This window comes from Peromyscus eremicus, chromosome 4 (assembly GCF_949786415.1).
Source record: "Peromyscus eremicus chromosome 4, PerEre_H2_v1, whole genome shotgun sequence".
Taxonomy (NCBI): Eukaryota; Metazoa; Chordata; class Mammalia; order Rodentia; family Cricetidae; genus Peromyscus; species Peromyscus eremicus.
Genome location: NC_081419.1, coordinates 64,286,798 through 64,344,941, shown reverse-complemented (window position 1 = coordinate 64,344,941; position 58,144 = coordinate 64,286,798). Strand labels below are relative to the sequence as shown.

Here is a 58,144-nt window from a genome sequence, read left to right as displayed (position 1 = left end):
ATTTTGTTCAGGTGGATGTTTTAAATTATGAAAAAAATCTAACATTATATTTTATAGTCTTATGTCTCTATGATTGCTGTTTTGTCCACCTATGTTGAAGATTAAGTAAGTTTTAGTAAATCAAAATATATTTTCAAAGATTAATTTGGCTAGAAGAAATGAGCATATATTTGTATATTATTATGCACCTTAACTTGTTCCAATTTTTTGACAGCTTAAGTGCTTTCTTGAATAAAGTCACAGCACATTTGATGGGCCCAAGACACAAGTGTGTTGATAATTGTCTACTCATCAGTGAAGCTAAAAACCATGTGCTGTCTCAGGCTTTCTTCCTGCCAGTCCAGAAAGTACCCATTGCTTTCCCTGTAGTAATATGACACAGGATAATAGGACACCAGGAAGAAAAGTGACTATGAAAGATTCTTCCTTTAGATAGAAGGCTTTATGAGTTCCTACCTCTGCAATGTTTTCTCAACTAACTGTAAATCTTCCCACAACATATGAACATGACCATGGCTTGCTTCCTTATATCTTAAAATTCTAACCCTCGAAATGATGATATTAGAAGCTGAAATCTTTGAGAAATAATAAGTGGTAAGTGTAGAGCCCTTAGAAACTGAACCTTTTCTTCATAAACCATAGTTGGGCCTCTTCCTGCCTTTTTGTTGTATAAAGACAATGAAAATCCAGCTCTCTAAATCAGATAGTAAGATCTAACCATAACCAAATCCGGTACTGGCTGGTTTTTGATTTCTGACATTTTGACTGTGAGAAATATTTTGTTGCTTAGTATGAAGCAGCTGCTATTTCTTACTTCATATGCACAGCCTTAAATATTAAGTCAACAACATGGCTAAAGGTCTTATTTGACGTGTATTGAAATGTAAAGAAAAGTTTAACCTTTGCTGATTCCATGCAGCTGACCTCTCTTTCTATTGCAGCTTTAAAAACCAACTTGAGCTTTATGAGGTCCCCAATTTTATGAAAAGTGGCTGTAAAATAAATAAGTATGAAATGTTAACTTTGCTTTCAACAGGATGATCTGATTATAAGCATTGTATCTCTAAATTCAAGCATTTGAAATTCCATTTGGTAACACTACCTTAGGATTTTTATGACTACAATATAAGCTAACAAATAGACTTCTGGATACATCTGTGTTCAGGTTTGTCTTAGACATACTCATGTTCTTCTCACGGCTTCTCTAAACTTTGTCTTTCTTTTATATCCACCAGTGACTAGCTGTGAGTATTATGCTAACACAATCATACCAGAGACTACGTTGGCGGGGTGAGAGATGTAGCTGTCTTTCTGTATCTTATCTCTTCTTTCATTATTGTTTCTGGAATAGCTAAAAAATAAATAAAATCATGTGGCCTATTTGTCCTCACACGATAAAATATACTTCATTATTCTACATGAAACAGGATAAAATATAGATTATTTATATACATACTACATCCTGTCTTTATGAATTATGATTTTACTACCTTGAGAGATCACTGCAAAGTTAAGAATGTTGAAAAATGTGCTGCTTTGTGTTTGTACCAATATTACACTATGTATTTGTACCAATATCTATGCTTTTGAATCTGAGATAGAAGTATCAATGATGCTAATTAAGTCGGTTAACAAAGGTAAAAATAAATAAAATGTCAACCTTTGCTAAACCTATGCAGTATTTTCAGGAAGAAATTCCAAGCCAGTAATCTAATTAAACATTAATGAGTAACACAGAGGGGTCAAGGCAGAGTCTTACCAGTTTGAAGTCCCTACAGATACTGGGAGAAAATATGTCATCTATATAAATTTACATACCACTGATGAGAACAGAAAGGCACATCTCAGGTTGGTTTCTTAATGATTATATTTAAATAATACAGGAAAATCCAACTATTTTCATTTTTTAAAAAATCATTATCCACTGATGTAGAAGTTGATTTCATACATGTTCACTCTGTTAAATGCAATACATAACCTAATGGGCAAGGATGTTTTCAGTCAAAATTGTGTGAATTTGTATATCATTTTTTTTGTGTGTAAAATCTGTAGAGGTTTTACCTATTTATCTTTTGGCTAAGATTAGATTTTTTTAATTTTAGAAATCACTAAAAAAAGTGATGTAGTACATGCAACTTTAAATTTTATTTATTTTGTTCATTGACAATAGTTAACTCAAAAACATTAATGTACCTAAATTCAAGCTTTATGGACAATATACTACCTTTAAATCTAGAAATAGTATTAGCTTATCACCATATTCCACTTTTTAAACAACAAACACACAAATTCTAATATCTAAACAAATATAAATAAATACAACATATGAAATTGAACCCTACATATAGCATAAATATTTCTTGTATCTATCAATCTTCATTTTATTGGAGATCTCAAGCTTAAACCTAATGGCACTCCACTGTAGGTGCTAATCTGTTTTTTCTGTTTCTTATTTTGCATATATACGTGTGCAAGCACATTCTTATGGCCATGGTGCACAGTGTTCACAAGTGTATGTGGTGGTATGTATATATGAGATAGAGAGTGACATCTCTCATTGTATATTTAGCAGAGTTTCTGACTGAACACAGAGCTCAGTATTTTTTGTCCTTTCTCCAGGGGATCTTGACTCTGCTTCTTCAGTGCTGGTATTACATGTTGGCAAGCACACATACCTGACATTACATGGGTGATAGGCTAACTCTAGTCCTAATACTTCTGTGTCAAGTGTTTCACACTCTGTGCTGTATTTTGAGCCTTTCTACTTTTTTTTTTGTTGAGATAGGGTTTCTCTGTGTCCTAGAACTTGCTCTGGAGACCAGGCTGGCCTCAAACTCACAGAGATTTGCCTGCCTCTACCTCCTGTAACATAATAATGGTTGACTGTTCAACACGAATCTGTTTGCTGAACTACATATATTACAGGTTTTTTTTTTGTTTGTTTGTTTTTGTTTTTTTTTTTTTTTTTCGAGACAGGGTTTCTCTGTGTAGCTTTGCGCCTTTCCTGGAACTCACTTTGGAGACCAGGCTGGCCTTGAACTCACAGAGATCCGCCTGCCTCTGCCTCCCGAGTGCTGGGATTAAAGGCGTGTGCCACCACCGCCCGGCTACATGTATTACAGGAACAAAGTGAGTCACCTTATATTAGACATTTTTTATGATAACGCCTTTTTTTAAATAGCCTAGGCTGTGCCCCTGTGAAGACAATATGAAGGCTTAGACTTGGCTTTGCACACTCTATCTTAGGGAAAGGCTGCCATCTTAGACCACCTCGTGAATGGGGGCTGTACACACTTCCAGGAAGAATCTTAGGAATATGCCATGAGAACTTGAGCAGATACACTAGAAGCAACCAATTTAGAAATAAGGCAATAAAGTTTATCAAGATCCAGATGCTCCCACAGATATGCTGTTGGTGGTTTATGGTTTTTGCCGATATCCAGATAGCCTGTCAGCAAGTTGTGGTTTTGCTCCAAAAGTCTAACCCAGTAGTTTCAAATGTGGTTTTGCACCAAAAGTCTAGACCATATCCAAAAGTCACCTTGCCCCATATCCTTTTTAAAAATTATTCAATTTTTACATTTATTTCATTTTATTTTTCTCTTTCCTTCCTCCAAACACTCTCTTAAACTCCTCCATGCTACTTTTCAAATCCATGGCCTCTTTTTACATTATTTGTGCAACACTTTTCTCTAAGCACTTGGGAAGCAGATGCTGGTATATCTCTGCAAGTTTAAGGAAAACCTGGTCTACAGAATGAGTTCCAAGTCATCCCCCTCTACATAGTGAGACCTTGTTTAAAAAAATACTGGGAAGAATTAACCAATTAATTTGTTTATGTGCTTATCCCATAATTCACTGGAGTCTTTGTAAACCAATATTAATTTGTGCATTTTATAAAATTATGTCAAAACAGGAAAATAATATCTTTATGATTAAATAAAAGTTGGATTTCCACAACAAGTGAGCCAAGGACCCTTAATCAAAATGCTATTACCAAGTATTGGAAGAGAGAGAATAGAAGATGAACAGAAGGCACATTTTGCTAGTCCTTTGATTTGTTGGTTATTGACTGTGGAGTACTTTCCAATAGCCATGTGAGCAGGTTAATCAATAACCACCAGAATAGTGTAAAAGCAAAGAAAACTTTATTTATTATTCCTTCTAGCAATCTGCCTAGGTTCTTTGTTATCTGCTGTAATCAACTTCAAAGAACATCTCAGTTACTATAAAACAATTACCATTTTAACATCATTTCAACAATGATTATTTTAGAAATCTTGATTATAATTTTCTTATTTTTGTTATGATTTTTATTTCCTCAGCTCTAGAAAATTCAATGAGTGGAATATTCATCTAAACCATGGACAAGTAAAGATCATCTGAGTATTCCATTTTATAATTAGCTTTGTAATGTTTGCTTTTTCTTTGGGGCTTTGGGTATTTTTTATAATCCTCTAATCATACACCAGCTATTTAAAAATTTTCTTAGAGATGGAAAAAGCCTACTTGCTCTTCAGTAGATGAATAGATAATGAAAATGCAGTGTATCTACACACTGGAATTTCCTTGTACTGAATAGTGAAGGTAATTATGCTTTTGTTGTATTGAGATATGCTCCCTATTGGTACATGGTTGCCTTAAATGCATGCATTTTCTGGGATATAGGTGTCTACTCTAATGTCTTGCTCCTATACTAACTCTCAAACTAATTGTAATATACACAAAGCTTGTATATTGTAACAAATTTCCAAATTGTAATAGGATATAGAAAAATTGAACTGATAGTGGTGACTAGGGTAATTCATTCAAACTGAAATTATAGCTAAGATTTCCAGACATATAGGGAGTCCAGGATTAAGGAGAACATGTGTCAATGATCAAAAACATTAGGCTGAGATGTGAAACATGAAAGAACAGGAAGTAAGAGAATCAAGCTGGTCAAAATATTCAATAATGAGCTAACACTTTTCAACTATGTCTAAAAATTCTGTGTGACTATCAAAGTATTAAAAGTATACATAGGCTGCAATTAAACTATGGAAAATTCTGTCATAATAGTAAGTTGAATTGACTCATTTCATTTACTAACTCCCAATTCCCAGTATTAACAGACTCCAGAGTTCATTTTATAATGGTCCTTACACGTTCCTCCAAGGAATTTGGTCAATTTCTTAGAATTTGCTCCTAATACCTAAGGATTTGTATTTGAAGAATGGTGTTTGTGTATCCTGAGCCATGTGTTATCTAGTGTGGGAAAATTAGTGCAAAAACAAGGAAAAGGGAAGAAGGATGAGGAGGTGAAAGAGAGAACAAAGGTACAAGAACAAGTGTAAAGCTGCTCCTCAAACAGAAGAAGGTCCAGCATCATGGCTTGAAACACTTGTGAACATACATGAAAATAAGCCAAGAATTTAATTATTCAGGGACATTAAAAATAAAAAATAAGACATTTAGAAAAGAAATATCATAATAAATATCAACAATAAGAAATTTAATATTCCAAGATGTACATTTAAATATAGAATTAATTATTAAAAATGGTGTTTGGAATACTGTAGTCACAATACTAAAAAATGTTGTATAGGTATTTAAAAATGTTGCATAGGTATGAGGAGTGGAACTATAGAGAAAAAATAGTGGAAAACTTGCTAATGAAGAGAAAATAAAATAAATGTGAAATTGTTCAGAATCCTTTGATTTTAAATCTGCTAAGTCTTATTTTGAGATCAGAAAATTTACTTAGATCATTTAAGTACCAGTGGTGTTGTAATTATTCTGGAGGGTTTTTCTTCCATGACTATTGTAGAACATTAATGGATATAATGGTTTTATCAAAACTATCTATATGGTAGCAGATTATTATTGGAGTCTTCTCAAATTGTATAGCTGTAGGACAGTAGAAGTAATCTAAGTTTATAGATAAAATTTTTGTCAGCACCTGTAACTGATTGCATAACATTAACAGAGTTCCAATAAGACACCATGCCATGGACAGTATGATCATACAGATAATGATCTACTCTAGGGAATAGTAGTTACTGGTATTATGGGAAATTATTTGTTGTTACAGACAAGATGAAGAGATGCATCAGTACTCTGCATATTCAACATATGCTATTGTAATTATTATCTGATATTTTGAGAGAATAGAAAATTAGAACAGGCACTTAATTCATTTGCTCATGAATATGATTGATTTTCTCTCGGAGCATGCCCTTAGTTGACCATATGACTAAAGTATTTTCAGATGTTTCAAATTATATATATATATATATATATATATATATATATATATATATGTATGTATGTATATTATTGAAAATAGATTCTTAACATTTTTAATGATAAATTTGTTGGGTTTCATTTTTCATTTCAAATTCTAACAAATAGCTGGCTATGTTCCTTTTTAATGTAATGTGCTATGAACATAATGAGTGAATAATGAGCAAAACATAAGAAATGTGAACATTTGACGACTATTCCAGAATTCTTCCACTTAGTGTCATGTTTGGCATTGGAGACAAATGTTGTGTATTTAGTGCCAAGGACTGTAAGAGTATACAGCATGTGACGACTAGTGTTTGACAAGTGACCTCCCTGCTGGGGAGCCCCACCTGGCAAAGCAATGAGGTCACTGGCTGTGGAAACTGATTGTTTTCTGTCTGTAACTTTCTTGGGTGCCACTCTTATGCCTCTTTAATAAGGACAGCTATGGGATGCTTTCCACAGCCTTTTGGTAGTGTGTTTTATATCTCTGGGCGGACATTTAGCTTTGGATTTCTGTTTAAGCTGTATAATTCTGATGAACAGAAATATTACCAGAATATTCTTCTTTACTGACACAGAAAGAAACAGGATTCTCAGTCTCAAAGACAGCCTTTTACACATTTTGCAAAGACCTCAGAACTAGTTCAAAACAGACAAAGATGCCCCTACAAAATATACACAAAGACTAATTCCCAGGTGTTGTTTATTGCTAAATCAAAGCCAAGCTGTTTGCATCAAGACATATTCCTTGCAGTAGATCCCTTTCTGCAAGCACCCTGACTACTCAAGTTTCAGCCAGTTGTTTAGTGTTTGGGACCCCTGACCAAATTAGAGCTACAAGTATGAGTCAATGTGACATTACTAGCCAAAGAGAAACTATGTGACTTATCTTGTTTTGAGAATGGGTAGGGCCCTGAAAATGTAGCTTATAATTGTCCAGAGTTTGTCTGAAAAAGAGCAGCAGCAGTGCCAGTGTGGAGAGTATTAGCTGTGTAGAGGTATGTGAGAACTGCTGCAGAATGTGAGTGAAGTGTGTGTGTGTGTGTGTGTGTGTGTGTGTGTGTGTGTGCGCGTGTGTGCTGAGTGAGAGATGAAGAAGCATGAGAGAAGTGTGAGGGAGTGAGTGGGTGAAAGAATGAGTGAGTAAAAAGTGAATGAATAATGTATAAGTGTGTGAGTGAGTGTGTGTGAGAGGGACAGCTGTGTGAAAGAGCTGCTGCTATAAAGGAGCTGTGCCTAGGAACTGTGTAAGTGCTGTGTGGTGAGAGAGCTAAACGAGATGTTTAGCTGTGCTGTGTGGAGATTTGAAATGTGTGGGAGCAAGGAAAAGGAAGTTGTATAGAAGAGATGTAGAAGAGAAATATATGTAAAAGGAAGATGTGTAGACATGTGAAAACAGATGTAACTATATAGGGATATATGACCGTATGTATGTAAAGAAAGACATGTAGTTGTATGTAAAGATATGTAGCTGTGTGGAGACAGAAAGAGTCAGAGACCATTCTTAAGATAAAGTAAAAGAGAAAGTTAACATCAGAAAGCATGTGTGTTTCCTTATTTCAACAATCATAGATAGAGTAAAAATTTTTCCTAATTATCCTCAGATAAAAAAAATTTCCTATCTCCTGCTACTCTGAGGCATTCCTTTCATTACCCTGAGCTGATAGTGGGAGCTACTCTCTCATGGTCTGTGTTAATTGAGTTTGCACAGACCTTCTGTAACTTGAGATTTGGCTACTGTTGTTTTTTAGTGCTTGAGTAGTTTTATTATATGTCTTTAATATCATATAATGATATTCCATCATGAAATATTCTAGCATCAAATAAATGTATATATAATTTACATATGCTTATAAACATAAACTGTAGTTCATGTAGAATGATCCTGATGAGTACTACATTTTAACTCCAAATGAGAAAAATACAATATTAGAGAACAAAGGACATTGCCTCAAATCACTAATCACTGATTGGCCAAGCAAGGACCCAAAGTGAAGCAGAACACTTATGAACTTAGTATACTCAGGTCTGACATCATGTTTTATGATGAGCCTCACCTGAGCTTCTGCTACACCACTTTCTCAAGTTCTGTTTAATTTCATTCTCATTCTTCTTCCTCTTTTATAACCTGAAAGATGACGTCACATGAACTGATGAACCAGTTCATCATTGATGACCACATTCATTTTGGCAGGCTTCTCAGAATATCCACAGTTCCAAATACCTCTCTTCCTCCTGTTCTTGACCATTTACTCAGTGACTTTGATGGGGAACCTGAGTATAATTGTGGTTATACGGATCAATCCCAAACTTCATACACCCATGAAGTTTTTCCTCAGGCATTTTTCATTTTTGCATATATGTTATTCTATTGTATTTACACCCAAACTATTGCAGATCTTAGTTATGGACGACAGAACCATTTCTTTCAGAGGATGCATGACACAGTTTTTCTTCATTTGTACATTTGTGATTACAGAGATGTTCATGTTGGCAGTGATGGTCTATGACAGGTTTGTGGCTGTTTGTAATCCCCTGCTCTACACTGTTGTAATGTCTCATAAGTTCTGTACTGTACTAGTAGCTGGGACTTACATGTTGGGTGGACTGTGTGCTGTGATATCCATTTATACTCTTTTACAACTATCTTACTATGAATATGGCATCATTAATCACTTTGGGTGTGAGTACGCTGCTGTCATATCTGTATCCTGCTCTGATGCCTCCTTTAGCCAGATGACATGCTTAGTTATTTCTATATTCAGTGATTCTTCTAGTGTCCTGATCACTTTAGCCTCATATGTGTTCATAGTTGTCACTATTATTAAGATGCCTTCCAAAGGAGGACTACAAAAAGCCTTCTCCACCTGCACTTCCCACCTGACTGCCATCACAATCTTTCATGGGAGCATACTTCTCCTAAATTGTGTTCCCAACTCAAACAGCTCATGGCTCTTTGACAAAGTGGTCACTGCTCTTTATACAGTCATGATCCCGATGTTGAACCCACTGATCTACAGCCTTAAGAATAAGGATGTGAAAGAGACAGTGAGGAGACTTACGAGCTCCAAATTGCACTCTCACTTGACATAATTATGTGTGTGTGTGTGTGTGTGTGTGTGTGTGTGAGAGAGAGAGAGAGAGAGAGAGAGAGAGAGAGAGAGAGAGAGAGAAAGAGAGAGAGAGACACTGTAGTATCACTTTCTAAGTACAGACAGACTTATATTTTCTCTGTTTAGTATAATCACAGTACAATTTGACCGACTAAATGTGATCAATTTCAGAAAAGGAAGTATTTCCAAACATCTCTAACAGAAACTATGGATGCTAATATGAAGAAGAAATTCAAATTTAGAGTTCATTACTTACATTTTTTAATATGTAGTTGGCCTTATAAGAATTATTCACATGCAGATGATAAGTCTCTGTACTGAATCCATATTCTAGTCTTCAAAACTCACAATTTGTCTCAGCTATGTTGTATGACTTCTACTTTCACCTAAAACTGTATTTCATCTCATAAAGAGATTTTGTGTTTATTTTATGGATAAACACATTGCCTCATTTCAAGAAATCAGATGACAAATATGAACTACTGTCTATGTGTCTCACCAATTCTAGATAACAATATAGTGTATCTCAACTTAATAAGTGTTGAAGCAAAAGTGTTATAAATTGTTTATTTTATTGTAATATCATTTAAATCAATTATCTAGTGACATAAGACTGTATTATCAAATTGTATCTTAGATCATGCATTTTCTCTCAGGGTCTATTCCTCAGCAGTAAATCATATGATTCTACCTCATTGATTAACCGATAAGAAAATATTATTTATTTCCTTATCTTTGCTAAACCTTTATCTCAGTGACAGGTTTTATGTCACTAAAGTAGATCTCATCTTCATGCCCCTTCTTTTAGAGCTGCCATCATAAGGAAGATATTTTCAAGACTAATCTATTTCAACATCTTCATTAATAATACACATCTCTAATCATTTCTGAAAATTTACATGCCTATTGACTTCTCTACACAGATGACATTATTGTAATAGGATCCCAGTGTACTTTTGAGAATAAATGTTTTCACAAAATACTATTTATCTCATTCTTTATATCATTAAAACAGAACAACTTTAGAGGCATATCTGTTTAATATCAGAGCAGAACAATAGTGGAGTAATATTGGGATGTTAACAGCCAGTTATTATGGGCCTGCCTCTCATTCTTAGCAATAACTAACAGTTAATGCAAAATACTTGCTATTTATTTTAGAAAACACAATTAATATTTTAACTCTGTAAGGATTAAAGCAATGAAGTCTGCTGTATGTGTTGTAAGTATTTTCTATGACTGGAATATTTCTCAAAGTCAGAGTTCTTTCCTCTTGTGCACTGCATCCTGGAGAGTGAATGTCAATGAAAACACAATAACATAATACAACTTTACAGGTAAGTCATGCTTTTTGCATATACACTCAGTTTGTTCCTACTTATTACTATATTGATTAACATCCTTTTTTCCTCCGTGACTCTTCTATAAAAGCCCTTTAATTGATGTGTTTAGGTTTTGCACATACAATACATACCATTACACCTCACATAGATGCTGAATAGAGAGAAGTTTATACCCAGAATCGTCTTTCATGAGTGCAAAATATAAGTAACTAGAAGGCAAATTTTTAAATATGGTGAAAAGTTCAACAACAATAATGCTGGAAAAGAACAAAACTGAAATTCTAGAAATACAATCAATAAATTAAATATAAAAACAGTGAAAATTATGATTATCACACAATGCAAGAGAAACAATGAATTTTAGAAAAAGAGGAAAATGACAAAACAGTACTATTGGAAATATAGAAAAACATTACAAAATACCTGTTCCAAACTCTGCTACCAGATAAAGAGATTAAATATGAAATTCTGTGTTATAGAATGAGCTTAGGTACAAGAAAAAATTATAACTTCATTTATTTAATTACAGAAGAAAATTCCATGACCCTAGAGAAAGTAGTTAAAGCATACGTGTTATGTATCAGAAGGAAAACTAGATACATTGTTTATTTATTTATTTATTTATTTATTTATTTATTTATTTATTTATTTTGATTTTTCAAGACAGGGTTTCTCTGTGTAGTTTTGGTGCCTGTCCTGGATCTTGCTCTGTAGACCAGGTTGACCTCAAACTCACAGAGATCTGCCTGCCTCTGCCTCCTGAGTGCTGGGATTAAAGGCATGCACCACCACCGCCTGGCTCATGTTATTTATTTTTAAGACAATCATCTATTAATAAATCAGTAGATGGATCTTTGTTAAGTCACAAATGAACTATTCACAATCTTATCACAGTATTTTTATTACTTTTATTACTTTAGTTTTTTTTTAAATACAAATACTTTGAAGATTGAAATCTGCTGAAATATGGAGTAAACATTCATTCAAATGTGATACTAGAAATGCCTCTGTCTCTCATGTATTATACTTTATCCAATCATTGCCCTGGTCCACATTCATCTCATTTTTTTTTCTGTAAAATTTGGCTTTATTGACATGTAACAGCCTGCTGCCTTTATTTCTATTGATATAGACTTTCTACTTTCAGTTGTCTTTAAAGTTTGGAATTCTTCAGATGTTCTAAATAACTATAAATTAGGATAGGAAGTCAACTTCATAAATAAACTCCCCATACTAAAACATCTTCAGTATGAAACACCAAATATTTTTGAAGAAATTTACTTCTGATAGGGAAACATTGGCACTGACAAATATTGGAGACAATGAATGTAATAAATAGAACCCAAGATGGAGAGATAACTCATTCACTTGGTTGGTTTCTCTTCTAGAGAGAGAGAGAGAGATCATTAAAGGAGTGGCCAACCAATGATCTATCTAACCTAAAACCCATGATAGGAGTGCTGGGGATGTCTTTCTGCATGCTGTGAATGTGTTGCTCTGACTGATTGATAAATAAAATGCTGATTGACCAGTAGCCAGGCAGGAAGTATAGTATAGGGATAAGCAGAGAGGAGAATTCTGGGAAGTGGAAGGCTGAGTCAGCTGCCTCCATGAGAGACAAGATGTAAAGTTCCTTTAAGCCACGTGGCAAGATATAGATTTATAGAAATGGGATAATTTAAAATATAAGAACTAGATAGCAAGAAGCCTGAGCCATGAGGCCAAACAGTTCAAACAATATAAGTCTCTGTGTGTTTACTTGGGTCTAAGTGGCTGTGGGCCCCAGAGGGACTGGAGAAATTTCCAGCTACACAGGAGAGTAAGCCTAACTTCCCACTGCCTGAAGCACCAGGACCCACAGGCTGAATGATCTAGAGACCTAGGATAGAACCAAACATGACTGGAAGAAAAAAAGTCAATGTAATGATGCCTAACTATATTCTGCAATATACATACATTGGTGTTTAGTTCAAGTGTCATCAGAAAGGCTTAATCCAGCAACTGATAGAAACAAATGCAGACCCACAGCCAAATATTAGGTAGATCTCAGGGAATCCTGTAGAACATGGGGAGAAAGGACTCAAGAACATCACAAGAAAACACACAGAATCAAATAATTGGGGTCATAGGTGCTCATAGAGACTGAACCAACAACCAAGGAACCTACATAGGACTGATCTAGGCCTCTGCATATATGTTACAGTTGTGTATGTTGGTACTCTTGTGGGACTCCTAACAATGGGAATAGGGGCTGTATCAAACTCTTTTACTGGCTTTGGGACCCTATTCCTCATACTGGGTCTCCTTGCACAGTCTTAGTACATGGGGAGGTGCTTAGTCTTACTGCAACTTGTATGCCATGTTTAGATGATACTTATGGGAGACTTGCCCTTTACAGAACAGAAACAGAGGAGGAGTGGATTGGGAAGCAGGAACAGAAGGTAGGGGGAGGGACTGGAAAGAGAGGAGGGAGGAGAAACTTGGCCTGGATGTAAAGTAAATAAATTTATTTAAAAAATATAGAGAGTGAAATTAAGAGTTAACTTGAGTGGGTGGGGAGGTGGGGAGGATTTGGGGGGAGTTGGAGGAGTGCTGTGAGGTGGTCTGTATGGCAAATGTGTTGCTCTGATTGGTTGGTAAATAAAACACTGATTGGCTAGTAGTCAGGCAGGAGGAAGTATAGGTGGGACAAGGAGAAGAATAAAGCTGGGAAGTGGAAGGCTGAGTCAGAGACACTGCCAGCCGCACGATGACAAACAGCATGTGAAGATGCCAGTAAACCACGAGCTACGTGGCAGGGTATAGATTTGTGGAAATGGATTAATTTAAGCTATAAGAACAGTTAGCAAGAAGCCTGCCACGGCCATACAGTTTGTAAGTAATATAAGTCTCTGTGTTTACTTGGTTGGGTCTGAGCGGCTGTGGGACTGGCAGGTGACAAAGATTTGTCCTGACTGTGGGCAAGGCAGGAAAACTCTAGCTATAGAGGAGTAGAAGAGGGTGAGCAGAATATTGTCTGAAAACAATTTTTAATGAAAAAAAAACAATTCAGATTTAAAAAAAAAAAGCTAGACTCATAACCTAAATATGAGGAAATAGATCTCCTATCCATTGCCCAGAATCTGTTGTCAAATTCTATTTGGTGTTATGAAATATATTTTCTCTCCATATATCATAAGAAGAATATTTTCTATATTTTGCAAATTCATGATCATATTATGTTTTGCCATTGGTGCCTAATATATTATTTGTTATATATTATTAATTGAAAAGTTGATTGATACTATTTTATATTTATCTTCAGTTTCAAAAACTATGTGGTGCCATATAAATTATATTTTACTGTTTCTTGCATATCACAAAGATATTATTAGGTCAGCAGATTTTGGTTCATAAAAATAAATAAACATAAACCCCAAATGTAACACGAATTTTAAAAGATCTTATTAATGAAAAACCTAGAGCCAGATATTGGGGTGAATGCTGAAAGATCAGAGAAACAGAACAAACCACAGCCAACCTTACCTCACCAACTTCTCAGTGGATCCTGTTTCCACGAATCCTCAGACTGAAAGTCTCTGAGTCCTCACCCCTAAGGGTCTCAGTTGAACTGCTGCTAAAAGCCTCTTGTTTCTGGTCCTCATGCCTTAAATAACTTTCTGCTTCCTGTCATCCCTTCCTGGGATTAAAGGCCTATGTCCTTCCCAAGCATCACTTCTTGGGAGTAAAGACATGTGTTCTTCCCAAGCAAAGACATGACATGAGATCTCAAGTGCTGGAATTAAAGGTGTGTGCCACCACTGTCTGGCTCTGTTCCCAGTGTGGCCTTGAACTCACAGAGATCCAGATGGATCTCTGCCTCCCAAATGATAGGATTAAGGGTGTGTGCCACCACTGTCTGGCCTCTATGTCTAATCTAGTGGCTGGCTCTGTCCTCTGATCCCCAAATAAGTTTATTAGGATACACAATATATTGGAGTACACAATAGAACACCACACTCAAGAATATTCAATGTTAAATTACTATATTAAGAATTAACTAGACAGGTGACGGTAGTGGTAGCACACGCCTTCAATCCCAGCACTTGGATTAACTAGTCAGGTGGATCTCTGTTATTTCAAGGCCAGCCTGTTCTACAGAGCGATATCCAGGACAGGCACCAAAAGTATGTGGAGAAACCCTGTCTTGAAAAATGAAAATAAATGAATAAATAAATAAATAAATAAATAAATAAATAAATAAATAAATAAATAAACTAAAGTAGCTATGCTTGCTTAAAGCACATTTGCCTAGTGGTCTTTATTAAAAATAGTAATAATAGAGTTTTGGCAATATCAAAATCATCATTGAAAACGCTAAGCCATGTTTGTTTGTATGTTATGCATTCAATAAAGTTCCATGGCTAAGCCCCAAATGAAGAAATGTGGGGATCATCGTTAAAGCCACAAGTCAGTAATCATGGAATAATGCTCCATATTGTTATGCTGACAGTGCTGAAAATTACTAAGAAGCAAGACTCCATACACATGTGTGACCCATTATCTAGATTAAATTAGGCTCTGACCACCTTCTATGAGGGATTGTCTGGTTTAGGTCAATTGAGATGGGCAGCATCATTTCCTGGGATATTGTCCTCGATTGTATGAAAAGGAGAAAGCTATCTGAGCACCATCATTTACTCAGTCCACTTCTGCCATGATAGACTTAATCTTGGAACTATGAACTAAAACAAAGCCTTCTTCCCTTAAGTTGTTTTTGTCAGTTAACTTTTGTGATCAGCAAGACAAATAATCAGCACCTATGGTACAGGGATGCTGCAGCATAGCCTCTTTTCTCTTCCAGATATATCAAGATCATCTCCTCACCTTCTTGGAGTTGGTTGGTTAAACTAGATGAGTCTAGTTAACTAAACAGTAGAGGAGGTTATAATACTCTGCCTTTGAATTCACTGAACTGATAAAGACTTTTGAAGAGAAATGAGTAAAACTCTTATGCCATAGGTTAGTAGGCTGTGGAATATGGGGGCAAATGGAATCAGTGTGAGCATTGTGGAAGCAAAGAATTATTGTTCAATTTTCAGGTGTTAGTGAAAGAGTCTTTATAGCTTAACACAGATTTTAAAATTATTTAAATTTAGCACCAAAACTTTAAGGTGTTTATTGAAGAAGACATCATGTGTCAACAAATGTATACACTGTATTCCAATAAAATCAGGATAATTAGAAAATTCTTACTTTAAATGGTCTTCAGACAGTATTTTCATTATTATTGTTATGTTACATTAAATGCCATAGTTTTGATAATAATGATATATATTCTGTTTCATTCTCATCTACATACTTATTATTGGTTGCATGTATGTATGTGTGTATGAATTAAGTATATAGTAATATGGAAGGAAAAATAAGGATGTCTGGGGATTATAACTGTTATAATTTCAAAATTGTTCTATATCTCATTGCTAAATATGTGTTTTAAATGTTTTGTCTACTGATCCTTTTTATATTTTTATTGATTGCCAAAACTGTACAATGGTAAAAAGAAAGCATCTTCAACGAATTGTGCTGGCATAACTTGATATGAACATGTAGAAGATTGTAAATAGATCCATATCTGTCACCATGCATTAAACTTAAGTCCAAGTGGATCAAAGACCTCAACATAAATCCAATTACTCTGAACCTGATAGAAGAGAAAATAGGAAGTAGTCTTGAACACATTGACACTGGAGATCACTTCCTAAATATAACCTCCATAGCACAGTCACTGAGAGAACAATTAGTAAGTGGGACCTCTTGAAACTAAGAAGCTTTTGTAGGGCAAAGGACACAGTCAATAAGACAAAATGACAGCCTACAGAATGAGAAAAAGTCTTCACCAACCCCACATCTGACAGAGGGCTGATCTCCAAAATATATAAAGAACTGAAGAAACTAGACATCAAAATACCTAACAGTCCAATCAAAAAATGTGCTATAGGGCTAAACAGAAAATTCTCAACAGAAGAATCTCAAATGGCCAAAAGACATTTAAGGAATTGCTCAGCATCCTTAGTCATCAAGGAAATGCAATTCAAAAACGACTCTGAGATATCATCTTACACCTGTCAGAATGGCTAAGGTCATAAACACTGAAGACAACTTATGCTGGAGAGGATGTGGAGCAAGGTGAACTGTTGGTGGGAATGAAAACTTGTACAGCCACTTTGGAAGTCAGTATGGCGGTTTCTCAGAAATTTGAGAGTCAATCTTCCTCAAGACCCAGCCATAACACTCTTGGGCATAAACCCAAGGAATGCTCAATCATACCACAAGGACACATGCTCAACTATGTTCATATCAGCATTATTTGTAATAGCCAGAACCTGGAAAAAACCTAGATGCCCCTCAGTGGAAGAATGGATAAAGAAAATGTGGTACATATACACAATGGAGTACTACTCAGCAGAGAAAAACAATGACAGTGTGCTAGGGAGGTTCCCAGGAATCCACAAGGATGACTCCACCATAGACTACTGGTAATCATTGAGAGGGTGCCTGAGCTGGCTTACTCTGGTTTTCAGATGGCTGAATACCCTAACTGTCATTATAGAACCCTCATCCAGTGACTGAACGAAGCAGATGCAGAGATCTATGGCCAGATCCCAGGCAGAGCTTCAGGAAAGTTTCATATGTGTATATAAGGCATTTATTTTGAAATTGTAAGTATTGCAATTTTGTTGGCTAAGGAATATTTCAAATTACTGATTCTAGTTTCAAAGTGTAGCTCTTGAAAATGTTCATATTATTTCATGTCTTTGTAGTTGTAATAAATTATTTTTTTCAGATTCATGAGATTAATTATTAATTATTCTTGTCACTGAAAACTTACCTAAAATTCACTACTAAAGATAAAGCAATAAATCCATAGAAGTCTGTTTAAATAGTATTAGGGAAATTTATTAAGGTAAATTGAGGAAATACACTCACAAATACAGAACAGAGTAAACAGCTGAAGTTGTCTTCTGATATGACTGGGAGCAAATCCAACACACAGTCAGAAACAGGGAGAAGGGGCATGTGACCCTTCTTCCTCTCCTTTTAAGAGTTCAAGTACAATGGCCTGAAGCACCTCCTCCTTTAGGCCCTATAGCCCAAGGTCATGGGTGGAGCAAATACCACTACATAAAGATATTTCTTATACCACCTTCTCACAGTTTGTTATTCTAGTCTACTTTATTTCTTGTTATATTTTGTCTGTGTGATCTGCATGTGAGAAAGCGATGTGTAAATATGTTTATATGATATGTGTATGTTTACACATGCCAGGCATATGAATACAGGTACACACATGCTTTAGTAGGTCAGATTCCCACTTCATGCTGTCCTCACTTTTCACCTTGTTGGCTGCAGAGTCTTGGGGCTCTTTGCTGCTGTGTACACCATGCTGATGGCACATCAGCTTCCTGAGACTCTCCTGAGCTACCTCCATCTCACCTTTGGACCATTGCTATAACATGGTGCAAAGCAGCATACCTCACAAATTTTTAAAAGTATTTCTTTTATTTTTGAGATTATAATATATTTACATGATTTTTCTCTTCCTTTTCCTGACTCAAAACCTGCTTATAAGCACCTCACTGCTCTCCTTCAAATCTGTGGCCTCTCTTTTCATTAATTGCTGTTGCATGCATATGTGTATATGGGTATGTATATAGATTCCTAAAAATATAAGTACAACCTGATCAGTCTATATAATTTTACATGTTTCTATGTTTCCAAGTCTTGTGTAACCAGTTGGTGTTTTCTTCCCTTGGGTGACACTATTCATCCCAGTCTCAGTATTACTTTTTCATCTGCCATCAAAGAAATCTCTTTTTGCAACAGATGAAGAACATTACAGAACACTTTTTTTAATGTGGTTCTGGGAATTCAAACTCAAGTCATCAGGCTTGGGTGATGAGTGTTTCATTCACTGAGTCATCTGTCCAATCCTTGCAGTACACTTTTATATTATCTTTTATTGTCTCTGAAAGCACTTAGGATATAGTCAACTTCTACACCCTAATAATGAAGTACTCTCTCATTTTTTTAACTTCTCTCACACATTACATTCCTACTACAGTTTCCCCTCCTTCCTCCCCTAGCCCCACACCCCCAACTCCTCTCCAGATCTCTTTGTCCTCCATTTCCCTTCAGAAAAGGGCAGGTCTCTCTGGGATATCAACCAAACATGGCATGTCATGTTGCAATAAGCCTAGGCACATTCCCTCATATTAAGGCTGAGTGAGGCAACCCAGTAGGTATAAAAGTGTTCCATAAGCAGGCAAGAGTCAGAGACAGATCCCTATCTCATTGTTAGGAGTCCAATAGAACACAAAGCTACACAACCATACCATATTGTCAGTTCAGATTCTGTGAGCCCCTAGAAGCCCTAGTTACTTGATTCTGTGAGCTATTTTTCTTGTGGTGTTCTTGGTCCTCCAATCCTTTGCGCTCTTCCACAGGATTCCTAGAATGTAAACTCCATCTTTTGTTGGACTATGGATCTCTGCATCTGCTCTTATCAGTTGCTGGCTGAAGCCTCATGAGGACAATGGGGCTAGGCGCCAATCTATGTTTGTTTTTTTGTTTGTTTGTTTGTTTGTTTTGCCAGTTGCATCTGTTCTATCCTAGTTCTCTGTGCTATCTAGCCTCTGGGTTCTGGCACTCCAGGAAATGTCAGTTATGGGCTCCCTCTCATGTCATGGGTCTCACGTTGGGTCAGCCATTGGTTGGCTATTCCCACAAGTTATGCTCTACTATTAATTACCCCAGCATATCTTGCAGGAGGGACAAATTGTAGGCCAAAGTTTTGTGGCTGGGTTGGTGTCCCAACCTCTACACTGGAAGTCTTGCCTGGTTACAGAAAATAGTTGGTTAAGGCTCCATATGCCCCATTTCTAGGAGTTTAGACTTTGGGTCACCCTTGTAGATTCCTGGGAGTTTTCATTGCACTACGTTTCTACCTCACCCTGGAAATGTCCCACAATTCCAGTCATCTCTCCCAGAATTTTCTCCCTCTCTCCATAAAAATGTAAGTATTAGAATGGATCTATAGAGTGATTCTTTTAACACTTGTCCTGCCTTCCTTCTTAAGAAATGTTTTCCATACAATGTCAATATCTTCTGAATTTTGTCTTTGCTCTCCTTTGAAATGGTGTAATCTGAGGTTTTGTGCATAAAACATGCTCACAGTTTATGGAACACATCATATAAAGGTATAATGAAATGACAGTTTTGAAGATGAAGTTATTGTCAGCACAGCAAAGAACTTACTAACATACACCTTCATGCAATTCTGCAAAGTTTTGTAGAATGGTAATTTATCAATGCAGCATTTTGAGAATTTTTGAGAAAATTTGAGAATTTTTTCCAGAACTAGAAAATGTTAAAGAGGTTTTCTCTTTCACATAGGAGTCTAAAATCTTTTTATTTTTTTTCTTTTTGTATATGTAGTTCTATACTAAGGAATATGCAATATGCAAAACACAAAAAATGGAAATAATGGTAAAATCAATAGCCAGCCTTCCCCCAACTCCTACCTTGTCTTCCCCAAATTCCTGCTCACCAAATTCTAAGCCCTTTCTTTCTCTGTTTTTAGAAAACAAACAAACAAGCAAACAAACAAACCAGAAGAAAAAATAAAAAACACAAGAATCACCCACAGCTATTTAGTTTTAGTGGCCTTTTTCAGACATGGATATCAGTATAGTAATGATTTGGAAGATATGTTCTTAATGAGAGATGAGGGAGTTCCTCCTAATTGTGCTCATTTCAGTTTGTGATAACAAACTGTCAGGATTCTCCAGGGTCTGAATCCCTGAAGTGGAGTAGTTAGATGTTCAGTACATAAAATGTGCATAAAATATAACTTCAAGACCCCACTAAGAGCACCAATGCACAGCTCAAACCATTGCTACTTTGAAAAAATGGTCCTTTATTGAGTTGTCAGCAAGAATTTGTAGTTGTCTCTAAAGGAATGGCTGACTTAGCATGTAGGACTGTTTCAATGTTGAGCAATGTTGTGGACAACATTTTCAATAATTAGCAAGGGCATAATTTAAAATTTACAATAGGAAAATCTGTCTTTGGGAGAATATTTTACATTTGGAATATATTTTGATTTCAACATTGAACATTTTTGAATTCATAATATTTTTGGAAGGAAAACTTAATATGATATGAGCAAAGGTAACATCTGCTTCCTTGACAACAGGTCTGTATTTTGGCGTTAAGCAAATGTGATGAATCCTGATATTATTTTACTGGTTTACTCAAAACTTCCACTCAGCTCCTTAACCCCTGTGATGCCAAAAGACACCATCTAAGCACAAGGTTTTTAACATTGTTTTATTTTCACAATTAATGTTTCTACTGTTTGTATAGTTCCAATGTACAATTATTCTTTTTCATAAGCTAATATATATAGAGGTTTTTTTTTTTTTTTTTTTTTTTTTTTCACCACGGGGTTTCTCTATGAAACAGCCCTTGCCTTCCTGGAACTTGCTCTGTAGACCAGCCTGGCCTTGAACTCACAGAGATCCACTGCTTCTGCCTCCTGAGTGCTGGGATTAAAGGCCTGTGCCACCAGATCAGGCTTACAATGTATATTTTGCACTAAAAACTTTCGTACAATGATCACACAAGAAATACCTTTAAGTTTTCTTGAACCCTTGTACCTTGCTATGGACCCCTCAAAACAATTTATTACACTATAGGCTTATAGCTTATAGTAAACATGTGGTGTATTCTCCTACAGAGTTGAAAACTAATTTCATTTTATGGATCTCTCTCTCTCTCTCTCTCTCTCTCTCTCTCTCTCTCTCTCTCTCTCTCTCTCTCTCCCACCTCCTCCGCTTGTGTCTGTCTGCATACACATTTGTGCAAGACTTGTGTGTAGGTGCCAACAGATGTCAGAGGACAGCATCAGACCTCCTGAAGCTGAAGTGACAGATGGCTATGAGATGACCTTTGTGGGTTCTGGGAAATGAACTCTGCTCCCCTAGAGTAGTTACAAGCACTCTTACTCATGGAGCCATCTCTACAACAGAGTAGAGATGTAAGACTATGCAACAACTATTTAACAAATTGCCTACATTAGCAATGCTTCTAAGTGTCTCTAATGATGAGTAATATTAGTGGAAATTTAAATTTTAGTGATGTGTTTGTTGTAAAGATACCTTTGTTAAAATCATTAAAATAGATTGTTAGAAACCTATCTAATGATGATGGATACTATTCTATAGACACTAGTGGAGATTTAGAGATGAACTAAGCATTGAAGGCAATTTATTTCATTTGTAATTTTATTTACATTTCATTTATTCTTTAATTTATATATAAAATATGCATAGTAATATGATACCAAGCAATAGTCCAATACCTGTATATATTATATACTCTTTAAGTAATTTAAACATAACAAGTTCTTGAAATAGCTGTCACTTATCATGAATTCATTAAAATGCATTATTTGAATTTTGAAAACAAACTATATGTTTTTGTTACCCACAGTTATCCCACTGTGCACCAGCACACAAGAAACCCTCATTCCTCTCTCAGTATGGTATCTCGTCATACCTCCTTCCTTAGTTTCTGCTCCCAGTCACTTCCATTCTATTGTCAACTTCTTTGAGTTAAAAAAAAATACATTCTACCATTCAAATCAAAATATCACATTATATTTGTCTAATCAAGATAGGTACATTTTCATTACAGTTATCTGTATGTTTTACTTTGTATGTCTTATGCATAAAATTCCTTCATTCATTCCTATGACATATAAGTGGATATTGGCTTCTGGAAATGCTATGTAATGCTGTATGCTGATTTTACGTCATTATAATTTATAAAAATTTTTAACTGCTAGTAATTTTTAGTAAACTACTTGTGATATTATATACACAATACAACATCATTTGCAAAATATGGCATTTTCACTGTGATTTTTTATTTTTCCTACTTTTTTCTTGCTGGGGCTTCTAGTACAATGTTGAATAAAAGTTATAAAATTGGGCATATTTGCCTTGTTCTGTCTCTAAGGGAAATATTATTTTTTTATTTTGTATGATATTAGCTGTTAATTATTCATATCACACAAAATGTTTAATGTGGTAAGGTATGTTCACTGCATATGAAATTTAATTCTTTCATACTTTCCTATGTAAAAGGATGGAAACTTTTGTTAGATGCCATTTCTGTATGAATCACCATAGTGAGATATTTTTATCCTGTGTTCTCTTGTGTTGCTTTTTTCCTATCAATTTAACACCTAGTCTTGCTTTCTCTTCTGACATATCAGTTGATTATGCTCAGTGATATACTCCATGCAGCTTTGAATTTAATTTACAGACAGTTCAATAAGAGTATTTAATCTACATTTACAAAAGGTACTAGCTTATAGAATTCTTCCGGTTGAATTGGCATCTGACTTTGAGGGTAAGGCAATGCATGTTAATCTAATGAGTTGAGTTAGGAAATATTTCCTTCACCTCAGTAATTTTTAATAATGTGAGGAGAATTGATTTCGTTCTTTAACTGTTTGGAAGAACTCAGTAGAAGCATCTCCTCTTGAGCACACTTGATGGGAGATCAGTTATGACTAATTCAATCTCATTACTCTCATTACTTGATTTTGACTTGTTCAGATTTTCTATTTCTTCTTGATGCAGTATTGGCAGGGAAAATGTCTCCAAACTGACTCTTTCTTTGGGAATATTTTAACATACACATTGCCATACCTTTTCTAATAATAATCTCTAATGATCCATTGTGCTTGTGATGTTCTACATTAATATTTTAATGTTTAGTTATTAAGTTAATGGTGATAACAAATAACACACAACTTATTTTAGTGACAAGGACTGAAGTAAAACCACTAGAAGTGAGGAGAGTTTTGATATAAAAACATAATACAGGTGAAGGATTGGGGAGTAGAAGAAAAAGAGGAGAGAAACATGGTAAGTAGGGGATTAAATAAAAATAAATGTAAACAGATACATGAGAAATTTTGTTAAGATTACTGAAAAAATTATTTTACAATTTTAAACTCTCTTTATTTTGAACTTCATCAAATTTTTGTTTGATCTTGTTTTAGGTTGAGAAGATCACATAATGTTTATAACAGTATAATATGACCATACTTAGAGAATTATTTTTTCACACCACAATAAAAAGACTTTAAATTGGTTTCATTGATCTATAAAGAAAGATATGACATGTCTAAATAATCAATAGAGGAGAATGAGTCAACAAAGCTCTCAGGTGGTTTGTGATCTCTATTGTAAAAGAGTGCGACATTAATCATACTTTGTGCCTGAGGTAAGTTACATACTTCATTGAAACTATAAAATGATGTAGTTATATGGAAAAGATAGATTTTCTCTTTTATTCACAATACTCAATTATATTTATATAATTTCCACCTTCATTCTCTGAATCAGCTATGTGAACTACTTAATTCTTCAACTCCTCATGAATAACTAAAATAAAAAGTCCCTATTAACAAATCACATATATGTTTTAATTTTTTGTTTACATGAAGAAAGGATTTTGCTTTCTTTAATATGACAGAATATCTGTTCATTCCCCAATCTTTTCTTGTGTTTAGTTTCTAGTAAATCGTTATTCTTTCCTGTTTGATGATATATATGCTACACATGGCCACACAAGTTGAAGAAAGTCATTGTGAAACTTTTAAAATTTATTTAATTCCATGATCAAGAAAACATATTTGCTGTTGCTGAGACCCTTGAGTTTTCTAACCTGTCAGAAGGTGGAACTTAAATTCAATGATGATGGCATCAGTGTTCTTCAAAGGCAGCGCAAAATTATAAAATGTGTATGATTTAAAAAGTAGGTAACGGGGGTGGGAGGAGGGAGGAGGGGGGATTTGTGGATAGTATGTGGAGTGAGTAGAAAATTTCTTAATAAAGAAAAAAATTTAAAAAAATAAAAATAAAAAGTAGGTAACAATGTAATATTCATAGAACAGATAAAAACAACATAGTACTGTGGAGATATGGCACATGGCTTGATAGATCAAATCTAATAACTTTATTATTACAGTTAAATTTATGTGATAAAGGTGTTACGTCTGAGGAATTCTTCTGACATGATTGTATGACTAAAACAATCCTGATTAATGTCCTTTGACTTTGATGTGGGATTTGTTGTCATAAAATTGTACTTTAATAGGTAATATTGTAAAATTTATATATATATATATTTATATAATTTAAAGTTGTGATCATTTTATCAGACACTACTGTTTAAATTCTAGATTAAAAAGAAAATTCTCTATGACTGAAAATCAAAATCAGTGAAAATAATACAAATCAGAAATTTATGTAAGGAAGATTCTAACTGAATCAGAATTCTCAGGAATTAGAATGGACCACCTCCTGTTTTCAACCAGCCTGAGCTAAAATTCTTCTAAATCGCAGTCTCCCAGTTTACTGTTTTAAATCATGTTCTCTTTCATTCTGTTTTTCTCAATAAAGGATCATGGCGCTTGATATGGCAAACCAGAGTTCTGTGACCACATTCATCCTTTTGGGTTTTTCAGAGTATCCACATCTACATGCACCTCTTTTTCTCCTGTTTTTTATTACCTACACAGTTACTCTGATAGGAAACCTGGGCATAATTGTGGTCAGAAAGATCAATCCCAAGCTTCACACACCCATGTACTTTTTTCTCAGCCATCTTTCATTTCTGGATATTTGTTATTCCAGTGTATTTACACCTAAACTGTTAGAAATCTTGATTGTGGAAGACAGGACTATCTCTTTCACAGGATGCATGACACAATTTTTTTTTATTTGTGCATTTGTGATTACAGAAATGTTCATGTTGGCAGTGATGGCCTATGACAGGTTTGTGGCTGTTTGCAACCCCCTCCTCTACACAGTGGCTATGTCTCCTAAGCTCTGTGCTCTCCTTGTAATTGGAACATACATGTGGGGTGTATTCTGTTCCTTGACAATCACATACTCTCTTTTGCAACTTTCCTACTGTGGACCTAACATCATCAATCACTTTGGCTGTGAGTACTCTGCCATCCTCTCTTTGTCCTGTTCTGACCCCACCTTTAGCCAATTGGTATGTTTAATCATTTCTATATTCAATGAGACTTCTAGCCTCCTCATAATCCTGGCCTCCTACGTCTTCATAGTTGTCACAATCATCAAGATGCCTTCTAAGGGTGGTCTCCAAAAAGCCTTCTCTACGTGCTCCTCCCACCTGACAGCCATCAGCATCTTCCATGGGATCATTCTCCTTCTCTACTGTGTGCCCAACTCCAAAAACTCATGGCTCGTGGTCAAAGTGGCGACTGTGCTTTTCACTGTTATGATCCCCATGTTGAACCCTCTAATCTACAGCCTTAGGAACAAGGATGTGAAGGGCACAGTCAGCAGACTCGTGAGCTTAAAACTGCATTCTCATGCAACATAATTCATGCATATGCTCTACTTTTTTATACATACATATTTATGGCATACAAGTTGTTACACATTAATGATAATTGAAATTATGTTATACTTATTTCAATTGTATATTCTATATACTTTGTCTTGAATATGCAATGCTTTTTACCTTGGTAACACCATATTTCCTTGCACACATATAATGTATTCAGCTTCATGACATATGAAGTTTCTAATCAAATATTTTTAAAAATTTTTCTTTTCTGAATACTGTAGAAGTTACATTGAGAAGGGAAATCAACTCTTTCTAGTTTTATTATGCTTTAATTTAACTTATGTTCAATAAATAAATAATGCATACAAAGTGATAATTGCTTCTATAGTATTTAACCTGAAGTTCTGGTAACTTTTTAAATCAGTAGTTTTGGGAAAAATGATTTTAATTTCATCTTAATATTGTATTTCATATAAAATCTTGTTTCACAGCATAAAAATATTGTGTTAATTTAAATTAGTATGCAATGAAAATATTAGCTACTAAGTGCACTACATACTTTTGAGTGTCAATGTGATATACTAGATCAATTAAATGTATTGAAACATTGCCACTATCAAAAAAGAATTCTATCTATTCACACTAATGTTTGTCTGTATGCATATGTATGACTAATTGGACAATCAAAACTTAAAGATGACTGCCCTACCTTATGGATATTGAAAGTACAAATTATATTTTTTAAAGATTTATTTATTTATTGTGAATTTAGTGTTCTGCCTGCATGTATGTCTGCAGGCCAGAAGAAGGCACAAGATCTCATTATAGATGATTGTGAACCACCATGTGGTTGCTGGAAATTGAACTCTGAAAGAGTAGCCAGTGCTTTTAATCTCTGAGCAATCTCTCTAGCCCCAAATTATATTTTGTTATACAATAATTTTACATAAAAATTAAAAGATCAAGTTCTGTGACTCCTTTTACTTTTGAAATACATAAAATGGCCAAGCTGGTCTCTGTGTTGACTATTAAAAACAGAATATCTCCCTGCACCTTAAAGGGAGGAGTTTGATGAATGCAAGTGGTTTCGAATTGAGTGCTCCAAAGTCTCTTACTCTCTACACACTGTCCCATTTGGGGTCTTTTTGTTAATTTCCATCTATTGTAAAAAGAAGCCTTGCAGATTAATGCTGAGTGATGTACTTATCTGTGGGTTCCAAAATATGTCCTTTGGAATTATTTTATGCTACATCCCATTTCATCATTGGACATATCAATCACATTTCAAGGCAGATCCCATGCACAGGAGTAGTTGGTCAACAGAAAACAGATTCCATCTATGGTGATATTTTATTTGTACTGAAATGTGTTTTTATTTGTATGTTAATAAATAAAGTTGCCTGGAGGTCAGAGCTATTAGAGCCATAGCAAAAGCTGGGCAGTGGTGGTGCACGCCTTTAATCCCAGCACTTGGTAGGAAGAGCTAAGTAGATCTCTGTGTGTTCAAGGATACAACCAGCATTGGAAACATATGCCCTTAATCTCAATACCAACCATAGAAGACCTGGAGGTCTGTACAGACAGGCAGTGATGAGGCAGTCATGTGGCTGGGTTTACCACCAATGAGAAGGCTGAACAGAAACTCTTTTTTTTTTTTTTTTTTTGGTTTTTCGAGACAGGGTTTCTCTGTGTAGCTTTGTGCCTCTCCTGGAACTCACTTGGTAGCCCAGGCTGGCCTTAAACTCACAGAGATCCGCCTGGCTCTGCCTCCTGAGTGCTGGGATTAAAGGCGTGCGCCACCACACCCGGCACAGAAACTCTTTATAAAGACAGACACACAGGAAGTAGGTCTTTTTTTGGAGAGGTAGGACCACCACAATAGTGAAGAGTAAGGTTTTTAGCTCTTAGCTATTGCTCTGACCTCTTGGCTTTTATCTCTGTATTGGCTCTGTGTTTTTTATTTAATAAGACAGTTGGTTACTTCTACACCATCTTTTTTTGTAGCAGGTATTTTATTTGTTTTGATATTTTTTGCTATTGGACTTTTGTTTTGATTTTCAGATTCTAAAAGAATGATTATGAAGTTAGGTGGGTACAGAAGTGGATAAATCTGGATGGAGTTGGGTGAAGGGACAACTTAATTAAAACATACTGTTTTAACTTTTTTAATAAATAATTAACAGAATAATGGCATGAAAGCAGAAAAGAAAAGGACAGGGGAAGGACCCAGGAAGCAGAATTCACAAGAAAAATGTGCACCTTAAAAAAAACATGATGACTCATGCAATGAGCACAGGACCCGGTCCCACTGCCTGGATGCCTCCCAAACAGATCAGGCCAATCAACTGTCTCACCCACTCAGAGGGCCTGATCCAGTTGGTGACCCCTCAGCCATTGGTTCATATTTCATATGTTTCCGTTCGTTTGGCTATTTGTCCCTGTGACCGGGGGCCTATGCAGGGTCGCTTGGCTCGGCCTGGGAGGAGGGGACTGGACCTACCTGGACTGAGTCTACCAGGTTGATCTCAGTCTGCGGGGAAGGCTTTGCCCTGGAGAAGATGGGAATGGGGGGTGGGCTGGGGGGGAAGGTGAGGGGGGCAGGAGGGGGGAGAACAAGGGAATCCGTGGCTGATATGTAGAACTGAATTGTATTGCAAAATAAAAATTAAAAAAAAATGGTGAAACACACTTTTCTTTTTTCTTTTTTTGGTTTTTCGAGACAAGGTTTCTCTGTGTAGCTTTGTGCCTTTCCTGGAACTCACTTGGTAGCCCAGGCTGGCCTCGAACTCACAGAGATCCGCCTGCCTCTGCCTCCCGAGTGCTGGGATTAAAGGCGTGTGCCACCACCGCCCGGCCACACTTTTCTTTATGCTTCTTTAAAATAAAATTAATAACATTTTAGAAGTGTAACAGACCAAATAACTTGATTTTTATTAGTATATATAAATTATTGTCATACTATAAATCACCATAACTTTTATTTGTTCAAAAGTATGCTTAAGTAGCATAGAAAAAAACCCACTCTTGCTTATCTCCTTAGCCCTACATAATTTCAATCCCTAGTAACCATTATCCTACTCTTCTAAGTTTAGGTCGGTATTTTTGTTTTACTTTAAAGTTTACCCACATGGCATTAAATATACTTCCACTTCCACCATTAATATTCATAATTGATATAATTGTCATTTAGGACTTTGTGTCACAAGATACTTTTTCAAAATGTATTACCTGGAAGAGGGAATCTCAACTATCCCAACATTGACATGACTTCTAGGGTAGATTTCAGAAGCTTTATATCTGCTGTAGAATAGACAAACTATTTTGTGTTGCCATTAATAATTAGTTAGTTATACTTTTCTAGGATCAGCAGATCTATGTATCCAAATTTATCCATGTGATTTACATTTGATTTTTTATACTATGAAATAGGGAGAAGTATTTTCTTCATATTATTTGTGGCTTATGAAAAACGCTTAGCAAGATCCTCTGGGGTTAATTCCCTGAGGCTGTGCTCTTACATGTGAAATACAATGGTATCTAGATATAGTTTTTAAGTCTGACTCAATTTTAGGACCTAGAATCCTACCTCGGTTTTTCTTTATAATCAGCTTTAGTGCCATATTCTGGTTAAAATTCCCACTCCATACTTAGAAACTAAAAAAAAAATACACATGAATAGATATACTATGAATAAATATTTTGATCATTTAATAAATTGATAAAAATATTCTTTGATAAATAACCTCTAAAGAGTATCTGGCCAGTTTTGGCTTACTAATCTATATTTTAATTTTGAAGTAGATTACTCTGAAATCAGAACTCTAACATTTTTATTAGAGGAGCATCTCTATCAGCCAAATGCCTACTATAGCTGCCCCATTCAGCTAATACGAATAACAAGGTATTTAGTCCTATTTTCTTTATCTTCAAAACTGTAGATGTGAGTCTAGTTTTGGATTATATGTTAGTACACTATTTATATATAATAATCCTGCTAGATGTTAGTGTAATCTTAGTAGTCCATCCTTATTTTGTAATATATTTAGGAAATTTTCTTTTCTTTTCTTTTCTTTTTCTTTCTTTTTTGTTCTTTTTTTCAAGAGAGTTTTCTATTCATTTTACATATCAACCACGGATTCCCCTGTCCTCCATCCTCCCATTCCCCCAGCCTTCTCCCCCAACCCACTCCCCCTTCCCATCAAGGCAAAGTCTCCCATGAGGAGTCAACAGAGCCTGATACATTCAGTTGAGGCAGGTCCAAGCCCCTCCTCCCTGCACCAAAGCTGAGCAAAGTGTCTCAGCATAGGGACCAGGTTCCAAAAAGCCAGCTCATGCACTAAAGACAGGTCCTGGTCTCATTGCCTGGGAACCCCCTAAACAGTGCAAGCTAAACAACTGTCTCACTTATCCAGAGGGCCTAGTCCAGTTCGATGGGGGCTCCTCAGCTATTGGTCCACAGTTCATGTGTTTCCACTAGTTTGGATAGTTATCTCATACTTTTTCCAATCATGATCTTGATATCTCTTGCTCATATGATCCCTCCTCTCTCTCACCGATTGGACTCCTGGAGTTACTCCTGGAGCTCCACCTGGGGCTTGACCATGGATCTCTGTATCTGCTTCCATCAGTCACTGGATGAGGGTTCTATCATGACAGGTATGGTGTTCGGCCATCCGATCACGAGAGTAGGTCAGCTCAGGCACCCTCTCGACCATTGCCAGTAATCTATAGTGGAGTCATTTTTGTGGATTCCTGGGGAGCTCTCTAGCACTCTGCTTCTTCCTATTCCCATGGTGTCTTCATTTATCGTGGTATCTCTTTCCTTGTTTTCCCACTCTGTTCCTAATCCAGATAGGACCTCCTGCTCCCCTAAATTCTCTTTCTTCCGACCCTTGTTCTCCATTACCTCCCCTCACCCCCAGTTTGCTCATGTAGATCTCATCCATTTCTCAGTCACTGTGCGATCCCTGTGTCTTTCCTAGGGTCCTCTTTACTAGTTAGCCTCCCTGGAGCTGTGAGTTTAATAGAAACATAATAATGATTTAAGTTGATAAAAATAAAATTTCTTTTTAAATTATGGTCAAGGATTTGATATTAACAGGCAATTAGAGGAAAATACCTTTCTTTTTTTTTTTTTTTTTTTTTTAATTATAAATGTTTAGCCAATGGCTCAGGCTTATTACTAACTAGCTCTTACAACTTAAATTAACTCATTTTTATTAATCTATGTATTGCCACGTGACTGTGTCATTACCGCTCTGCTGGTATCTCTGCTTGGATTTCTTGACTTGCCATAGGCCAAAGCAGCTTTATTTATTAACCAATGAGAGCAACACATATTCACAGCATACAGAAAGACATCCCACAGATAGCACTATTCTAGGTACAATAATATCAACTTTAGTAAGCAATACATCTGGTATTCCTTTTTTCATCTTCATACAACTATAGTTTGCACTATCAGAACTTTCTAAAGAGTACTTAATTACGTGAAATCCATATTATTGTGTTTGGACTGATCAGTTAGATTAGTCCAACAACCATATCCCCCACTGATGTGACTAAATGTTTGGTTTGTATCCCGTCTTTTATCTAGACAATTGGTCCTAAAGGATAAAAACTGTAGGGAGCCCTAAAATACCTTTCTAATTAGAAGTGATATTTACTTGTTATTTTATGTGTCAATACTATGTAGGAAAGATTTTAGAGCCTGTGAGACAGGCTTTCCTTCAGGCTTATATTATTCAGTATATGGATGATATCCTGTTAGCCACCTTCATATATGACTTGATTTGGGATATGTTACATAAAAAAATGGGCTTATTATTACACCTAAAAAAGTACAAAGGTCAAACACTATGCCATATTTGGGACAACTAGTGACTGGAACAACTGTTAAACCACACACACTTAAAAATGTCTATTAGTCAAAGCAATTTAAAAACACTTAAAGATCTTCAAAAATTATTGGGGAACAATAATTGGGTATGTTCTGCTTTGAGAATACCTAATTATGCATTAACCAATATATTTAAAACTCTAGAAGAGACAGCATTGGGCAGTCTTTGCACATTATCTTAAGAGAAAGAGGATGCACTACAGTTATTTGAATCCAGAATACAGGAAGCTTTTGTGTATTGAATGGACTCTTCCCTGCCTTTAAATCTATTTATTTTCCCCACTAAACTGTCTCCTACAGGAATTACAGCACAAGGGAATAAACCTTTGGAATGGATTTATTCACACCATAAGGGCCAGAAAATTCTCACTACTTCCCTTACTCTTCTTGCTCAATTAGTAAATCAGGGGCAGACCCAATGTCAGCATGAGTTTTTGATCTTTACTGTCTTGTCTTATGTTTATCTAACAGGTTTTAAGAATGTTACAGAACTCTATGGATTTTCAAATTTCATTTGCAGATTAATATGGAAGATAAGAAATCATTATCCATCTGGCAAACTATGGGCCTTTCTTATAGAAATTAAATTTGTAATAAAAAACATTGACCAACCTTATATTACACAAGGAGATACTTATTTTGTTGGCAGTTCATCTGTTGGTATATTGGAGAGTCAAGGTCCAGATAGTCATAAATATTTTAATATTTCTTTTTGTTCATTCCAACAGGTAGAAATGGCCTGTTATGATTCATCTATTAGAGTTAGTTCATAAACTTATTAATATTGTTTCAAATTCTGCTTACGTTGAAGGTGTATTAATTCTTTTTTTAAATTTTATTTTATTTTATATTACAATTCAGTTCTACATATCAGTAACAGATCCCTTGTTCTCCCCCCTCCCTCCCCTCCCCCCCAGCCCACCCCCCATTCCCACCCCCTCCAGGGCAAAGCATCCCCCGAGGACTGAGATAAACCTGGTAGACTCAGTCCAGGCAGGTCCAGCCCCTCCTCCCAGGCTGAGCCACGCGACCCTGCATAAGCCCCAGGTTTCAAACAGCAAACTCATGCAATGAGCTCAGGACCCAGTCCCACTGCCTGGATGCCTCCCAAACAGATCAAGCCAACCAACTGTCTCACCCATTCAGAGGGCCTGATCCAGTTGGGGGCCCCTCAGCCATTGGTTCATAGTTCATGTATTTTCATTCGTTTGGCTATTTGTCCCTGTGCTTTATCCAAGCTTGGTCTCAACAATTCTCCCTCATATAAACCCTCCTCTTTCTCGCTAATTGGACTCGCAGAGGTCCACCCGGGGCCTAGCCGTGGATCTCTGCATCTGCTTCCATCAGTCATTGGATGGGGTTTCTAGCACGACAATTAGGGTGTTTAGCCATCCCATGACCAGAGTAGGTCAGTTCGGGCTGTCTCTCGACCATTGCCAGCAGTCTATTGTGGGGGTATCTTTGTGGATTTCTGTGGGCCTCTCTAGCACTTTGCTTCTTCCTATTCTCATGTGGTCTTCATTTACCATGGTCTCCTATTCCTTGTTCTCCATCTCTGTTCTTGATTCAGCTAGGACCCTTCAACTGAAGAATGGATAAATAAAATGTGGTACATATACACAATGGAATACTACTCAGCAGAGAAAAACTATGACATCATGAGGTTTGCAGGCAAATGGATGGATCTAGAAAAAAATCATCCTAAGTGAGGTAACCCAGACTCAGAAAGATAAACATGGTATGTACTCATTCATAAGAGGATACTAGATGTAAAACAAAGATGACTAGACTGCTACTCACAACTCCAGGGAGGCTACCTGGAAAACAGGAACCCAAGAAAGACTCGGGGATTGCCCAATGATGGAGAAATGGATGAGATCTACATGAACAGCCTGGACATGAGTGGGGGAAATGAAGGATGAGGGTCGAGGGAAAGAGAGCTTGGGGAAAGTGTATTAATTCTTGCATTAAGTTTCCCTATGTTTTCACTGTAGGTCGTCTTAACACTCTTTCTCTGAATAGTGTTCATTGTTTTGATTGCAAATAATATTCACGCATCAATAACTCTATTCCTTTAAATAAATTCCTATACCTTTTATTCTATTAAAGTCTAGGATGGGATTGTGGTTGTCTGTAAATGTGACCATTGGAAGAAAGGCTTGTTACTGGCATTATGATAGAAATCTTTGATAGATTACTGAAAAGACAAAATATGTTAATGAATGGCTTATTGTTGTCATCATAGAAATAATGGCCATTGCAACAACTGCTGCTATGGGTGATGTAACATTACATGCACCAATACAAACTCATGATTTTCTACAAAAATAACATAATTCCATTAATTTATGGGTAAGACAGACAAATATTGATAAGCAGTTAGAATCAGAGGTAGAATAGTTAGGACCAATGGTAGAATGGTTGGGGGATCAGTCCTAAGTATGCAAAAACAAATATTTATGAAATTTAATTGTAATTCAAATCCCCCAGGCCAATGCCTTCCTAGTTGCCTTTCTAAGCCTCCAACTAGAGCAGAGACTCCCTACCCTACCAGAGACCATACAAACTGCATCAATCTCAGGCCACACAGTCCAAAAGACCAGAGAGGAAACAAAAACCAAGGAACAAAATACCCATCCAGAAAAGTGAAACTCAGAATTTGGTACCTAGACCTATAATTACTCCAACTCCAGCTTCCTGGAGGCCAGTATAAGAACATAGCAACAGTAGCCAAGGCAATATGTCACCACTAGAATCCTGCTATCTTAATACAGCAACCCCTGAATATTCCAACACAACAAAAGCACAGGGAAAGACCTTAAAATCAACTTTACAAAGATGATTGAGGCTCTTACTTAAGAAATAAATAAATCCCTTAAAGAAAGCCATGAAAAAACCAAACAAACAGTTGAAGAAAATGAATAAAACTCTTCAAGACATGGAAATAGAAATAGAAGCAATAAAAAAAAACACAAACTGAAGGAATCCTGGAAATGGAAAATCTAGGTATGAGAACAGGAGTTACATAAACAAGAATCACCAACAGCATATAAGAGATCAAAGAGAGAATCTCAGGCATTGAAGATACAATGGCTCTAAACAGAATTCTCAAGAGAGGATTCTTAAATGCCAAGAAGTACTTGAAGAAATGTTTCCCATTCTTAGCCATCAGGAAAATTATTCTGGGATTCCATCTTACCCTGTCAGAATGGCTAAGGTCAAAAACACTAATGACAGATCATGCTGTGGAGGATGTGAAGCAAGAGGAAGACTCCTCCATTGATGGTGGGAGTACAAACTTATACAGCCACTTTAGAAATCAATATGGTGGTTTCTCAGAAAATTGGCTATTTATCTACCTCAAGACGCTGGTACTCTACTCTTGTGTATATACACAAAGAATGCCACGTCATACCACAAGGGCACTTGCTCAACTATGTTAACAGCAACCTTATTTGTAATAGCCAGAAACTAGAAATGGCCTAGATGTCCCTCAACAAAAGAGTAAATAAAGAAAATCAGGTACAATTACACAATGGAGTATTTCTCAGCTGTTAAAAAAAATAACGTCATAAAATTTATAGGCAAATGGACAGAACTAGAAAAAAAATCATCCCTAGTGAGGTAATCCAAATTCAGAAAGACAAATATGGTATGTTCTCACTTAAAAATGGATATTATCTGTAAAGTAAAGGATAAACATGCTATAATCCACAGTCCCAGAGAATCTAAGTAACAAGGAAGGCTAAAGAGGGAGATACATTAATCATCTTGAGAAGGGGAAATAGAGTAGATACTGTGGGTGAACTGGGGACAGCTGAAGATGACAAAAGGAAGGTTCAGGTGGGGTAAAGATGGAAGAAGAGGGTACTGGGACAGACATTGGAATTCAGGGCAGTTTGGGAACAAGATAAAAACCTAGTGCAATGGGAACTTTCAAAAAAAGTAAATTAAATTATTTCTAATGATATATTTCTATAATCATAGATGGGAACCTAGCCTAATTGTCATCAGAGAGGCTCCATCCAGAAAATGATGGAAACAGATGCACAGACCCATGGCCAAACATTTGCATTAGGCAGAGCAAAGGGATTCTTCAGGAATGGGAGAAAGGATTGTAGGAGCCAGAGGGGTTGAGGACACTACAAGCAAACTCACAGAATCAACTAACCTGGACTCATAGGTACTCACAGAAACTGATGGGACAATCAGAGTCTATGCTGAACTCACCTAGGCCCTCTGCATATATTCTGTAATACTATAGCTTAGTTTTCTTATGGAAGTCCTAACAGTGGGAGCTGGGCTGTTTCTGATGCTTTTGCCTGCTTTTTTGTCTCTCTTTCTTCTACTGGTTTGCCTTGTCCAGCTTTAATATGAGTGGAGGTATATAGTCTTAATTCAACATGATATACCATATTTGATTGATATCCCTGGGAGTCCTGCCCTTTTCTGAAAGGAAGTGGAGGAGTAGATGGGTTGAGATGAAGCTGAGAGGAGAGGAAGGCGGGGGGAAGTGTGGTCAAGATATAATATATGAGAGAATAAAATTTAAAAATATATCAACTTAAAACAAACAAAGAAGAACCAAAAGATAAAAAATATCAAAATTTAATTCAATAAAATATGAATATTCTTCTCAAATAAAAAAGGCAAAAATTGTTTCTAGTCTATGGGGAAACGTTCACTATCTTTGGCCATCAAGGAAATTAAAAATGAGTCTTCCATCTTGAGTTCAATTGGATAGTACTATAATGAACAAGATCTAAGCAAATTCTTAGGAATATTTGTGAAAATATGACAAAAACTTACTTCAGAAACTTCTAATTTGTAATACTGAATATCAGGTTAAGATAATCAGACACAGCCAGCATTAGTCTGTGCTAGGTTCTGTACATATGTTGTGGTTCTCTAGCTTGGGTTTTTTGGTGGGATTCATGACAGTGGGAGTCAGGGTATCTCTGACTCTTTTGCCTGCTCTTGGGACCCTTTTCCTTCTATTGAGTTGCCTCATCCAGCATTGATATGAGTGTTTGTGCTAAGTCTTATGGTGTTGTCATGCTGTTTTAGGTTGATATCATTGGGAGACCTGCTCTTTTCTCAAGAGAAATGGAGGAGCAGTGGATCTAGAGGATAAGGAAGGTAGCAGTGGGACTGGAAAATGTGGAGGGAGGAGAGGCTGTGGTTGGGATGTATTATATGACAGAACAAAAATTTAACTTTGAAATTAAAATATTATATAAGATAAAATAAGCCTAAAATGATGCTGTCAAAGACAGGCAAAAAAGAATTACTCAGTTATTACAATTGGGAAAGTGAATGAGTACAGACACTAGAGAAAACAGTACGAGTTTCTCAGGAAACAAAAAGTAGAACTAGGATATGATCCAGATAGACTGCTTCTGGGCATGAGGGAATGGAATGAGGCCAGTATGTGAAATCCGTACCAGAATTCCCATGTTTGCTGAGTACTATACATAAGAGCCAAGGTACAGAACCCTCCAAGGTATGTAATTATTCCAGTAAATGAATGGACATAGAAAAATTATGCCCTGTATTCCCAAGGAAGCATTATTCTTCCATAAAGCTGGATGAAATCTTGTCATTTTCAGAAAAATGAATGTAATTGGAAGGCATCATGTTGACAGGCAAGGATCACATGTTTTCTCTAATAGACACACATTAACTACTTGAAAAGAATGTTCTGAAAGTAATGAAGAGACATTCATTCAGGAAGTAGGAGGAAGGGAAAAGGGAAAGCTAATAAGTATTAGAAGGAAGAGGAGATGACTCAATACATGAATTAATGCATGGAAATGACATAATAAAGCCTATTAATTATATAATTAATGCATGTTAATAAAGATACCTAAAATAGGCTATCATTGAATAAGACAAAGAATGTTGGGAACAATATCCAAATAAGCCTTCAAAATTAATTAATACATTTAATACTTTTCACTATTAATTATTCAGACAGTACATTTTAACTGATACCCATTACTAAATATTTGCTTGGTATGGAAAAGTTTCCATTCATTGATATATATCCTTGCACTTATAAATTAATAATGATGGGAAAATTTATGTAAAGATATTCAAAATATTTCTTAGAAATCTCAGGAGCCAGAATTCTCAAAATTTTGTTATTCTAGACCACCTTAATATTTCCTTGAATATTTTACAAAATTACTTTGAAATATTATCAATAAATAATAGTTACTTCATTTTGAAAAATTATCATAGCTTCTTTATTTATCAAATAGATTGATTCTGTATGATTTTCTTCTAGTCTCTTTTCAGTCTTGCCTCTTTGATCATAGTGTAGTTTAAAATATTTTCCAATAGTTAAATAATTTCTTTAGTTTTCCTTTTTAGTCCATTTATATCTGTAAAAGTTGATTCAATGTGAGTTTCTGAATCTAAAATCATATGTGAGCTTTTGAAAATAAAGGGTTAAATTAGAAAGTAGTAGTGGAAGAGGTATTATTTAATATAACACACCAAAATTGAGAATGTAACTCTACATGGTACATTTTGAACACCATTTAGAGACCTGAAATTTAGAGTTTTATGACCCAAAGTTGTAGCTAGAGTTTTCCTGTGTCCACCCGGCTCCTGCAGCTGCTCAGACCCAAGTAAACACACAGAGACATATTACTTATAAACTGTATGGCCCTGGCAGGCTTCTTGTTAGCTAGATCTTATATCTTAAATTAACCCATTTCTATAAACCTACACCTTTCCACATGGCTCATAGCTTACTGGAATCTTTACATCTTACTTCTCATGGTGGTGGCAGCTGACAGCATCTCCTGACTCAGCCTTCCACTTCCCAGAATTCTCCTCTCTGCTTATCCTGCTTATACTATACTTCCTGCCTGGATACTGGCCAATCAGTGTTCTATTTATCAATTAATCAGAGCAACACATTCACAGCATACAGAAAGATATCCCCAGTACAAAGTTTCTTTGCTGCATGTGTTGTCAGCTCACTCCACCATTTTAGATTTGGCTTACAAATCACAGTTGGACATCTGTAAACTAAAACAAGAAAAAGAAAAAAAAAACAAACTCTTGATTCTTAAATAACATTGCATTCAGTTGAAATTACTAATGGATATAGTAGTACCTTTCTATTTTAATTCCTTTGATTATCTGAAGTAAGACATATAGATCAAATTAAAGGGTGTATTTTTTAGTTGTATCCTCAGAAAGAAATGTCGACATAATAATGAATTAAGAGAAATACGCTCTTAGTAATAGAAGAGGAGGTTTGTTTCAATTATTTTGTTTTCTATTCTCAACAACAAATTGTCAGAATTCTCCTGAGTCCAAGTCCCCCCAAAATACTTGATAGATGAAAAATAAACATGTCTATGGGATATAGCTGTAGAGCTTGATTTTCCACAAATATACTGATGTATGCTCTTTAGGTCAGATGAAAAATGTCATTAATAGGATTCTTATTGAATTATATCTCATAAAAGTTACCTTTGCCTTTAAAAATTTTCTCATTATATGAGAATATTGATTTTTATTTTCAGGGATTCAGGGAACAATGAAAAAACGGAGATTACTCAAGCATACCAATAAATATATTTTGCATTCTATTCATGAGTTTTTCTCCTTTTTTAACTGAAAATGTAACACACATTGTAGAAGATAAGATAATACTATATGAGGCTTTAACATGTTTGTGTTTCATAATGCTTAAGACAAAGTAAACATACCATCCTCCTGAATCATTTGGTTTATGCTTTTTATTGAAAATTGATTCTTCTCTCATACAATACATTCCAACCACATTTTCCTCTCCCTCCACTCCTCACAGCTACCCCCACATCTCTTCTCCCCAAGATCTACCCCCTTTTGCTTCCTCTTCAGAAAAGATCAGACCTCCAAAAGATGACAGTTACATAGGACAAAGCAAGACACATGTGTTTTCTAGACTCCTTTTCTTCAACTGTGTGAAGAGTACTAGACTTCACTGCTATTGATCAATACTCTATGTACAATATCACACATGATCTTGCTCCTATATCCTTGTTACATAGTTGATTTTTTAAGTGAATAATATGTAAGTAATATGTAAAATAATATGTAAAAATATAACATGTGTGCACGAGTCTGAAGAACTGGATGTGCTGGTCTCCCCCCTGGCCCTTCCCAGCCCTGCTTTCTTTGGATGGTCTCAGTTTGGCTCTGCCTATGAAACTCCATTGTAAATCTCAGGATGAAAGAAAACAGATGACCAGTGTTATACTTTATTCTTGGTAAGTACATTAGCTCAAGGAGAAAACAAAAGAACAAAAACACAATCATTTAAGAATTCTTATATGAGGTAAATCATAGCACACACACATTTTATTTTATGCACTTATTTATTTGGTTGGAAATATTTGTTTTCATATAATATATTCTGAACATGCTTAAATAGTAACAACTATCTTCTTTTTACTTCCAGGGAAGCATAGGAAAGATGAATAGAAAATCATGATGAAAAATATAAAACTTAATTTAGACATAGAATATTTATTTGTACTGCCTTCCACATAAAACAAGGGAAAGACATAATGATAGGATTTAGAATACCAATGTTATTAAATCTGTTTATTTTATTTTTTAAAAGAATTTGTTACATATATTTAATGTATTTTTATCAAATCTACCCTCATTTATTCCCCTACAGTTCTCCATCTATCCTCTCCACTTTTCCCTCCTAACCATGTGCTCTTTTATAAAATCCCATTGAGTTCACTTAGTGCTATCTGTGTGTGCTAGAACTATCTACTATAGCAAAGACTGCCCTCAGAGCCACAGACATAAAGAAAATCAACTCTCATCCATGGCCAGGCACCCGGCTGAGCTCTGGGAATCCAATGGATGAGAGAGAGGAGGGATTCTGAAGGTGGGGGACATTAAGATCATGATGGGAGGACGTGCAGAGATGACAGGCCACACTGGTGGAAACCCATGAACTGTAGACAAGTGGCTGTGGAGCCCCCATGGGACTGGACTAGGCCATCTGGTTATGGAAGATGGTTGTTTGGCTCCAATTGTTTGGGGGACACCCATGCAGGGGGAACGGGATCCATCCCTGGTTCATGGGCAGACGTTTGGGAGCCCAGTGCCTGTGGTGTGACATCTTGTGCAGCCTTGGTGCAGTGGAGAGGGGCTTGGACCTGTCTAGGCTCAGTGTGCAGGGCTCTACTGACTCCCCATGGGAGACCTTGATTTGGAGGATGTGGGAATGTGGGGTGGCTTGGGAGGGAGGGCTGGAGGGTAGGAGGAGGGAGGAGGTGGGATCTGTGGGTGATATGTAGAGTGAGTAGAAAATTTAATAAACAAAAATGAAAAATAAAAATAAAAAAAAGAAAAGAAAATCGACTCTCTCTCACAGTAGTCATCAGTTCCCAGTAGCATCTAAAATGGGAATAAGATTGCATTAGCTCTTCCCTCGTCTTTGCTGGGATTTTGGCTGCCTTGATCTTGTACAGATGTTCTATGTGTAGTCATAGCCACTGTAAACCCATGTGTGCAGTGGCCCTGTTATGTTCCACAGGTATGGATTCCCTGCAGACATCTACTAACTCTGATGACTAAATTATTTTCTGCCTCCTTTTCTCCAGTGACACCTGAAATTCAAGGTGTAATATAGCTGTCGATTAAGGGCAAAGCATTCTGCAGTCACTTACTCTGTGCATATTGACCAGTTGGGGTTCTCTATATTAATTAACGTCTTTGCAAAAAAGAGGCTTCTCTGATGAAGGCTGAGATTTGCACTTATCTACGGGTTTAAAGAAAAGAATGTTGGGGAAGTTTATTACTATGTCTATAAGTAGACTAATAGAACTAGGTTCTACACTAAGGCTTATAACCTGCCCAGCCATAGGTTTATGAAACATTTAACAGTACCAGGCATGTGTTCCACTATGTGTGGGACTTCAAAAAACAATCATTGAGTAGATGGTAATGCCTATAACTTTCCTGCCACTTTTGAACCAGTAGGCATATTTTACAGGGCAATTCTCACATGTACAAATATCTTTATTCCATTGAGTTGAAAATAATTATTTGTTTAAAATATGTCTCATTATAACTTAAAACTTTTATAATGATATAAAAGGTTAAGAGTATGTCACATTTATTGAAGAAATTAATTTTCATTCTGGCAAAGGAACATCCATTAAAATTATAATTAATTTTATTTTTATGAGAAAATAATGTTTGATGTCTTTAACAATACTAATTGTTAAGAATGTTAAAAAATGTCTAAAAAAATTTCTTTAACAATACTAATTGTTAAAGACTAATTTCATCATAATGATAGCTAAGAGAATGGATATGAGAACAGATTTATATGGAGATATAATAAAAAGAACTTATAGATAGTTAGGAGAGATTAGGAAATTATAAATTTAAGATTGCTCAATTTCTCCATTCTTTGGGCAACTGAATAAATGAGAATATTCCTTAGTGAGTATACAGGTATCAAGGGTAAATTTATTATAAGGATGTGTAATTAAAGCTACAATTTCTTATGCATGGTCTCCTGCTACTCAGTAATGGAGATGGATGATGATAGAACAAACTGAATTTTTTTCCTTCAAATCAACAGCATTTGAAAGCCTTTCACTTAATGTCATTTATTGCATCAATATGTGAAAATTAGGGGCACATACAGATTGCATATAATATATGTAATATCTATTTCCTCAAGGTCAGATATAATTTTGATAATATAATCTAAAGGCCAGCTATCATTTTACATAAAACATAATATTAACAGAAAACTAAAATTTGTGCTGATAGAATAGTGAGTGTGCTGACATATTCAGAAAGATTGTTATCAGATATGTGTGAAGCAGTCTGTAATTTAGCAGAAAGTCATGGGTCTGAAAAAATGGCTTAATAGTTAAGAGGACATACTGTTCTTGCAGAGAATCCAAGTTTGATTCCTAGCATCTTAGTCAGGTAGCTCATAACAGCTTATAACTCAAGTTTCAGAGAATTTGACTGCTTTGACTTCTGTAGAAATCAATACACACACACACACACACACACACACACACACACACACACCTAAAATACAAATGAATAAGAGAATACAAAATATTAAGTCATAAATAAGAGTATGTTTTGAATGTGAATTTCTTCTGCATTTAGATTTTTAAGTGTTTAATGGTAAGATTCTCACAATTTCTTCACTGGTGTAGCCACTAATAAGGGGCCCCTCCTTCTGTGAATATCATTGCACACAACCTGGATTATACATAAGAGAAAGCATGACAATAGTAAAGAGATTTGTTGGAAAAAAGAATTTCAGCGGGGGAAAGCAAGGAGTGAGAGTGAGGGAAATGGGATGAAATGACCGAAACTCATTACAGAATTATGGGAATGTGCCCAAAATTAAAAAATGCAAAAAGGGTGATTTGTGAACTGAATGCAAACATCGTTATGAGCATGATCATGGGTCTTGAGCTCATTTGATTGGCTGGTACAAATTTGACCTTTGTAACATCAAAGACTCTAGCATTGCTCTGTTCCTTACTCATCCTAGTACCTGTGAGTGATAGCCTCACAATGCTATTTGCATAAGGGGATGAAGTGGAGGCTAGGTAGCAACATGTTTGGGAACAAAATATTCAATCAATTAGATTACTTTTATTGAACTGCAGGATGAATGAAAATATTTTCATGATACAATGGCTTATAGTGACTAAAAGCAAGCCAAATGAATCCATTTTTCAAGTAGAGGTGTTACAATATGGTTTACACACATAATTCTTGGATGGTTAGAGGAATCTCTGTTTAAAAACAAGTAAACGATTATCTTTAAAAACAAGTAAATGAGTATCTTTATTTCAAGATTGAAACAATAACTAAGCCAGGCGGTGGTGGCGCACGCCTTTAATCCTAGCACTTGGGAGGCAGAGGCAGGCGGATCTCTGTGAGTTCGAGGCCAGCCTGGTCTACAGAGCGAGATCCAGGAAAGGCACAAAGCTACACAGAGAAACCCGATCTTGAAAAAACAAAAACAAAAACAAACAAAACAAAAAAAAAAGAAACAATAACTAGCAGAAAATGTAAGGAATTAATTACTGCCATTGTTAAAAATTTCATATTTAACTTTCATTAGCAACATATTGACTGATGTTAGCATAGAAATGCCCTTTCTGTGCAGCATGCTAATTCTCAACGCAGAAATAAACTATGATGCAAATAATCATGGAGGAATCTATATGCTAATGATATTAAACAGGGTGTTATTTATTTGTATGGATTTTCTCATATCATCAGTGCCAAAACACAATAGATTAATTTAATCTTTCACAGTATGAACTTCTGGATATTTTAGGGTAATTTATTAAGACAGGTTGGCTTATCTTCTGCAAATCCTTCATATTTTGTTTGTTTCATTGCTTTCAAATTTCCTAGCCATAGTTGTTGATAAAGTCTGATCAATTCTACTCAATATCTTGTTATAATTTTGAATTTTCTGATCCAAAATGCATATTAAAAGTATATTAACTATGCAACTTACTCCAGTAAAGAGATAATGAACAGTCTTGACCTGTTATATGACCAATAACTTAAACTTTGCAATATCATTTGAACAGATTGTTCAAGACAATTCCATGACAAAATATACTAATAGTTTACTAGTAAGTCACACTAACACTTAGGGGAAGATAGTACAGTTCATAAATTATCACAATGTTCAAACATGGCCCACTAAACATGAAAACTAAATAAGAAAATACTTTAAAATAATAGTGAACTGGTTCTATAGTTTAAGGAATTATATAAATAGATATATTACTGGAATAAATTTAAAATTCTAGAATTCTTGTCATTGGCTTTTTCCAGAGTTAATAACATCAGCATTTTGAAGATACATTCTACACATCAATTCATGTTTGTGCAGTATTCATAATGAGCATGGTATGGAAAGAAGTACCTACCACTTAATAAATCAACAAAGAAAATAAGACACATAGCAATATATAAATTACTTGGCTATAAAAATCAATGGGATGTTGCCACTTGGAATGTAAGTGGAAGTTATGGTGCTGAAGTAAATAAAGCAGACATACAAGTAGAGAATAATCTTGCTTAGAGTCAGTCTCAAAACTTCGTGTTAGACAATCATATAGAAGAATGACACAACTCAGTTTGCGGGAGGAAAACAGAGATTTCAGGACTTCATGCAGAAAGAGTGCAAGAGCTGGTGGAGATGGAGGACACCAAGAAAACAAGACCCCTAATTTAACATGATCAAAGCTCATATGAACTCACTGGGACTGAGGCAGCATGCATAAGGCCTGTCCAGGTCAACACCAGGTCCTCTGTATATATATTATGGCTTCCAGTTTAGTGTTTTTATGTGATTCCAGAATTATGAACAAGTGGGGCTCTGTTTCTTATACTTTCTCTTGAGCTCTTTTCCTTCTGTTTGTTTTGTCCAATTACAATGTGTTAGTTTTGTTGTATTTTATTTTACCAATATCCCTTAGAGAAGTCTGTTTGTTTTCAAATGAGAAAACAGAAATGGAGTGACTGCAGGTGAGAAGGGAGGTGGGGAGGAATGAGGAAGAATGCAGGGAGGAAAAACCATGATCAGGATATACTATGTTAGAAAATAAATTTATTTTCAGTACAAGAAAAAACAAGAGCAGAAAAAAATGTCTGAGCATCGTTACTTCCTCATAAATCACATTTATTGTCCAAGTGAGGACATGATGGACTCCTGGTGACCTGTGGATGAGGTCTTCCTTTCTTCCAGCTATCTCCTCTATAACAAGCGTCCTATTCAAGAGTGGTATAGCCTTAAGTAGGTGAATGAATTTCTAAATGGTCTTATTAAATAAAAAACACAGAGCCAGAAATTGGGGTTAAAGCCTAAGAGAGATCAGAGTAATGGGAACAGCCACAGCTAACCTTACCTCACCAACTCACAGCTTCCAAATACGAGATACTTAATGTCTACCCACACCTATATGCCTTACTGGTCTGCCATCTGATTTACTCTCTCTGTCCAGCTATATCACTTCATCACTTCCTCTTCCTGCCCAGCTCTGTCACTTCCTGTCTGTCTGTACAGACCTCTATGGTTAACTAGTATTGAAATTTAAGGTGTGTGCCACCACACCTGGCTGTTTCCAGTGCGGCTTGAACTCACAGAGATCAAGACAGATCTCTACTTACCAAATGACAGGATTAATGTGCTAACATTACATGACTTTTGTGTTCACTTATAATGGCTTGTTTTTTTTTCTCTAATCTTAAGGCAAGCTTTATTTATTAAAGCACAACGAAAATGCCATCACATTTCAGCACAAATAAATATCACTACAGAGTGTTGTTTTTTTTTTCCCACAGTGTTTGTAAATTGATATGTTGAGCATTTGGGGCAATTGGAGAGAGAGAGAGAAAGAGAGAGAGAGAGAGACAGAGAGACAGAGAGAGACAGAGAGAGACAGACAGACAGACAGAGAGACAGAGAGACAGAGAAACAGAGAGAGACAGAGAGACAGAGGGAGAGAGACAGAGGGAGAGAGACAGAGAGAGAGACAGAGACAGAGAGAGGATGAAGAAGAGGATGAGGAGAAGAAGATAAGAAAATAAAATAAAGGGAAAGAAAAGAAAAGAAAAGAAAAGAGAAGAAAAGAAAAGAAAAGAAAAGAAAAGAAAAGAAAAGAAAAGAAAAAGAAAGAGAAACCCCAGCCTAAAATGTAAACTGGTACAAAGTGCTGCCTGGTCATTGTCTACTCTTGCCACTGCAGGGTATCTCACTTTATTCTGTAATAAACTCTTCCTGGTTTCTATATGAAAAGGAAGAAAAACAGAAAAAGAAGTGTAACTACATTTTCAATACAAAAAGAAAGCACAATTTACTATGAAGAGTGAAAAAAGAATGAAATCGCATACTCTTCTTCCCCCACTTCAGAGACAATGTTTTCAATGTTTCTCTCATTACTGTGACATTTTTTAATTTAATCTATTTACGTATTCTCACAAAGCTATTTTGTTCAGGATTTTCAAAGAATAACTTTCCTCTTACAAAATAATTAAATGGAAATTGGCAGTAAAGTGTAGTGGTTTAAGTCATAATTTTAGATATATTTTCTCAGAGGAAAAAGCACTTTTCTTTAATTATTTTATTAGTAGAAGATTAGGATAGAGTCAGGAATCTCCAGAGTCTGTGTCCCCATGCTCAAGCAGTTGGATAGAGAACAAACAATACAGTGCTTAACATTATTTCAATACATTGGTCTTCTGCAGAATATATATGTTCTCCCTACAAATTTTTGACACTTTGGAAAAAATAGCATTAGTTGTGTGGTCTATATTAATTTTATTCTTCATGAACCACTTAATGTCTTTAAAGATATGGGAAATTCTGTAAGAAATTTTTAGTTTTGAAGAAGACAATGGATTCAATCTATTAGGATTCTATTACCTTATAAATGTGTACCAAGAAAGTGTGGCGTTGGGTAAGTTGCTTCAACTTTGGGTATCTGTGTATTGTAACATCAGGCTTACTGAAATTCAGAGAACCTTTTTTAGAGAAAATCCTATGTTAATCGAGGTGTAATAATATCTCCTTACTGCAACTGTTGCTAGTGTTCAGCTTTGAAGTAATTTTTTCTCCTAAGTCTATTTTACTCTTTTAATACAATGTTCTTAAATATTATGAGTTCTACAAAAACAATTTCAAACCGAACACTTAAGATAAGCTTTTTCCTTATGAAATGTAATGAATTTAAGAATGACAAATTGTATTACACACATGACTATATGCTGAAAGTAGCAAAATAGTTGAGGTTTTTTTTTATTCCATGAAAACATATGTATAAGGCATAGAGCAGAGGAAAAATGGGAGATTGTATACCACTGTTCTGAAAAAAAATGAAAACTTAACATTAGTACAGAATTTTTATTCTAAACTTATATAATTCCTGATGTATGTGAGTTCTTAGAACATTTTCCTTCCTTATCTTTTGATGTTGCTTAGAACCCTAGCAATCCTGTAAATACCCAAATTATTTACAAAAACACAACTTTTATAAAAATATTGCCAGGACATGTTAGTTGTGATTTCCCCCTATTTTCCCTTTGTGTACTTGTTTATTTGTAAACAAATAAAAGAACAATTATAACATGGACTGAAAATAAGTGTGAGATGTGCACATGGAACCTTTAAATCTCTTGAATCCTTACCATGGTGCTCTACTGCATGCACTATGAACATTTTATTAATAATATGTGAATATTATTTCACAGTTTAGATGAAAATATTTAATAAACTGCGCTATTCAAATGGAATAAGAAATAGGTAATGGTTTAAATCTAGAGTTGCCAATGATGATGGAGTATCATGGTTTCTTTCAGTAATCATGTTTAGAAAAAAATCCTTAGTTATATAGAAAAGAGCATAATTATGGAAAAGAAACACAGTAATATTGCAAAAGAAGATTGAGCTTCCAAGTTCAAGAAATCAAAAGTCTTTACAATCATTTGATATCTTGATCTAATCTCATTTTACTACTTATTTCTGTTCATAATTTATGATTAGGGAAAGCTTGCATGATAGATATAAACAACATGAAATTTTCACATTGTCACACAAATACTTTCTTAAAAGATCTTTATAACTTAATTTATAGAATAACAAGTAACCATATATTGGGAAAATAATTTGTAACATACAATCAATGGAATTTTAAAAAGATTTATGTATGTATGTATGTATGTATATGAATGCTCTGTCTGCATATACCTCTTCTCACCAGAGGAGAGCATTGGATCCCATTATAGAGGGTTGTGAGTTACCATGTGATTGCTAGGAATTGAACTCAGAACCTCTGGAAGAGCAGTCAATGCTCTCAACTGCTGAACCATCTCTCTAGCCCTGCCAGTGGAATTTCAATTGAATCATATAAAAATTCTTTTTAATTGATGTCTAGTGAGTGTCTATTGATTGAATGCCATTGAACTGTGAGATGAATGCCCAATATATTTTACTCCCTATAATTTTTCTATTATATTTCTCAATATATAGTAAATTACTTAATTTTCCAAAGCAATCGCTTGTAAAAGATATAAAAACATAACAATCTGTTCTGATTGGCCATTTATCTATCTTTCTTTCTTTCCTTTCTACCTTCCTTTCTTCCTTCCTTCCTTCCTTTCTTTCTTTTAGGTTTTTTGAGACAGGGTTTCTCTGTGTAGTTTTGGTGCCTGTCCTGGATCTCGCTCTGTAAACCAGGCCGGCCTCAAACTCACAGAGATCTGCCTGGTTGTGCCTCCTGAGTGCTGGGATTAAAGGTGTGTGCCACCACTGCCCGACTCCTTACTTTCTTTTTAATTTTTTTCTTTTTATTTATTATTCTTTCACACAATACATCTTGAACACAGCCTCCCCTTCCTTCTTTCCTCCCAGTTCAGCCTCACCAACCTGTCCCCCAGATCTGCCACTCCTCCATTTCCCTTCAGGAATGAGCAGGTCTCCCAGTGATATCAACCAAACACTGTATAACAAGATGCAACAAGGCTAGGCATAAACCCCCATACCAAGGCTGGATAATTCAACAGGAGAAAAAGGGTCCCACGAGAAGGCAAGAATCAAAAACACCCCTCTACCACTGTTAGGAGTCCCACAAACACTCCAAGCTAAAATCACAGCATGTATGTAGAGGACCTAGCACAGACCATGTAGGCTCCATGATTGCTGCTTAAGTCTCTGTGAGCACCTATGAGCTCTTCTTAGTTGATTGTGTGGGCTGTGATCTCCTGGTGTCCTCAACCCTTCTTGCCCCTTCAATCCTTCCTCCCACTCTTCCATGCGTTCCCCCCAGATCTGCCTAATATGTGGCTGTGGGTGTCTGCATCTGGTCACAACAGCTGCCAGAGCAAGCCTCTCTAATGAATATTTGAAGATTGGGCAAGGCACTGATCTATGAGTGTAGCAGAATATCATTAGGAATCATTTGCTGACTTTTTCTCCTGTCAGTGGAGTTTGGGCAATCCAGCTTCTAGTTTCTGGCCATCCAGACAGTGTTGGGCTTGGGATCTCTCTCTTGGCTTGTGCCTCAAGTGAGACCAGTCATTGGTTGGCCACCTCTAAGAGCATAAAGCCACTATTGACCCAGCACATCTTGCAGGTAAGACAGATTGTAGGATTCAAAGGATTTTTCTCTGGGATGTTGTCCCAGACACACCACTGGGAGCCTCGCCTGGTTGGAGAAGATGGAAGATTCAGGCTCTGTTTCCTCCGTTACTAGGAATCCTCAGTAGAGTCACACTAATAGGTTCCAGGAAAATTCCACTGCTCTAGGCTTCCACATTCTCATCCAAATGTCCCCTTATTCTCTCTTTCCATCCCTCCCTCCATCTGATCCTTCCTATTACCATGCCCATCCATCTCCTGTTCACCCACAAAATCTATTCTTTTCTCTTTCCCAGGGAACCCTCCTTGTTAAGTAGCCTCTGTGGATCTGCATTGTAGTGTGATTCTTTCTTCGCTTTTCATATTATTATATATCCTAAGTTTTCTAAGTAGTGTACATTTAAATATACTTTTTGTGGGATAAGTATCTTTGAGGGATTATGCTTGTTTTGTGGACATGTGTTTGGATGACAAACTTGTGTTTTGTTCCTCGGAAATGCTATATTTACCTTTTTTTGAGGTAGGTTCTTTTATTGGCCTCGGACTTGCCTATTAGGCTAGACTGGCTGGCCCAAAAGCCTCAAGGCTTTACCTATATGTCACTATATGGTACTAGGATTACAAGCACATGCAGCCATGTCTTATCTTTTTATTTAAATAGTTGGAATCAAATATAGGTTCTCCTGCTTTCACAACATGCTCTTTACTGATTCAGTCACATCCCCAGTCCTCTTATATACATTTTTCATAAAACAAAAACACTGATAGTACTACTGTTTTGTCTTTTACAGAAAGAACTAGTGGAGAAATCTAACTTCCCATGGACACCATGTGCTCAAATAAGACTCCGTTTGATGCAGAATGATGCAGAATGCAACTGTCTACACTTCCCTTCACTCAGTATTCTCAGCCTGTGCATAGTGTCTACCTGGCCACATTTTCAACTTTGCTTGCTGTCTTTCTTTTTTATCTCATTTTTTGGGGGAGTAGGTTATGACCATGATGTTTGATAACAGAAACCAGACCTTTCTCACCACATTCTTCCTGCTCGGTTTCTCAGAAGACACAATGTTGGAGGTTCCCCTCTTTTTCCTGTTCTTGACAATCTATGTTATTGCTTTAATGGGGAACTTGGGCATAATTGTGGTCAGAAAGATCAACCCCAAACTTCACACACCCATGTACTTTTTTCTCAGCCATCTTTCATTTCTGGATATTTGTTATTCAAGTGTATTTACACCCAAACTGTTGGAAATCCTAATAGCAGAGGACAAAACTATCTCTTTCAGAGGATGCATGGCCCAGTTTTTCTTTGGCTGTGCATGTGTGATTACAGAGATGTTCATGTTGGCAGTGATGGCCTATGACAGGTTTGTGGCTGTCTGCAACCCCCTGCTCTACACTGTGGCTATGTCTCATAAACTCTGTGCATTCTTAGTAGCTGGTACGTATATGTGGGGTGGACTTGGCTCTTTAACACTCACTTACACTCTTTTGAAACTCTCCTACTGTGGACCTGGCATCATCAATCACTTTGGCTGTGAGTACTCTGCCATCCTCTCTGTTTCCTGCTCTGACACCTCCCTCAGCCAGTTAGCATGTTTCATTGTTTCTGTACTGAGTGAGGCCTGCAGTCTTCTCATCATCCTGGCCTCCTACGTCATCATAGTTGTCACAATCATCAAGATGCCTTCTAAGGGTGGACTCCGAAAAGCCTTCTCAACCTGTGCCTCCCACCTGACTGCCATCAGCATCTTCCATGGGGTTGTCCTTCTTCTCTACTGTATTCCCAATTCCCAAAACTCCTGGCTGTTGGTCAAAGTAGCTACTGTGCTTTTTACAGTGGTTATACCCATGTTGAACCCTCTCATCTACAGTCTTAGGAACAAGGATGTGAAGGAGACAGTCAGGAGGCTCATCAGCTCCAAACTACACTCTCATTCAATATAGTTGAAAAAATGTGTAAGTTTATGTCCAAAGCACATCTAATTATCTCATATTTGTCATCGATGGTACTTTTTTTACTTTGTAAGTAAAATTATAAGTGTGTTTTAAAGCAAATAACTATTGAATATGTATTAGTTTTCAAGTATCAGAATATTTTGTATGTTCTTTGATTTGAAAAAAAAACGAAATACATTATGACTTATCATGTTAGGTGTTTTTGAAAGATATATATTTTAGCCATTTACTGGTGGACCTAATAAAGTTAGAATGAGATGACAAAGTCTATATTTAGAAATTTATTCCTTTTTGGGGGGATTTACATTTAGTTACTCAATCTCTTCTGATACTTTTAAAGGGACTATTTTGACTCTGTATCTCCCATGATACCTAACAATTTCACTGTAGTATTTTCTTTCAAAGAAAACATAGTTATTGAGCTTATTCACTGAAGAGTATTATCAGATTTTAAACAACCAGATATTGAAAATGTGATCTACTGCCTTCAGCCACCAAATATGTGGAGTACAAATGGATAAGTGATTAGCCCTAGCAAAATACATACAAATAGCACCATACATATTGAGCAGGTTGTACTTATGTATTTAGAATACACACACACACACACACACACACACACACACACACACACACATGCACACACGAACACACATACACTTATAGTTTAATATATTATTTTGATTGTCACACATGTAATTAGTATATGCTTTAATATATACATATTTAATATTATATATTTAATGACAGTAAATATCCATGAAATGATAACATACATATGCATATATGATCAATAATAATCAGTAGGCCAAGTTTGATAACAAGACAAGATCATAAAGAAAAGATCAAATTACATGAAATTCCATCTTTTCTTTCATTTTCCAGGCTTAAAGTTTTTTTATTTTTCTGTTGGAAATCTGTAGTATATGCTTTATGGTGGTATGAGCATGTACAAGAAGAAACAAATTTTCATATTAACCAAAGTGAGAGAGAGACCTGATTGAGATTGTGAATTAACCCAGGAAGGCATAATTGATATAATAACACAGATAACACTGCTGTCAATATAAACATGAGATATGTTTGATTTTCTCTCAGACATCACTTAGAAATTTTACCTTTGGACATGTGTTGAAAGTTTGCCTACAGTGTTTCTGTTACCACCGGGTGGCGGTGGCACATGCCTTTAATCTCAACACAACTGACATTCCCGCATACATGTACATGCATTCTCCTCATAACTTTAAACAAGTGCTATGTATTTCTTTGATATTTATTACATTTTCTTCAAATACGAGGGTCATATGGTTACATATTTTATATAAAACTCTGGGTATCAGATACCTTTATTGTGAACAAAGGGATTATCCCTCAGGAGGTAATCAATTGTTGTGAGGGTGTAAGTACCAAAAGTTTCTCACTTATCTTTGAGAAAATCTCTACTAAGTTCTACTATTTTTTTTCCAAAAGTGCCACCACGATAGGCACCAGTTGTCAACAAAGTCCATCAATTCAATTATCTTGTTCTTACGATTTAATTATCCAAAACTTTCTCAGAATTATTTTTGCAAAAGATCTGCTTCCATCAATGTTCTTGTCTTATGGTTACTACCAAAGACCATTGAAACCTGTATTAGTTGGTACACAATCTCCTGTACCTCTAAGGTATCTGATACCATCTTCTGCACTCCAGGGGAAGGTGTACTCACATGTGTATTAACCCACATGCAGAGAGATACAAAATCACATTGTTAAAAATAGAATAAATTTTAAAAATATATGTTTTGGCCAGTCAGGAGTGGCAAACACCTTTAATCCCAGCACTTGGGAGGCAGAGCCAGGTGGATCTCTGTGAGTTCAAGGCCAGCCTGGTCTACAGAGCGAGATGCAGGACAGGCACCAAAACTACACTAAGAAAACCTGTCTCAAAAAAAAAAAAACAACAAAAACATAAATATGTATATTTTGTTAAAATATGTCAAGGTTGATGTGCTTGAGAGATAGTGATAGAGGTGAGTCATAAGTTATGATTCTTGGTAATATTTTAGCAATGATGTTTTTCTCTACCTGATTGGTATGCAAAATTGTTTACTACAATTTATTCAGTTGAACAAAGCCATTGCTCACTTCCTTGTATTTCAGTTATATCTCAGAAAAGGTAATCATAAAGATATTGAAAATGTATTAGATTTCTAGTAATATTATATCTATATTTTGAATAGTTCAATAGCTACTCTGAAGACAAATTTTGAATAAGTATACTTTATTTTTTTTATTGAAAATAGATTCTTCTTTCACACAATACATCCCAACCACAGTTTCCCCTCCCTCCACTCCTCCCACTTCGTCCCCATATCCCTCTCCCACAGATCCACTCCCCCATTCTCTCTCTCACACACACTGTCCCCCATCTCCCTTCAGAAAAGAACAGGCCTCCAAGAGACAACAACAAAACACAACAATAAGACAAGACAAAAGCTCTTACACTGAGACTGAACAAGGCAACCCAACAAGAGGAAAAAGTCCGAAAAGCAGGAAAAAGCTAAAAGACAGACCTACTACCACAGTTAAGAGTTCCCGCAAAACACCAAACAGGCACAACACTTATGCAGAGGACCTGGTGCAGACCCTTGCAGGCTCTGTGCTTGCTGCTTCAGTATATCTGAATCCATATACACCTTGCTTAGTTTATTTAGTGGGTCATAATCTCCTGATGTCCTACTTTTCCTCCCCTTCACCCCATTTTCCCCGGGATTCTCCAAGCTCTGAGGGGAGGAACCCAATGAAGACCTCCAATTTAGACACTCTCTCCACATATTGTCTGGCTCTGGCTCTCTGCATCTGCTTCCATCTACTGCCAGAGGAAGCCTCTCTGAAGATTACTGGATAAGGCACCACTCTGTGAGTACAACAGAATATCACTGGGAATCATTTGATTGAATTTTTTTTTATTTAGATCAGTTATGTTCTATCCTAGGTCTCTGGGCTATCTCCAGTTCCTGGTCATTCAAGCACTGGCTTCCTCTCCTGGCGTGGTCCTCAAGTTAAATCAGACATTTGTTGGTCAGTTGTTCAAGTTCTGCACCACCATTGTGCCAGGATATCTTCCAGACAGGATAGATTGTAAGTCAGAGGTTTTCTGGTTGTGTTGGTATGCACCTTTCTCTTTCAGTAGCCTGCAGGTTCCCTTCCCATACCAAGAGGCTAGAATATTGGGTTAAAGGCTCCATGTGGGCACTAGCTCAATCTCTCCACATTCAATAAACTATGTGGATGTTTTTCTTCGAATGGGACCCTAAATCAGTTTGCAGAGATCAACCTTCAGTACTAGTATCAGCCTGGGGTATTTGGGAATCTCCACCAGACTCATAGGCCAAAATCTCAAATAAACACAAACTAGTTCCGTCACTGGGAGCCTAGCCTGGCTAAAAGAAATGACCAGTTCAGATTCCAAATCCCCTATTACGAGGAGTCCTCAACAGGATCACACCATAGATTCCAGGAAATTTCCACTACACTATTTTCACACAACCTCCAAATGCCCTTCAATTCCAGCAGTCTATCTCCACACTCTATCCCTCTATTTCTATGTGTCCAGATTCTATCCCCATCTCTGACTAGCCCATCATCAAAATCTATTTTATTTTTCGTTCCTAGAGAGATCCATGTTTACTGCCAGAGCCTTCCTATTTAGAGACCTTTAGAGACTATTGCTGAATTCTCTTGAGATCATAAAATAAACAATTAAAATTAATCACCTCAATGTGATATAATTGTGGAAGCAAATTAGATCTTAATTGGTGACAGTTCATAAATACAATGTCATATGAACATTGATATATATGTATATAATTGATATACATATATGTACATAAATAGCTCACTTTTTTCACAGCCAAACAATGACTTCCTAAGGCTTCTTCTATTATGAGATATGACATATTGTAGAACTCAACAGTATTACCAGGCTTGATGCTCTCTTTCCATAGAATGCTGACTGTATCTGGGTTAGATGAATACCCCAGGTCATTATGATTCTCAGGTCATTATGGTGCTCAGTCATTATGGTTTATTAAAGATGAAAGAAAACTTTATAAATGTAAACTTCAAATAAAGAAAAGATTCAGGTCCTGTTTTCATCATAGTAGATGCTTCCTTTCACAATAACGATTCTACTGAGCTATCCAGTTAATCCTAACACATTTTGTTTCTCGAAAAATGAGCATTTTTGGGGATATGGTCTTTAATATTTCATTGCTTAAAATCCAGCCCATCTTCTATGAACCCTCTGAAACTGAAAGTACTGCTGTACATAGTGTAGACATTACTGAACATAGTTGAAACCTGAGTCTTAAATTTATTTCCATTGTACTTATTTTATAGTTTGTTTCACCTTGCAGAATAAAATGTGCACAAAAGCATGAATCTCATTGTTTAGTTTATCAATATCTTCAAAATTCCTGTATGAATTACTATGCCATAAATATTTATTGAATATTGAATACAACTTTCCATTTTACTGGATTAAAAAAAATTTCACCAGTTATTAAGAGAGAAGATAACTCACCAAAATCAAATTTAGTTTTTTTCTTCATGTAATGGCAATGTAATATCAATATATCATATGCCAATTAAAAATATCCATTCAACAATAAACAAAATTACTCTACTAATATTTCTGTTGTCAAGTCATGGACTTCTTAAGAATGAAGTACACCTGCTGAAACTACTTAAAATGTAAGCCAACATCTCAATTATTCCCTTCAGAAAATTGTAAGAATGTTTCAGTCTAAATTTTGTCATGCTTTTCCATTGAGCAAACATTTTTGCAAGTCACTTGTATAATATACTATTGATAATGATTCATTAAGATATATTCAATGTATCTGAGTTTTCTATTTATATGAGCATCATCATTAATTATAGATTACTGTAAGTGTATGAAACAACAATAAGAAATATAAAATTTGCCAAACACTACTTTCAAGCGGAGAAATTCAGGAAAATGAAAATATAATAAGAAGATAGATAAATACCTATGTATTTACTCATTTATTACACAATCATCTATGACAGGTTTGTCATGGGCATTGTACTATATTTAGTAGGACACAAGGAGAAAATGTCTTTGTTGAACAAATCTGTATGTACAAAATGATTTTTAAAAGTAAACATAGAATTATATTTTGAGAATGCTGCAAGAGATGTTACTACAAATGTTATTTTTAGAAAAAAAAGCCAGACAAGGCCACAGTAAATTACATTTATGAAGTAAGGAATGATTTATTTATACAGTTATAAAAAGTGTTGCATAATTTTTATTGTTTTGTTTTCTTTGCAATGTACAAGCACATTTGTTGTAAAATACTTTCATACTGCTGGAAGGTTCTACATGACTAGCAGGGAAGAAAAGATGTCAATAGTCTCATACAGCATCATACTCTTCATACCACAATACTGACCTGTCAGGAAAGTGTGCTCACTGGTACAAGAATGGCAGGTGTTATGGGGGTAACTACATAGTTCCAGTTGGGTGTTAACTCAGCTGTGCATACATGATTAGTACAAGTAAAACTTTTCAAAAGCTGATGAATGGTGAGATCATAGGCCCTTGTGGGGAGTCTACTGGTTACAATAAATGGTCAATGTTGTCAAACTGCCTTCTTAAAATTTATGTTTACATACATAATTTGTTTTGCTCTTAACCTTGCTCTGATAGTTAGCAGTTATAGCAGCTAAATTAAAGAAAAGTAAGATATATATTTTAAGGGAAAAAAATCTATTTTCAATACAAGAAAACAAAAGAGAAGGAAAAATATCTGAGCATCATTACTTCCTCATAAACCATGTCCATTGTCAGAGTGAGGACATGGTGGACTCCTGATGACATGTGGATGAGAACTTCCTTCCTTTAAACATCCCTATTCAGGAGCAGAGTTTT

General features: G+C 35.9%; 3 protein-coding genes across 3 annotated transcripts; all 3 read left to right on the top strand.

The window, feature by feature from the left end:
* Positions 1 to 2,490: 2,490 nt before the first annotated feature.
* On the top strand, positions 2,491 to 9,363 carry LOC131908286 (olfactory receptor 1165-like). The gene is made up of 2 exons (XM_059259338.1): positions 2,491 to 2,510; positions 8,433 to 9,363. Exons 1-2 carry the CDS (start codon positions 2,491 to 2,493, stop codon positions 9,361 to 9,363), a joined length of 951 nt encoding a protein of 316 aa, XP_059115321.1.
* A 15,889-nt stretch (positions 9,364 to 25,252) lies between these two features.
* On the top strand, positions 25,253 to 26,203 carry LOC131908285 (olfactory receptor 1165). The gene has a single exon (XM_059259337.1). The coding sequence runs from the start codon at positions 25,253 to 25,255 to the stop codon at positions 26,201 to 26,203; it is 951 nt and encodes a 316-aa protein (XP_059115320.1).
* Positions 26,204 to 51,234: 25,031 nt separating this feature from the next.
* Positions 51,235 to 52,191, top strand: LOC131908284 (olfactory receptor 1165-like). Its single transcript, XM_059259336.1, has one exon. It carries the CDS (start codon positions 51,235 to 51,237, stop codon positions 52,189 to 52,191), a length of 957 nt encoding a protein of 318 aa, XP_059115319.1.
* The last annotated feature ends 5,953 nt before the right edge of the window (positions 52,192 to 58,144 follow it).

Coding starts and splice junctions, on each gene's coding strand:
- LOC131908286 (XM_059259338.1), top strand. CDS start 2,491: ATGGTGCACAGTGTTCACAA. Junction 2,511..8,432: donor ATGGTGCACAGTGTTCACAA/GTGTATGTGGTG, acceptor CTGATGAACCAG/TTCATCATTGATGACCACAT.
- LOC131908285 (XM_059259337.1), top strand. CDS start 25,253: ATGGCGCTTGATATGGCAAACCAGAGTTCTGTGACCACATTCATCCTT.
- LOC131908284 (XM_059259336.1), top strand. CDS start 51,235: ATGACCATGATGTTTGATAACAGAAACCAGACCTTTCTCACCACATTC.